A 60030-nucleotide genomic window follows, 5' to 3' on the forward strand; every position below is an offset into this window, starting at 1 on the left:
ATGGTTAAAGCTGAAAGCAAACACTTTTAATGAGCGTTGAAAATGTTCCAAAAGAAATATACCATTCGGTCTAAATTTTCGGCGAGGAAGTAAGCATGCAAGAGATGGAGCACTTCTTTTTACCAAGATTCTACAAGGTGAAAAGGAAGGGATATTGCACAGGCCTGCACACTATACCTATAGCTATGCTACAATGCCAGACAACCGTCCAAAATTTTGGTTGAACGTCAAAAAGTTGGTGCCTTTCATGAATTCAACCACAGCAGCATCATGTATATTCAAGCAAACAGCAAGTTCCAACTAGAACTAAATACTAATCAAGTAATGGCAGAAACCATATAAGGGTTTCCTCCAAGGTTTGTTATAACGTGTGGAGGGGATTTTTTTTTTTTTTTCTTCCTTAGTTCAATGGCAGCAGGTTGGTCTTATAACCTAACTAAAAAGACAAGAACATGAAAGGTCTCACTTTCTGATAACCATGTGCTTAAGGAGTGCCATTAATGACTACGTTTACCAAGTAAAGCAGCATCTATAAAAGGTTTTCTTCAAAATTTAAGTTCAATGGCAGCAGGTTGGTTTAAGTATGCATCAAAGAAAATTCCTGGAACGTGTGAGTTTGGTAAACAATTTCGTGTGGCAATTAAATTAAAGAGACAAAAGCAAGAAAGACCTCACATTCTGTATAAGCACAGTTGAATATTGTCCTTGGAGTCTGTTTTCTATACCTCACGAGGAGACTATAGCACATGGAATTCTTCATGAAGCTATCCAAATCAAGAACTCATAGTCATACTACATGTTTTAGAATTGCCACCATTGGACGCAACCAAAAATCTCCTCCCTTTGGTTAATCTGCGTTGTGCAATGTTTGAGTTGCGTAACACAGCTTTTTCCCAATGTTTGAGTTGCGTAACACAGCTTTTTCACAAAAACTTGGTCTTCGGTGAACATGGCCCCCAACATAGGTTGCTTAATGACTTTGCAAACTGGACGTATTGAAAGGGTGCGTCTTTAGTGTCTTAGGTTCAAAACCAAAGACATTGACTTGACTTTGTGTTCAACCATGTATTTAAAGACTCAGTGCCAACCAAATCAACTTGGAACGGATGAATGCGACATCCGGTTCAAGCAACAGTGGTCTGGTCCAAGTTGAACTGGTTATCACTAAGTTTTTAAGCATTTGCTTGGACACGAAGTTAATGACTTTGTGTTTAAACAAGGTATTGAATAATTTACATATCAACAGAAGTAGAACAACTACTTGTTTTTTACGGTACTGTATTCTGCAAAGATAGGGGGATAGAACTCGGATTTGAGTCCTACTTTTGCTACTTTGAGAGACAAAACAATAGTTGTCTTAGCATTACATATTTAATTATGAACTAGCAAATTCATGGATGGATCATGGATGAAGATGGTGTTTGGAAGTGTAGTAATGGTTGTTTTTCAAAGTGTTGTTTACTCGAAAATACTTCAAAATAAAATTCAAAAACATAAAAAAAAAAAATTTAATAAAAAAAATTCTAATTTTATCCAATCCCTGTTTGAAATGCAATACCAAACAGGAGCGAAGAGTGATACGATGATATCATATTTGTATATAACTTTGATATTTATGAAAGTGTGATGAACTGCTGCAAAGAACTGACCAAACTTGGAGGCCAATGCTTAGTTTCTTTGGCATGCTTGTCCGCATATAAGGCTGCTGCAAGAGCTGCATGTATTTCTGTCAAATACCCCAACAATTGGTCACCAGGAAAGAATGTTAGATTTAAAAAGGAGTAAAAGGAAACAAAATTTCCAAAGGGGGGACATTCAAGCTAGGACTTTCTACTTTCATATAGCCAAGAAATGAAAAATCTTGAGAAAATACCTGGATATCCCTTCAAAGATATTGAGATATCTTCCATTTCTGCAATTGCTTCTTCTCTGTCCCCAACCTCGTAAAGAGACAATGCTCTCCCAAACCTTCCATATTCTGAGAACGCAAAATCTTTGTAATTTTCAACCATCTGCAAGAAAATATGGAAGTGACATTCTAAGTAACATCACAATCAGATTGTTCATGAAGCATGCATTACAACATCAAGACAACTTCAATCTTGAAATGGAGCCACTGATATCTTGTACTATGTTAGAAACACGTATTCTGGAGTTTCTTGTCTAATGGAGTGACTAAAATAAGTAGTTCATTGTACTATGTAGAACCAATTCAATCATTTATTTCTAATACTTAGCTATCTGGGATGCAAATCTTCTAGCAAGTTGTTCACCCAAATTGCAACAAGGCGGAAGCATTTCCTTTGTTTTTTCTTCTTTTAATTTTATCTTTTTTGAGGGGGGGCGTGATAGAGCAGAAGCACATCACTTCAGTTCCTTTCTTTTGGCAAATGAAAAGGAAAGAGCTTAAGATCATAGTCAATTCTTGGCACAACCAAAAAAAATTATGTCACGTAGGCGCTAGCAATTTAATTGGAGAAGAGGCAGATTGCAGGCTTTAAAGCACAAACATCTGAGAGAGCTCATTAATGTCTAGAATCTGAAGATAAGGAAAAATTCACGGATGCAGAACACTGTATGATTTACAATGTTCTGATACAAACAGAGGGCAAATAAACAGATGCACTCTAGCGGATAGCACCTAGTAGTTGACATGAAACTTCAAAGGAAAACAATAGTTTAGTCTATGTGGCTCTCTAACAAGAGCACAGGCAACTGCAAGGGTCTGTCCAACATGGAAAAAAGGAAACTACATATCCCTAGTGCACGTCCCTTTGAAGTTTTTCAAAATTTATCAATTACCACTATAAATCTTGAGGTCTTGGACAGATTAAATCTAGAATGTACATTCTAGTGTCTTCAATCTATATGATACAATTAAAGGTCTTTGTCTATCATAACCATGCCAAAATGTTGCCTTCTGGTAAGCCCTGAGGTATTACAGTTATCAATTGATTGATTAAATTCTGTTAGACAAACAAATGCTAAACTATTTTAGCTCTGGAAATGCAGAATTATCTCAAATCAGTTGACAGTAACCTCTGCAAAAGAAATGTGCTGTCACAGGAATTTCACACTTAAATAGAGTGCCAAATCCTAATGAGGGTTTCATAAAAACTATTAAACAATATTACTTCCTTTATTTCTTTTCTTTATCATTTTTTGGCAAGTTTCAGTTTTTCAATAAGATGAGTATAGCATTGCTAAAAACAAACTAAAAAAAAAAAAACTCAATCTCCATGCCCTTATAAGGAGCTCTAACGAGGAAAAAACTTAAATAACCCTCAACGAACAAGCAAACTACAACTTGTTAACCCCACAGCGTGAAAATTAAAAATATAAACCCTAGCAAATAACAAGCTTTCAATTTTGACATTCAATCTGCAACTTCAACAAAAAAAAAAAGATCCCTTCTTCATCTCGCTACATTTCCACAAAAGTGTCAGCTGTACTAGGGCTTTATAAGTTCTAGCCTTAACCTCAATACTTTCCTCTCACTTCACCCCATGTGCTAACCACCTCAGAATGAGAGACACCATTTTCTTTTGGGTAGACACCAACTTATCATTCACGATCTGTCTAAATATTGGATGTTCGCTAGTTTACCAGCTATACATTCTTCCAGACTCCCATCATCTCCCAGAAACCTATAGTTACTTTAAATGGGAGTTTTAAAGCAATTAGTTTCGCTCTGCCCCAAATCCTCGCACTAACTGCAACTTAGGTGGCTTCCTCTAATACTCAACCTTTTACTAGACTAAATTCCACAGATACAATCAAATAAAAAAAATTCTTCAATGGGATTATGTTTGGAAGCTCGGACTATCGACTTGAACTTTCCTACAGATCAATGCATCTCAAATTCTGTCTATATCATCTATAACCTACTGGAAAAGATTTTGCTCCATGCTTTAACAAACCAAAATCAGAACTCCAAGCTTGTAACTTAATTATACAGGTAGAACTCAATCCTTCTTCATCCACAGTTCAAAGAAATTATTTCAGAAGGCCACTGACATAATCTTCTATCTAATAATAGATTAAAAAAAAAACCCAAAATTTCCCCTAGACAAAGTTTTGCACCAAAAATTTATCCATCCAAGCAACTTCTCCCAACATTTACTCTCGGCAGTAAGTTCATCATCAGTCACAAGAACCTCCCCTAGCTCTCCTTGTCAAAGGCCAAACACACTACATAACATACCATTTCTTTTTTGACCATCATACCTCACCAAGTTTAACTCGCCCATTCAAAACTCACATCTCCTGCTTCCAGAGCTCTATGCTTAGTGTTTTTCAAACTTAGAGCTCATTCCTTAACCTAATAATTAGTCATGCCAACGAGCAATAAGCCTAGAGGTACTTTCCCCTGCAAAGTAAAGGCGATGAGATTGGTCTCAAGTTCGAGTTTCATCATTACCACCATAAGAACCGAAATAATAAACACAAGAATACAATTTTCTTGACTCCCATATCCCTTAGCATTACATCTCCAAAAAAAATCCTAAACCATCAACATTCTCCAAAAAACTATCTCCAAGACTAACATTTGCAGCAAATAACTATTATATTTCAATTGACCAGTATATGTAAAATCAAAAGACAAGGACCAACTAAAAGTTAAGGCCCAAAAAATAAAGGGAAGATGTAACAAACCTTAGTGAAGTAGAGCAGTGCTTCATTGAAGTCACCTTGAGCCTGCAATTCCCTCCCTTCTCCAACAACTCTACAGCTTCTGTTACTCTCCTAGATATGGCAGCACTGGCTTCTTTCTCAGCTTGGCTTACTGGGTCAAAGCTTTCTGCTAGTGCCCAACAAGAGTTTAAGTTCAGTTGTATAGTTGAAGCACTCGCAAATTTAGCACCTGTAGTACTAAAAGGAAGAAGATTAGCAGTAGTTGCTGTGGTGAATAAAGGGAGGGAGAATAGGAGAAGGCGCCTACTGGTTGCTCTTGCGTTTGGAGTTGGTGGTGGTGGTGGTTGTGAAGGGAGGAGTTGATTGGAAATGGGCGCCTTACCTGCACCCATTTGTTGGTGTTAGTTTTTTTTATGGCAAAATTTTGGTGTTCTATAACTGAGTTTCTAGTTTTTGTTAGTTTACTTTCTTTTGTTTATTTTGGCCCTTCAACTTGGTTGATTTTTCAATCCTTTGAAATTCTGTTTGGTTAATTAGAAATCTTATTGGTAGAATCTATAACTTAAATTATTATTGAATTCCAAATCCATATTATTGAAAAATTATTGTTTTGAAATTATATTTTACTTTTAGGCATCATTGATTTCTTTTTGAACAAATGAACAAATAATAGATCCATACAAATACTGTCACAAAAAAGTAGATTCTTGGTTACCTTGAAAATATTACCACATGGAGGAAAGGGGAAGAATAAAAGCTATTAATTGCTTCTTCCTTTATGTACATCTATATCCAGAAAACCACAGTAAGAACATAACAGCAATCTGTTTCCAAACTTCAATTTGTCATCACTTATCAGAAGTAGTTCAATGTACCAAAAAGAGTGTAGAAATCAAATAAAAGCATTCACAAGTCTACTATATTACATGTGACTTTCAGTTCATGTAGACAAAAACAATAGTTGAATAAAAACTATTTCTTCAGGATTTGGAGAGGGATCACCATCACCACTTTTGTTAGAGATCTGGAAATGATGCAAAGATAAACTAGACCAAATCAGCAACAACTGCTAGTGGACGCATCAGGTTGTGGACGCTTCTCATTAAAGATGTTCTTTTTCACACCTTTGGAGCCCTCAGCCAGTAGACTGGGTGTATCTAAAACCTGCAAAGGATAACCATACCCATCATCATGCAAGCTATTAGTCACTGCATTGTAGAAACAATTTAACAAGGGACAAAAAAAAAAGGCTAATTGGACAGGAAATTTTGTTCTCGATATCAAAACATAGGCAGCAATAACATCAGAGTAACAACATATAAATAACAAAGTAAACAAGTATTTAGCATCTTCTGTTCTGTACCTTTAGAACAAGCTCTTCGAAACATTGCTGTACATTGACGCGAGTTTTAGCACTGCATTCAATAAAGAGGCATCCATATTCCCTAGCAAAGTTTATGCCCTCCTTTTTTGTTACCACCCGATCACTTTCCTGAATAGAGGAAATCCAAGCATGCATGAAACTTCCATAAAAGATGATATCATCTCAAATTTCCATGCCCAACAAATAAAAAGAAGCACTACCACTATAAAGTGTCGAGTATCATCTAAGCGTCTACCATGCAATAAGTGACAAAGGATGTCCAAATCATCCACATTCTTATGTCCAATTCAATTATATGCCATAAGAATGTCATACTAGCCTCAGAACTTTGGCAATTCAGAGTGCTTGTTTCACAGAACAAATGAGGGCAAAAGGTTATTTTCCTCTAGGGCAAAAGGTTATTTTTTCCTTAAAAGTGATATTTGGTCGAAATTCCAATTCAGCATACAAGCAAACCACAATTTACAGCTACCTAGATCCAACTTCTAACATCTAGGCTTCCAATTTTCTAAAAGTATTGTGTTCTGAACAATTCGGAGAAATATTGGAGAATGAACCTATAACAATAAAATTTTAAAAAAAAAATCACGTGTTTTTATTTAATACCTTGTAAAGTGTCCTTTTCCCTGTAGAAGCTTCTAACTATCTATATTAGTTTTAGAAATTTACACCCTTAAATTATAAGGAGAGAAGGGAGAGGGGGGGCATAGACAATTCAGCCTTTCTCTATTCCTCAAAGCATTATTGCTTGTATGGAACCCATAAACAAGAACATTTAGTTAAAAACAAAACAATAAACGATATGTAATATAGAGAGGAGGGGGGGGGCTATAACACAAAATTTAGAACTGTCCCTTTTCAACAACAAAATTAAAGCCAAATTTAAACTGTATCTCACAAGACAAGTGGTAAGCCTCCATCAAATTACCTTGTCAACCTTGTTTCCAACAAGCAGCTTGATGCAATCTTGATTTGTTGAATATAGATCAATTTCCTTGGCCCATATTTCAGAAAGATTGGTAAATGTGTCTCGTCGAGTTACATCATAGACTGTTGCAATTAAAATAAAATAAAAAATATTTAACAAGTTGATTGATTAAAAACATGACAATAACACCGCAGAAATACAACCTACAATCTCAGAATTTCATTGTTTTTTAAATGGAAATACCAGAAAGTTTCAAAGCTAGCTGAAATAATAAAAACAATAATTCATCAAAAAGATGGAGACTTTAATCAGTTAAAATAAAGTCTAACTCTCTGATGATGTTTTCGCTCCATTTTGTAAAGTTTGAATTAAAGTTATGAGAGAAAGACTCAAATAAAATCATAGTTCCAACGGATACGAAAGAAAAATGGTAGCAATCAATTGGATGGTTGGTGAAACGGAAACCATGAAGCCACATTTTTTTTCCAGTTTTTCTTGCCAGAAGTTTAGTGCCTATTTATCCAAGAAATCCAAATACATGGTGAACAGATTAAGTTCAAAAGAATATCATCTGTTTCATAAATCTATGTGACTAAAAAGAAGTAGATAGTACATTTTGCATGTAAGCCATCATATGCAGTTCAGGCAAAGCAAATGGCCCAACACAATTGAACTTCTAAATTCAAGGAACACCATCTTTAAAACTTTGCAGTGAGGTTTTGCATTATAACAACTATTAACTAAGCGATTGTAAATGTCATGAAAGATAGGGGAAATACCCATAACGATCCCTTGGGCCCCTCTGTAGTATGAACTCGTCAATGTTCTAAATCTTTCCTGACCAGCTGCATGAACAAACATTGAGCATCAGAAGGCATCGTTTGGCCAACTAAAGCTTTCTCTAAGGAGAAAGAGGTAAGCCAAAACTGTCAAGACTTGGTAAAACAACATAAACAGGTAACAAAACTGTCAAGTTACTAGTAACATTGCCTGCAACTACATAAGCAATTAACAAATTTCATCCTGCTATTGCTAGCAATGAGACTGGAAAGTTATTTCATAATACTATGCTACATAATTTATGAGAACATTAATGCCAACATCTGAATTATAACCAATAAGCCACAGAACAATAAGATAATACTGATAAAGACTAAATGTTTATAGCATAAGCATTACTTTTAAAATTGAAGTGGATTGCATGAGACATAACATGCAGGTAAAGCATAAACATAAAGCAGGCAATTAAGAAAAAATGAAACCGCAGACTAAGTGACAAACAACAAACATGGGAACACAGTTGAAGTTACCTGTATCCCATATCGCAAGTTTCAGCTTTTTCCCTCCAATATTCACAAATTTTACTTTAAAATCAACACCTGTGCAGCGAAGGAAACAGAAAATAAGCTAAAATCTCAAGAAACAGGGACTTGCAAAATCATGGCTTCAAAATTCAATTTTGATGGTCAAGAGAGCAAAATGCTATAATCTTGCCCCCGAAGCAAACAAATTATATCTTAAGGATTTGATGAACAACATGACATAAACAATTATTCAAATATTAGATCCATTAAGCATTATATGCATGACTGATTAGCAAAATTTCACCGAAAGATGAGAAATTTATAAATCTGAACTCAAACACCTTCCTAATTAACCGTTAAGTAGCAAAATCAACTTCCATCGCCAATAGAAAGAAAGCACAATTTTGATTTCTTGCAAATAGTTATAGCACAAGCAAACAATTTGAGGTCCTGGATCTTAATTTTCAATCCACAGAAAGAAGTCTAAAAGAAACACCAATTTGTAAAAGAATGCTAATCGGCAAATAACCATAGCTTGGAAGTAAAATCAAAGCATGAAATCCTAGTACACTAGCTATATTTTTCAATTCCATAATACTAAAAGTAGATTACAGCAACCTTAAAATCAACCAGAACACATACGCGGATGAATATTTGCAGTGCCCGTGCCACTTACCAATGGTGGGGGAGAGATCTTCAAAGGTATCAGATGTGAAACTCAAAAGGAGACTACTTTTCCCAACACCAGAATCTCCGATCATTAACAACTTGAACAAGTAATCAAACTCCGGAGAACTCGAACTGGAATCCATTAAAATATTATCTCAACTAAAACCAATAAAATCTCAGCTCCTCCAACACCACAATGTGCCCTAGGTCACCCTATCAAAACACAAACCAAATCACGGATTTTAAACAATACCTAACAGAAACCAAATAAATTCAAAAAAGGAAATAAAAGCACATTATTGTAGAATTGAAAAGTGTGATCAAAGCTGGAATCTTTTTCACAATACAACACATAAAATAAAAAACCAAAAAAACAGCAGATGCAGAAATTCAGAAAAGAAGATATTTGATACCAAAAATAGAAATCCCAATTCAAAGCTAAGAATTTCCAAATCATTAGATTAAACAAAACAAAGCCATCAGTACCCAAAAGCACAAATCAAGATTTGTGTGTGTGCGCGTTATGCATCAACAGAAAAGGAGATTTGAATGTACCTGAAAGGTAATGGCTTCTGAAAAAATTGTTAAAATTCTGGCGGTGGGTTTGCAGAGAAGGATAGAGAGAGAGAGAGAGTGCTCTGAGAATTATGTAAAGGAATGTGAAAGAGAAGGGGAATCCACAGTTAAAAGATGATGGAGAACCAAAATATAATGTAGATATTTTTTTAAGCTAAACACGACTGTAGAAATAAAAAAAAAATCTACGAATCAAATTTTGCCATACAACGACCTTAAAGGATTTTTCTTTTACTAAGAAAATTAATTATTTTAGTTTTTCCTTTCTTTTTTACCATTATAATAATGCTACAAGTAAAATGCATAGTGACAAGGGTTATTTGGCTATATGATCAATGTACTAGATCACGTGTTACATTGCAGGCCGGTTTAAAAAAAATTAGCACAAAAAAAATATTAAACAATGACAATATTTTTAAATAAACAAGAAAAAATTGATACTTAATAATTTAATTGGAGCCAATTAGTTGGATAGTTTAATGTATTGATTTAAATTATAGGTAATGATAATAGATAAACCATAAAAAAAATATTTAGCAACAATTCATCGATATTATACCTAGAAAAAATAAAAAACAATTGTTAGAAACTTATTATCACTTCATTGTGGGCATCGCACATCACAAAAATAGTTTATTAAGTCAATTCAGACCTAATTGTAAAAATCTAGACGAAAACATCCGAAGAAGCTATATGGGTCTCTAAAACAACATCCTAAAAAACCAAACTAAACAAAACAAAATGAAATGAGAATTCGTCTATATTCAATCAGTCAATTCTATTTTATTAAAGAATAAAATTTACTTAAAAATAAATTTAATAAAAAAACAACAAATAAAAAAATTTGAAGTACACAATTAAATAAAAAATGATAAAACCAAGGTCATAAAAAGCATGAAAAAAATAGAGCTTAATCTCTAATTAAATAAATATTAAAAGATAAAATCAAAAAAATATTAACTTGAAAAAAATGTAAAAATGGTCGCATTGGAAAGACAATCATATCCTCAACCATTAGCTTACACTCTCTTTTTTAAGAGCAAGATGGTGAATTCACTATTCCCGTTTACAGTGTAATAAATCTAGGGGAGCAGTAAATTCATCACCTCCTTTAATTTTTTTTAATATCAACTATGGATATTAACTATATTTTGATCATGGGGATAATAATAACATCCTATATTTGACAAATACGTTATGCAATCTATATTTAATTTTGTATCTTTGATTTTCATGTTTTTGTTCAAGTCAATAAGGTCTTTCTACGATCTTGTTTATACCATTTGATATAAAAAAAAAAATTGAACCATTAGTCGAGATTGGTCAATAGAATTCGAAAACAACATTGTTTTTCTTATTTGTTAGATATTTTACATGAAAATAAGATTAAGCTTGCTTTTGTTAAATTAAATTTTAAAACAAAAACTAAAAGGAATCAATAAATCATTATGGATGCAGATTCATTGTATTATGGGATGGAATAGTATAATGACCGTCATAGTGGTGTATAGTTGTCTGGTTTGGTTAAGAGATGAAACATTAAATACTTTGAAAAAGTAGGCAGTCAAGCAGCCTTTTTGGGTAAAAAGATAGGGGAAGGTGAATAGAGTAACCAGACGACAAGCTGTCTGGGTTTCCCTTTTTTTTTCTGCTAGTCAAATCGATGATTTTTTTGGTCAAATCGCACTATTTCAAGCATTATTTTGACTTTTTAGGGTTTTAGTTAGGGATTTGACTAAAATTCAATTTAGTCTTTCATTGTTTTTTATTTCTTTTGATTACATCTCTAATTGACCTCAAACTTTTATTTTATGCAATTTTACCCTTGTCAAACTTAAATACCCACCCTGAATCTTAGTGTCTTTTTTATTTTGGTCCTTGACTTTAGATTTATGCAAATTAATCATTAAACTTTCCATTTTCTCCAATTTCACCCATGTTTTCAAATGAATTAAGTCCCTGAAGTTTAACTCCTTTTTCAAAAAGGTTGTTGGCTATGAATTTCTTCAATTTGACCTTTAATTAACTATAAACTTTGATTTTCTTGCAATTTTACCCCTGATTTCAATCAATAGACTTTGTAAAAATTAAGTTTGGTTCTTTAAAATTTTAATCTTCTCAAGTAAACCCAAATTGAGCTCCCAAACTTAATTTTTCACCAATTAAGTCTCTAATAAAATTAATTTGACCCATTAAATATATAATTAAGCCTTTGCACCTAATTAAATATTTTAATTTGACCCAAATTAATTTTTAAAAATAATAAACTTTTAATTTAGCCCACGATTAAATCAAATTGACCTATTAAAAATCTAATTATGTCCCTAGACTTAATGTTTATACAGATTCGTTGAATAATCAATTAATTTGATTTTGAATCTGCATTGTCTCTCCAGTCTTGAGTACAATGGTATGATTAGGCTTATAATTTTGTCGAAAACTCTAGCTTGATTCTCACACGCACATATCTGAAACCCTCCCAACTTGTTTTTGCCATGTCGCTAGTCTTTTTACTTTTTATTTTTATACGAGAAAAACTGGTAAATTTTAGGGAAGAACCCAAGAATGAGTTATGACAACGATGACTTATAGAAAAAAAAAACACATGTCAAAAGAAAGTTGAATTTCAATATAACTTATTGTTAAAGGATGAAATAAAAAAATGATAAAAAAAGAAGAAGATTTGAGCCAATCCAATTTAGCATGAAAAACCTGAGACCCAAGTTGTGAGGCTAGGTCATCTTCATAGAAAGTAAATAAAAAAATCTCATTTTCTAATAAACCTAATATTGAAAGATGAAATTAAAAAAAAATCGGTGTAAAAAAGATAAAAAAGACCGATGTCAACCCAAGTTAACATTTTATACTCGTGACATGGGTCATAAAACTAGAATCACTGCACTAGAAAAATCAAGAAGTCTAATTCATAATCAATTCGATGTTGAAGGATAAAATCAAATAAAAAAAATCAATTTAAAAAAAAAGAACCAGGAAAAAAAAAAGAAAAAAACAGCAATTAAGAGAATAAAAACCAAATCTGACATAAAAATAAAAAATTGATCTGTTGGGGATTTGACTTTGTACGATCTTATCTCTCTGTAGTTTTTTTTAAGTGGTTTTGTGATTATCTTTAATTTTTTATATAGGTTTATCCCGATCTCAAGGTCCAAATCATAAGTTTCCCGTATTGCTTTTGAATATAAGGGTTTTTTTAGAATTGTTTTATTTATGTTTTATTTTTCAAGATATTATCCCAAATCATTTACATATATATTTTTTATTTATACAAACAAAGTTTATTTTTTAAAATAGAAAAATATTTATTTTTCAATAACACTGTTGATTTGTTCATCCTTGCATATTTTTTATAGGACACGAGTTTATTCATTCATTTTCATTTGTGTTTTTAGGTTATGAGTTTTTTAAGATGTAAATTTATCTTTTATTGATTTAAGTAAATAAGTGTAGTGAACACAATCAAATGAATATATTATTTTATGTGATTGAATATCTTTTGGTTATTGTCAATGATTTTTTTAATTTATTTACATTAATTGTTATCAATTTCTTTAGTTAGATGCTTGCATTGACTTTTTAATTTACACTTTAATTTCTTTATGTTAAAAAACACATTAAAACAACTAGTATATCCAATATTTTTTTTTTAAAAAAAACCAATGAAGTAGCGCGAGTTAAATGACTAAAATACAAGTAAAATGTGCAACTCTATAAACAAGTTTTAGGCTTAAGGTTTAGGATAAATACTCTTTTATTTTACCTTACACTTTGTAGTTTATCTTTTTGTGGTGCTTACATTATCTTATTAGTCTTTTTTTTTAATTATTATAATCTTTGTAAAGCTGTTTGTTTTTAAATTTTAAAAGTATTTTTTAAAAAAGTTAATTTTTATTTTATTTTTTTACTTCAAATCAATTTTTTATATTTTTAGATGGTTTATTTTAACGTGTTAATATTAAAAAATAAAAAATATTATTTTAAAATATTTTAAAATAATTTTTTTTAAATAACTGTAACTATAATATCAAATAAACTATCAATCATTAAAAAGTCACCTCAATCAATCAAGAAGACTTGTTGTTTTATAGGCATTACAATCATTCGAACACTTGAAAGCCACCATCTGCCATCCACCAGCTGTAATAAGATTTACATCATTCTTAAAGTTTCCTGACTTCATCAAGATGAATAATTTACTCATTTTCTATGGATAAACTTGTATTCCAGCTTGTATATATTTAGACAATGCTAACAAAATCCAAAGAGAATTGGTTCTTTTTTAAATTATTTTTTATTTAAAAATATATTAAAGTAATATTTTTAATTTTTTTAAAATTATTTTTGATATCAACTCATTAAAATAATCTAAAAATATTAATTTCAAGTAAAAAAATAAAATATTTTCAATTTTTTTAAAATAATTTTAAAATGATAAAATAAACAGGATTTAAGAGAAAAGGATTGCGAGCTTGGATGCTTGTTGCTTGATGGTTATATGAAAACAATATATATATATATATATATATATATATATATATATATATATATATATATATATATATATATAGTGAAATCTACTATTACTCGCATAAAGTTTTCATTTTAGATTAATTGGTCATTATAGTTTAAGGTTTTTATATTTTTATTTTAAATTTTATTTTTTTTTACATTTCAATCTTTAAATATTAAAAATAAAAAAGAAAGTTATCCAAAAACAAAAAAATAAAAATGCTTTAGATCAACCGGCCATAAAAAAAAAGTGTCAGTGAACCACACTCTCCAATTGAATTGAATGAGTCATCGTGTGATATGACACCATTCTTGAATCATGGCATTTTGGAGCCTTATCGGAAGTCTGGAAATTTCACCAGGGAAGAAAAATATCTCACCGCATACATTTCAGCTGGTCAAGAAGATAAATAAATTCAATCAATTTCAGCCATCACTGTTTTATCTCTTGGTTTGGGATAATTTTCCCATTTTTGTTCTTCCTGAGATCTCTAAGTTGCGAGGAAACTCTGTTTTTCTCTATTCATTGCTTTGTATCCATATTTTATATGAATGGACTTCTTTATTTTTTTCAAAAAAAAAAGAAAAATTGAAAAAGGAAAGAAATATCGAATATGATCTCATTGACTAATATATATATATGCCACCAGCCTGGCTAATTTTTTTCATAACATTAAAAAAATTATTGATGCAACATTGGTATTTTTAAAGAAGTAAAAAATTTAAAATTTGAGTAAGTGAAAGAGATTACTTATATAATCATTACGAAGACCCAAAAAAGAAATAAAAAATCATAAATTAAGTATCTTATTTTTATATTTAATCAAACAAAATAAATAAATTTAACAAAGATTAATTTTTCAAACCTGTAATTTGTTAAATTTTAGATTTGGGTTCAACTAAAAAGTTTAATATCCAGCTAATTTAGTTATTAAAATTGGATTAAAAAAATTAATGATGAAAAGAATATATGGAGAATGAAACTGAAAAAATATATTATTTTATAAATTATTTTAAATAAAATAAATATTAATAAAAATAAATAGCTAAATCTAAAAAAATAATAATTAAAGGATTGAGGTCGGCATACTTTCTGATGACGAGAGAGTGAAAAAAAGAAGGTCATTGTCAGTGAAGCAGGGGCGATTAAAAGCCACACGCATTGTTTGGGTAAATAGAGGCCATTGAGGGGATTCTATTGCCGCCCTCCCAATTAATTTATTTAAATAATATATATATTTGTTAAAAGATGTATAGACCCTTCCATCAAGTCAATTATTACCAAAAAACCAAAGGAAAAAAATAAAACAAATGCCCCTGCATGTCATTTTCTTTTCTCGCTTCCAAGAGCAACTTCGATAAACTTGAAAATACAAAAATATTATCATTTTGCTTTCAAGTATAAAAAGATCATTATTCAACTATGAAAATAAAAAAGATGTGCAGACGAATCAGCCCCTAATTAACTCGGTAATGCTCAATTAATCCCCATAAAAAGACAAAACTACCCTCTAAGCAAGCCAAAAACACCGAACACTATATGAAAAATTAATATGTTTTTGGTGTTTTGAGATATTTTAATGTGCTGATATCAAAAATAATTTTTAAAAAATAAAAAATATTATTTTGATATTTTTCTAAGTAAAACATACTTTTAAAAACAACCACAACCACACTTTCAAATACGCTAACCAATCCCAATTACTAGCAGTCAACAATATTAATTAAAAAATAATGCATCTGCTCCCTTGAACCACCCCCATTAAATTAATAGGACTATATGATCGAGCTTCTTTATGAAATCTCAAAGTTGTCAAATCATTTGCATGTCGTTGAAACTTCTCTTTACATATAAAATACCAATTTCCTATATATATCAAAGTTTTTAATTGGTTTTAGATCAAGGGTCGGGTATGCTAATTTAGATTAATTCAGGTAAATTTAAAATAATTTTATTTTAATTAAAACTATATCTTTTAATTATTTTTTAAAAAATTCAAATTATATTTTTATTAGATTAATTGAGAAGTTGAATTACGGTGATAAATATTATATCATTGCAAAAATAAATATTATATTAAGATTTAGGTTGAATTAAACTTAATGATATTTATTTTCACTTGAAATGATAAGTAGCACATTAAGAAGATGTTTGGGAACGCGGTGTAAATCGTGTTCTTAAAAAATTTAATTTTTTTTTGCTAAAATTTAATATGGTTTGTACGTTTTGGATCGTTTTGATGTGCTGATGTCAAAAATAATTTGAAAAATAACCGTTACCACACTGCCAAGCACCCTCTAAGTCTCTCGGATTCCTCCTCTTCTCTTTATCTCCCGTCTCTTCAGATCAAACTAAAAGGTCAATAATATTGGCGGCCCTGATCGCTTGATGAAATGAGTGGTTGGAAAGGGTTGATCAAGATCAACAGGTGAGATCTACAGGTCCAGGCAATCAAATTAGAGCATCAAATTAAAGAAGGGCACAAGGAGGATAGAGCCTAGAGGACATTAGATTTGCTGGACAAAATCAAAAGGGAATTGGTTATTCGCTATCATGTAACAGTTGTTAATCCTAGCTCGAGTAGGTGAATTATCTTGAAAAATTTGGACCGTTAGCCCGACTAAAACAAGGTTTTTTTTGTGTGTTAAATTAGATAAAATATTGACTCAATAAAAATAGTATTTGAAAATATACTTTTTTAAATATTTTTCACTCATAAATATATCAAAAATAATATTTATTTTTTATTTTTTAAAATTTATTTTTGACATTAGCATATAAAAACAATCCGAAAACTTCTAAAAAATTAATTTTAAGCAAAAATAAATAAATTTAGCAAACCTTTATTTAGGCTGCAATCCCAAACGAGGGTAAAACTTGGTTGAATTCACCTGTTTTTATTTGTTTAACCTGATCAAACTTGGATGAATCAATATCAATAAAAAAAAAAAACAACATCATTTTAATATAAAAAAATAGTTGATTGGGTCAATGATTCAATGACCCATGCTATTTCCAAGCTAGTATACATGTTGGCTCTCTAACTATAATGTTCAAGCCACAAGAAGTTCTTTGATGGTGTCATTAAACTCGGCCAGTGAGGCAACCTTGAAACTTTTAAATCCGATTTCTTTTCTAGTTTGAGCTTTAAATTAAAATGTCTAAAAGTTTTCCTGACATGACCAGTTGATTTGACTTGTCTAAAAAAACCTGGATGACAGGTAAAAATGTGATTTGGATTTATATAAAAAAAATTCAAGATAATATTTTTTTTAATATTAAGACAGAGATCCTTTGGATCGATTTGGGTTTCATGAATTAATTTGCCAAATTAGCGACCCGAGTCATGGACTCTATTGGGTTCAATAACTGTTTTTTTATTTAATTATAAGATAACAAAAATAGACGTTTGCAAAATTAAGCACCTACCAAATGTTAGAACATTTACTTGATACAATGATAAACCTAGAGAAAGCAAACCAAAATAAAAATAAAAAAGAACCAAATGTTGAATGATGAAATTAAAAAAATAAATAAAAAAAATCAAATGATAAAAAATAGGTCTGGTGCGTTTGGGTTTGGAAGCCTAGACTCGTGCCTAATATTTTTATTTTATTTTTGCCTCAGGAGCACGCTTCTAGGTTTCTTTTTTAATTTTTTAATCAGAAGCATCGCCCACTCCTAAATTTGTTTTTAGCCGGCAATGATCTAGAATTTGACCACCATTGTGGTGGGCGAGAAATTGGGTACATAGGTATTTTTTGCCTAAAAATGTATTTTTTCAAGTTATTTTCACCTAATAACATCATAAAAACCTTCATAAACCACTCACTATTCCTAAAACACCTCAAAATCAATAAACTACTCACTATCCCTAATTTGATTCACTTTTTGATGCATGTTTTTTTTATTAAAAAAATATAATAATTGAACTTCACTTGTCGAATAAAACTCATTAACACCAAGCACATTAAGTTTCATTACTGAAAAGTGACAATTCATTAACTTTCTCTTTTCTTTGTTGTTTTTAGATGATTTTCTTTCTTCTTTCTTAAACTCAAGAACTAAAATGTTAAAAAAGTTACCTTTTAGACTAAAATTAAAATTGAAAAAATAAAAGGACTGGATAGTAAGAAAAAGAAAAGTAGGTGAATTAAACATATGTTTTTTAGTAAAATTGAGATTCACCATCAGATCTCCTTTGTTTATACTTTGATTTTTTTAGTTGAATTTTTTCTTAACAAATTTTAACTAATTGATCAATTTGGACACAAAATATTGTAATGGTAAATAAAAGGTTTCAGGATGGAAAAAAAAAAAAGTATTGAGGATTGCTACAGTGATTTACTAATTATTTTAGTATATTTTGGAATGTAATGTAATTGTAATGTGTAGTTTAATTGTAGAGTCAAAGGCTGGATGATAGTTTTTCCTAAGTTTCCATGGAAACAGTTTTTGTTTCACAAGCACATTAGGTACGTAAACGGCTATATATGGCTGTTATTTTCTTTTCAAAAAATCCAAAGGCATCCCTAGAAATCATCCATTTATTATCTCAATTTGGAATTGAGCTCAAATACAAATAGTAATAATTAAATTCTTCATAATATAATATAACTTTTTTAATTATCGGAAGATATATTCAATGATCTTATAGCTATATACGAAGCATAGCATGTCTTTCTATATTAAATTACTTCTGAAAAAATTAAAATCAAACCCATTTTACTGAAGAAAAATTTCGTCTGGTATCTATAAAATGCAAATAAGATATATATAATCCCCTTTATTAAAGCACAAATTATTTTTACAGTTCTTTATGAAACTAAAAGCATATCATCACTTACAACGTAAACAAGAAGCACCAATGTGAAGCATGGTAATTTCAAGACCTCCAAATTAAGGCAGGAATATTTTATGGAAAAAAAAAAAAACAGAAAACTGTAAGAATGAAGATCTAGGCTTCAAACTGCTCCATCTGGACATCCTTGGACTTGAGAGGGATATATTCCCCAAGATAAACTTCAAGGTGGTCTGACAAGGAGGACTTGTCAATATTCTCATGGTGATAGGATTTGCAGACAAAGTAGAGAACTGTTTGGATGACAAGGCCGAAGAGAATCACCTTAAACAGCAATAACAAGCAAAGTAATCCCATTCCAATTCTGATTTCCATTGTCCACTCAAGAACCACAAAAGTCTCGAACAGGAATTGAATTCCGACAAAACATATTCCAACCACAATAAAAATAGCAACTGCAATTCCCATCTTGCCTTTTATCAATTCCCTGCTCTTCATCATGGCTTTAATCCCATAAAAGTCTTCTAAAACAGAAATCACACTCGCCAGATGCCAAACTATGGTGATATACAGTAACCCCGCAGAATATAAGATAACAAGAACAACGAGAAACAAGATCCTGAAGCCAGCTGCAGGTACATGGTTGATAAGTGTAAAAGACAAAATGATCAAAACCACTATGGAAACAATGTTATAGAGCACAACAACAGCAAAACTCCATATAAAGGTGACCATGAGTCTCTTCCAGACCTTTGGCACAACACTCATGATCTTCTTGAAGGTGATTGGCTTGGCAGTGTATATGCAAGCTATGGTATAAACAACTGCAGATGTGGAAAGAAGGGAAAAGATTAGAAGGAAAGTGAAGTATGCAAACTTGAAGAGCCAGAAGGCAGTCCATTCCGCGGAGATGGTATCAGAGAGTTTATCATGTTTTGGCGTGCCAGATTGGGTGAAGTCTAAGGTATCTTGATTGTCAAGGATCTTGAAGAAAATCATTTGGGATATTTGCATATGAGCTAGGAAGATGAAGGATAGTGGAAGGATGAGAGCTAGGGTTATCTTGCTGAAGATTTTTCTCCATGTCAAGATGATCTTGAAGGATTCTTTGAAGATGCCAAAGAACCCAAGAAACTGGAGCTCCTCTTGTTCTCTGTCCATGATTTTTTTCCTCTCCTTCTTCACAAAGAAATGGGTGATGGAGGGAGGCATTGAGTTGTTGCCTAGTTGGCATTAAAAGGTAGATTTCAGAAAACAAGAGTGGACTTTCATTTGACAAATTGCCCATGGTCTTCCTCATGAATTACTTGTAAAACATTATAATATTGATAAACTTTTGGAGGGTAATGAAGGGATTATGAGAATTATATTATCGGGTGATTGGCTACGTTGCAATGGCAGACACATGGTGTTAATTTTAAGCTAGCCAGCACCATCCAATGAAAATTGTGGGCACCTACAAGTTGGAAATTTTAGATTAAAAATAAATTAGCAGTTATATATCATTTTTGCTTAAGCTTAAAAGCATCATTTGCTGTGTGTTAACCAATAGAATCATTTGATATCTTTCTTAATTATTTGAAATTAATTAAGTCTAGTTATAATTAATAGAAATGGTTAGAAGGGAGTTAAAGATGAAACATCACTATATATGTGTCCATGTCGAATTACAACAAATTAATAATATTAGCAATTCACCCCTACATAATCGATAAATTAATTATTCAAGACTCAAAAGCAGGACATTTATAAAGTCTACCCGGCGTGGACTTACAAATGAAAAACCAGACGAGGAAGATTCCAATCCAATCTAGGGCGTTCTGAATTCCAATTTTCTTGCGAACAATAATCCACCGTACGTCTTTCGAAGGTGGATTCCATTAAGAAAACATCCTTTTGCAATAGTAAGAAAGGGGTTTTAGAACCAGATGAATTGGTATAATATTTTTTATCGTTATTTGTAGAAAAAAAATAATGCATTGGCAGGCAGAGTCAATTTTACTACTTTTCATTTTAAATCCACTGTAAAATCATCATAATATCCTTGAGTTAAAATTATCTTTGCCTTGGGTCAAGTGTTTTTTTCTGTCCTATTCGCTTGTTTTTATAATTATAATTATTATGTTTAATCAGGGGTAATTTAATATTTAGGGATGTATAAAATGTTATTTAAATTAAAAAAGTTGGTTGCGCGTGTCATTCACGTGGACGTGGGTGGGTGCTCCCGCTCTCTTCAAACGACGCGTACAACGTTGCTCTGAGGTCAAAATCCAGCTTTCACGATTATATTTTAATCCTCATAGCGTCAACTTCATTACTGGATAGAACGTGTGGCAAAAAATGCTGGGTTTTGCACCCCTTACCATTTCTTCTTTTCCTTCTTTCTTTCCTCTCTTCTTTCCCTTGTATATTTTCAAAGTAGCCTTTGATTTTCTTTTTATTTTAGATTTAATCTCTATTCCTTTTATTACAATTCTTTTTTTTAAATAATCCATAGATTTGAGATTTTCTTTTGATTTAACATTTCTTTGATTTTTTTACCTTTTAGATTTGGTTCTCATTCTTTTAATTGTTATTCTTTTAATCACTATCTTAATTAAATTATCTTTTCAATTGTACCCCTCAATAGTTTATATCATTCTCTTAATTGAATTATTTTTTCAATTGCATCCCTCATTATTTTAGTTCATTTTATTTTATATCAGATTTGGTTCTTATTCTTTTTATTGCTATATGGTTTCTTTTTAATCCTTTTTTATTGGGACTTTCTTTTTTGATTCCACCATTCAACATTTTATTGATTGGAATTTCTTAAACATTTTGGGTCACGGGTTTGAATGATTAGACCAGGTTGGCTTAGATCTTTTTTTGAAGTCCTTTTTTATAATTGATTTTTTTTTATTCTATCATTCTATGGGGTTATCCTGATCTCGTGTTAACCCAGTTTGACTCAGTCCAATATTATGTTTTATTTGTTTGTTTGTTTGTTTGTTGTTGTTTTCAATTTTTTTTTTTATCATATTATCAAATTAATCGAGATTTAACCCAAGTCTTGAATCTTTCTTACTTCTTTAAAAACATTATCGTCACCTAAACATTTTTTTTTTCGCATTGAAAATAAGTTTGGTCCAGCCAACAACATAGCGCAGGCCACCAATCTAGTAAACAAAGCTAAATGAGGAGGGGAAATCATTCTTCCCCTTCTCACATGTATTTTTTTTTCTTTTTCCTTTTGTTTTCATTTACATCTTTCAATTATTGAGTTTATTAGAAATTGAATTTTGTTATTTATATTGGTTTTCTTTATACAAGCTTATCGTGGTCTCGAAAAAAATATCCTGACATTAGATTTACTATCATCTATTTTCTTACCATATTATTAAATAAAAATTGTTAATTAATTATTATGATCTGGACTTCATGATTTATTTCGATTTACTTTTTATAAGATCATTGCAATCTTAGAAAAATGTATCGACATTGGGTTGGTTCTCGGTTTTTTTAGCATTTATTTATTTTTTATCATATTTTTAAATAAAAAATGATTCAAGAAAAACATAATTATTAGAAATTAGACTTCACGATTTATTTTAATTTATTTTTATAGGGTTACTATGACCTTAGAAAAACATCTCATTATTGAGTTAATGCTTATTTTTGTAAGTATATATTACTTTATCGTATAATTAAATAAAAATATTTTTATAAAAAAACAAATAAATTTATTAAATTCAATGGAGTTTATAACTTAGATTAAGAGTAGGTTGATCCGAATTGATCCAATATATTATTATTTTAATATGTTTTTTAAAAAATATATCTTAAAATTAAACCGCAACTGGGATGGACCAAGATATGATACAATAATATAATATAGAAACACAAGGAGAATCGAGATGATCTCATTGATAGTTTATTTGTTTATTTACAATAATACCTAAATAATCAACAATGGACCATCCCGCAACACACTCTGGGATGCTTGGCTAGCATGACTACATATGGTTTTAAGACCTCTAGATAAAATAGAAAGGAAGATCTAGACTTGCAATTGCTCCATTTGGACATCCTTGGACTTCAGAGCAACATACTCCCCAAGATAAACCTCAAGATGATCTGACAAGGAGGACTTGTTGATATTCTCATGGTGATAGGATTTGCACACAAAGTAGAGAACAGTTTGGATGACAAGGTCGAAGAGCATCACCTTACACAGCAAGAAGAAGCAAACTATTCCCACTCCAATTCTGACTCCCAATGGCTTGTGCAAAACCACAAAAATCTCGTATAGCAGCTGAATTCCCACAAAACAAACTCCAACCACAATAAAAACAGCTACTGTAACTCCCATATGGCCCTTGATTAGGTTTTTGCTCTTGATCATGGCTTTAATCCCGTAAAAATCTTCTAAAACAGAGACCACACTAGCCAGATGCCAAACTATGGTGATATACAACATCCCCACGGAATATATGATGATAAGAGCAACAAGAACCGCAATTCTAAATCCGACTGCATTTACGTGAAAAACAACTTGAGTCCACAAGGTTAAAAACACCACAGCTGCAATGATGTTATAGAGCACAACAACAAGAAAACTCCATATAAAGGTGACCATTAGTCTCTTCCAAACCTTTGGCACAACACTCATGATCTTCTTGAAGGTGATTGGCTTGACAGTGTATATGCAAGCTATGGTATAAACAACTGCAGATGTGGAGAGAAGGGAAAAGATTAGAAGGAAAGTAAAGTAGGCAAATTTGAAGAGCCAAAAGGCAGTCCATTCCGCGGAGATGTTATCAGAGAGTTTATCGTGTTTTGGTGTGCCAGATTGGGTGAAGTCTAAGGCATCTTCACTGTCGAGGATATTGAAGAAAATCATTTGGGATATTTGCATATGAGCTAGGAAGATGAAGGATAGTGGAAGGATGAGAGCTAGGGTTATCTGGCTGAAGATTTTTCTCCATGTCAAGATGATCTTGAAGGATTCTTTGAAGATGCCAAAGAACCCAAGAAACTGGAGCTCTTCTTGTTCTCTGTCCATGATTTCCCCCCCCTTCTTCACAAAGAAACGAGTGATCGAGGAAGAGAGATGCTGGCATTGATAAGGGTAGATGGCAGGCTTTAATTTGATAGATTGCCCCTGGTCTTCATATGAATTACTCATAAACCATTATAGTCGAGAAAAACTTTTGGAGGGCATTGAGAGAATTGTGAGATACGTTTTATTAGGTATGGTGACATGACATAACATGACAACGATGACATATTCATATTATCATTATATTATATGTTACTCCAACACATAAAAATCATATCAAAAATATTATTTTAATATATTTTAAAATAAATTTTTTTTTTAAAAAAGTTATTTATACTTTTAAACACCACTAAATAAATATCAAATGAAATTCATCAAGATATGTATTGTGAAATATCTAATATTATTTTGCTTGATTTATAATAACTTTATTTGTATATCTATTTTTTTGTCCTTAGGTCCCAAAAAGAAACGCTTCACCGCGTTATCTTCAAGCTAAAAAGAAACTTTATAAATGGGAATAACGCGTCTTGGAAACATTTTCTATTTCATGATAATGAAGGATTTGGGGGTGAATTTCTATCTCCTAACTCGGAAGGTGGAAACTTTCTCTGCAATCTTTCTCTGCTGTGGGGACATGCATCGCTAGCTTCTTAGTCTTCGCAGAGGATACTAATGAATGAAGTAAGTTTCCAAGCAAGCCAGTGAGCTTGACTTCCAAGTCTTCGAAGTTTTAATAACGTTGACTGGGTGTTTTCCATCTTGAATTTGGACATACTTTTCGGCCTCCCCCACCTTGGCAGACGGGACAATTTTCTGCTCTTAAACTTGAGTTAAAGCCAAGTTATATGCCTGAAATCTAAAAAAAAAAAAAACCATAAAATTAAGTTAAAGACAACTTCTATTACAAATCCAGAGAAAGACACCCCGAAAAAGCCTTTGAACTGAACTTTTGTTTGTCCCATTTTCCACAACTTGAACCAGTTCCTGCTTCAAAGTTCAGGCATGAACCTTCTTGGATATGTGGGCTGCCGATCCATTGCACAAATCCTAGCCACCGAGCTAGCTGGGTTTCGCATGCAAATTTATCTTATATACAAAGTACAAACCACATGTAAGAGAATGCATTGCTATAAACCTGGCCTGACTTTATTGCTTAACTCGACAAACTTGGATGATTCGGAAAACTCGTAATTTATAGTCTGAATTGTGTCTCCTTGGTTAATTTTATCGTTTGCAACTCTTGTGTGGCTTGCATCAAAATTGTTTGGAACGTAAAGAAACATGAAACCTTTTCACTTTGTGTTCCATTTGTACAACTGTTTACCCTTCAAATCTTTCAACTTGTTTTTTTTATTTTAATTTAGATTTTAAATTAAATGAAGAGTTATCTTGAGATAACATTATCAATTAGATAGGTTCAAAAACAAAAAAATCAAAAGAAAAATAAAAAAATAAGTCACGCTAACTTAATTAACCAATTAAACTCGTAACCTTAGTTATGGACTCCACTAGATTGAATTAATTTTTTTTATCTTATTATATGATAAAAAATATAAAAATCAATTTATCACCAATCTAATATTGAATGATATAATTTAATAAAAAACTCACACTAAATAATAAAATCCAAAAAAAATTAAAAAAAAAGGCCTCATAAAACAAAGCCTAGAAATGTGGGCTAGAGGGGGGTTGTAGGCCTAACCCGTTATTTTTTATATATATATAAAAAGTGGATGATAACACCCCTTTCTTTTTTTTGAAATTTTTTTACATAAAAGACATGTCTTCATGATCGAACCTAGATAATTCAACAGGTTGACTTAACATATAGAGTGTATCTATAAAAGTAAACACAATATTGTTCCCAACACGAATCAAACTTGCGACCTTAGACATAAAAGAATGATGGTTTAATTTGACATAAACATAAAATAAAATCAATTAAGAAAAGGTTTCAAAATAAAAGAATAATAATACAAAAAATAAGAACCAAATCTGATAAAAAAATAAAATGACTTGACACATTTTAATTTTAGTAGGTTGACACGAATCTTGAAAAAAAAAAAGGTTGTTGAAGCTAATTCTTCGTCGCTCCATCACCGACACTCGTTGGACCTTTAAGTGCGCTGCTTCAAAATCAATAGTTGACAACGGCTTCATCATACACGCTGGCGAGTGCGTTGCAACACCAATAAATATGTCTTGCCTATTCTTTTAAGTCACTAGAATTGTTTTGGTGTCAAATTAGGTCCCTCAAGCCTCAATTGCTTTGTATTAATTAGGTCCCCATGTATAGCAACGGAAAAAAACTACTAAGTATAATTAAAAAAAGTCTCAATGTGAGAAGACCAGATTGAAGAAAAAATCAGGGGGCAAAAAAAGATGGGGTTGAATATCTCCCTTGCTTGTGTAATGTAGTCCTTGATGCTTGCAGGAAATAGGAGCTCAATACTTGTCCAATGTTTAAATTCAGTCCCCATTATTTTAATTGTTTTAACTTAATTTAATTTTTTTAAATCAAACATTGAGAGTCAATTTTCTTTCTTGACATTGCGAGTAGTCAATATCAAACTAAATAAAATAAATAATTAAGTTTAATTCTCATCATATCTAATATAATATGATCAAACCCCGGAAAAAAATACTAAAAAAAGGGAAAAGTTGTTTGCATCCATAATATTTCATCACGTCGAGTATAGTGAGTGTAGTATAGTTTTTTTTTTAATTAAACTATAAAAAATAGCAAACCGAAGAAAAACCTTTAAACTAATAGGTCAATAGTTGAAATAAACTTCTTGCATTTAAACTTTAAACTTTATTAAACTATTATTTTTTTAAAATTCAAATTTTAAGACTAATGTTTAGAAAAAAAATATTTATTTAAATATATCATTATGATATGAGAGGTGTATTATCAAAATTGTTTAAAACAGAATTTAGTCATGATTACTACACAAATTGTTCCAAAAATAACCCTTTCTATATTAAAAAAAACCCTAAATTCTTATAAAAAACATTCTGAATTATCGAATAAAAAAACAAAATGCAACAAGCTTTCAATTTAGATATATCTTTTTTATTTTCCTTTCACGTAAACAATATTCAAAGCATCAATCAAATAAAAAACAAAACTTCCTGTCTTTGCTTGGCTTGCATTGGTAGGCAAAGTGGATATCCTCACGCATCTTGGCAGACAGTGCTATCATCATTGTTATATTTACATGTAAGTCCAATAGTAAAATCCAATCCTAAGTGGATTCAGAGTAAGGTACGAGAAGAGTTTACTTTAAACATTTTTTCTTAAAGAATCAAAACTATACTGTTTTGATAAAAATATTTTCAAAAAAAAATTATCAGATTGAGAATTGGTTTCTGGTTGGGTTAAACCCGGGTTAATCATATCAATAAGTTAATTTAGAATTTTACTGAGTTAACCAAGTTTTTTTTTATTCAATTTAAACCGGTTTATATCACAAGTAGACCGACAAGTACTATAATTATATTAATACTGTAATTTTTAATTTTTATTTAATTTAAATTGGTTTATATCACGAGTAAACCCGACAAGTAGTTATAGGTTTTACTACAATCATATGAATAAATTAGTCTAAATTTTTATTAGAAGAATCAAGTTTTTCTTAATTAGAACTTCAACCGCAAAATAAACAAGTCACCAGCACATCACGGCCCACCTTGGGATTTTCATCAATCACATGGTCCCACATTCTAAATCATGACTCTCCACGTGTCCCATGCATACAACCTCTCATTGCGCCTCACACACATGACAACAAATCATCTTCTTAGAAAGAAAAATGTAATCAACTCCCGTGAATAGCGGCTTCTTGTCAAACCACCTTCCATAAAAGGGAGACCAGTGAGAAGCCAGAAAGCCGTTTCAGTCCCTAAATTATTTTCTCTCTCAAGGAAACCCCACCACACATTGCGTGGCAACATTGTAGTGGATGATTAATATTTAATTATGAGAATAAAAGAAATTTTTTTGAACTGGACCCAGAAGCTGTAAGTACTTACATCACAACGCAGACTTGCTGTTTCTACTTCTAGTAGTCTTAAAACACGCCACCACCTCTTCTTCCTGCGCGCGCGCGCACATAGATTTCCTCCTCCTCGTTCTCAGTCCCACATTCCGTGTTTCATTCGTTGTACAGCTGCCGCCTCTCCAGCACACGGTGTAAGAACACTGGGATTCTTTCTTTATTTGCCAAAAATAAATTTCTTTGTTTTTTTTTTGATATTCTTAGAAACACACTCTTATTTGCCAAATATACATTTTTCTTTTCAAGAAATCAACCAAGAAAAGAAATAATAATTCCTTGAAACCTTTGATTTTTTCTTTTCTTTTATGGGGGTTTGAATGCAATAATTTGCATGCATGTTAAAGAAGATGGATTTTGATGAGAAACAAAGTTTTGGTTTTGGTGGTAATGCAATGATAGCTAAGGTTTCAAGATTTTCTTGGTCACCATTTCTTTTCTTGATCACACTTATAGCTCTTTTATCTTTTCAAATCACAACCAAGACCATCTACCCTATGAAGATTGCATTTAGTTCTACGTCGAAGACCGGTGTTTCAGCCGATACAAGAACCAGCTGTGTGGGGTTCTTTGGAGAGTTGCCGGAGAGAAAAGCTGTGATGTCGATAAGAGAATTCGGTGGGGTTGGTGACGGGAAAACGTCTAATACCGAAACGTTTCGGAAAGCGATACGGTACTTGCAACGTTTCGGGGAGAGTGGTGGTGCCCAGTTGAATGTGCCGAAGGGAAGATGGGTGACAGGGAGTTTTAATTTGACAAGTAATTTCACTTTGTTTCTTGAAGAAGGTGCTGTTATTTTGGGTTCTCAGGTATTTTTTTATTTTTATTTTTTATTTTTTGTTGGTTTTGATTGTATCCATTGATAAATGAGTTCTTCATAGATTTCTAACATGAAGCTTATGTCAATGGATCTCCAATAATTTGATGACAACCCTTTTTTTTTTATTCTCTGCAAAATGATGTTTATTTATTTATTTACAAAACGTTGGTATATAGTCAAGGTGGGACATTGGGAGGTCTTAATGGAAACACAAAAAGCTTTGTAGATGTGAAGAGAAAGAATGCCCCTTTAGTTGATTTTTTTTTTGGATTGCAAAGGAAGAAATGAACTTTGGCATGCTTGAATATCTGTGTAGTTAGGCCATGGTTATCATGCTTGCGGCTACTCTTTTAGCCTTTTTCTTACAAAAAGAGAAAACATTGTTAGGCAGATGCTGATGTGCTAAAGGACCCGCATTTGAGCATCCATCAAACTGCATGCCACCTTGTCTAGATTCTCTGATGTGTATTTTTGGTTACTTTTACAAGTGCCCAGTTGCTTTTCTTTACTGCAAAAAAATAAAATAGTCACTGCATATGTGATTCAAAATTTATCCTCTTGTGCTTGATACGTCAGCATGTAATTGAGTCAGCATGCATTATGTAGTTATCAGCTTTTTTTCCTGCTTCGTTTTGATCATTATTATAGTAGTAATATCTTTTGCCAGCATCAATTCCATCGAATGATCTTTCGATGTACAAAGAGCTGCTTCAATTTTATGTTTTTGATTGATAGGACCCGAAGGAATGGCCTATTATAGAACCATTGCCTTCTTATGGAAGAGGGAGGGAGAGATTAGGGGGAAGACATATTAGCCTTGTTCATGGAGATGGCCTCACAAATGTTGTCATCACAGGTATTCTGCCTGTTCCTTTTTACCAAAGTTAGCTTGCATTGAATTACAGAAATAAACTGCTCGATTCACACACATGATTTTACTGTACTGCTTGATTCATTTCAAGTTGTCTGGATCATTTGGCACAATTTATCAGTGAGTGTTGGCATCCTCTATAGTTCGTATAGTTGGTCATTAAAGTGATTATATTCTTATGGTGGTGTCATGTCAGTTTGTTGGAAACTTTTAATGTGTATTCCCAAGATAACGTTGTACTACCACATTTCACATAGATTGGACAGGAAGTTTTAACATATCTAACAAGAACAAAGTATTTTGAGTTATGATTCTCTTGCTGATGTTTGTGTTGGGTGGGTGAAATCTCTATTCGAGCAATTAATGAAGTTTGATAAATTCGAAGGGGAAAAGATAACTCTTAATAATTTTTTTACAAGTTTTGTTTCTCCTTCAGGAAACTCATAGAGCTAAACAACTAACTTGTAGCTATCTGGCTATCTGCTTATAGCAGGTGGCATAAAAATAAGCTGCTGTGGTTACTCATTGTATACATGAGAAATTATGGAAGAGGAAAAACCTATGGGTGATTAATTATTTTTTAACAGTGATTAGGTTCTGATTCTTCAGTCTACATTGCATGCCATCTGCTAAACTAGAAAATCCTTTCAGCACAGTGAGAATTAGTAGCCATCCATTCTTCTATTTATTCCAAAACATATCAAATGCCTTGGTGATAAATGCATAATTCAAAATCCAGTTTCAGAACATGCTATGCAGAAAATTGTTGTCTTGTTTATCAAACAGCTTGATCAAAATTTTGATCTGTTTGATTGGTTTTGCAGGAAACAATGGGACAATTGATGGACAAGGGAAGATGTGGTGGGAATTATGGTGGAACAGAACATTGGAGCACACAAGAGGTCACCTTGTAGAACTAATGAACTCTAACAATATTCTCATCGCCAACCTCACGTTTTGCAACGCTCCATTTTGGACCATTCATCCAGTTTACTGCAGGTTGCCACTCTCACCCTTTTATCCATTGCTTGGTTTCTGTTTTCTTTTATACTGTATTGCATTAACTTAAAATACTTCCACTGTATTGCATTGACTTAAAATATTTCAATAAGGTAAGAGTTTTTGGCCTTTAAAAAAAATGTAATGGTATAAGATCACATGTATAATATTGCTGATTTAATTTTGTAAATGAGCTGAATAAATCTATCCTACTGGATGATAAAACTTGGAAAAAACTGAACCGTAAAGTAAGATGCTTTTCCCTTCCACCAAATTTTCTACTGTTTTTGAGTTTAGGAGTGGTTTCCCATGCCAGGTCCTTGCCCTTGAAAGTTAGAACCTGAGAGTTACCTTATTATTATCCAATTGGGTTTTGTTTTCTTTGCTTTGTTACGGAGACTTGGGATAGAAATGTAATAACAAGCATAAATCGAATGTTCACTTCTTTTTATCTCGACATAGTTATTTTCCTACTGGAAATTGTAGCTGGGAACTAATACTATTAGCTCTGCATTTGTTTCAGCAATGTTGTTGTTAAAGACATGACAATCTTGGCTCCTCTCAAAGCCCCAAATACTGATGGTATAGACCCTGGTATGATTCTTATCCTCCCTTTTCTTTTTTCCTCCCTAGTTTTAATTGCATTGAAGCTGACTCATGAAACTAAAATGGTTTTTCTTTCTTTGTGCAGACTCAAGCACAAATGTGTGTATTGAGGATTGTTACATTGAGAGTGGGGATGATCTTGTAGCAGTGAAGAGTGGCTGGGACCAGTACGGTATTAAAATGGCTCGTCCAAGCTCAAACATTGTAGTTAGGAGAGTATCTGGCACCACCCCTACTTGCTCTGGGGTTGGAATAGGTAGTGAGATGTCTGGAGGGATTTTTAACATAACTATTGAAGATTTGCATGTCTGGGATTCTGCTGCTGGTGTGAGAATAAAAACTGACAATGGCAGAGGAGGATATATAGCAAATATCACAATAAGTAATGTAACAATGGAGAGAGTTAAGGTTCCGATAAGGTTCAGTAGAGGCTCAAATGACCATCCTGATGAAGGATGGGATCCTAAGGCAGTTCCAGTTGTGAAGGGCATTTCTATCCGTAATGTGATCAGTTTCAATTCAACAAAAGCCCCTGTATTGGAGGGAGTTGAGGACGCACCATTTGGTGGGATATGCATGAAGAATGTTAGCTTGCTTGGAGTGGTATCATCTTTGTCATGGCATTGTGAATTTGTCTCAGGTTTTGCAGATGAGGTATTTCCAACACCATGCCCGCAGCTGCAGAGTAATATCTCTTCATCTTGGTGCTCATACTCTTGGGCTTCTTCGGTCAATCTCAATTGAAGTTTAGGGATTCACTGGTTGTTTTCAGAGGCCAGTTTGCGTTGAGCAAATTATGATTGAAAAACAATATTATGGAAGTGGTTGGGTTGATCACTAGAGGAACCACATTAAGGGTCTGAACTGAGCATTTCGTAAGTTATATTTGCTTAAGCGTGGTATGAAGCTGCTGCATGGATGAGCTCTCAGATTATACTCTCGGTACCAAACACCAATTTTGGCAAATTTGTGGTTGCCTTTTTCAGTTTTGACTTGCCTTGGTGATTTTCTGACCTTGGATTTCACTAATTCTGTCATTGGTCACTGATTTCTGTGTATGGATTATTGAATATAACAGAATGCACACCTGGGGATTCAACTAAGCCCCAACCACAGAGAGAACAAAGGATCGATTACTTATACCAAAAGAATACAGGAAAATTTAATAGAAGGTACATTTTCCAGCATTCCTGGATCGATTACTTGTGCTATAGGAATGCTTGGAAATTCTTTGTAGGAATTTAATAGATGCTGCATTCAAGGTTAGCTCCATTTATTTTTTACACCATAATTTCTTGTCCAAACAAGATATGGAGTCACCTCTCCAACTCAACTCTTGGTTTCTGTTCTTGTAATGAAAGAGATCTTATTAACTTGTGTAGTCCTTGTTTTGTTTAATGTTATTTACTGACCACCCTGGCAAACCAGGTTCTCTTTTAACAGGTTATAATGCTGAAAGTTCCTATAAGCATTTATTTGTAAAGGTAGAATAAACGGAGGCATTGAATAACTTAGCATAAATAGGGCAACCACTAACTTAGCATAAATAGGGCAACCACTAGATTTGTCTTGCTTATTCAATGAATAGCTCTGACACTGATGAACTTACTGGCTATATTCCTATTACAAGTCCTCATGTTCATCTTAGGAACATCGTGAGCTAGTTCTATCAAGAATATGTGGTCTGAATTCATGTGATGGATCAAGTCATCCATGTTACTTTGAGCTACCTTGGATGGAACATGGTTGGCTGAATATACTTTCTTTCCATGTTACTTTCAGCCAAGGCAGTTTCTCTGAATTTGTTCTGCTTTCTGTAATGTTTTCTGCGCATGGGAAATAACTTTTCCTTTAAACCTTATGATCTACTTTTTATAACCCAAAAAATTCATTTTTTTTTTGTTAAAATTTAATATGGTTTGTACGTTTTGGATCGTTTTGATATGCTGATATCAAAAATAATTTTTTAAAAATAAAAAAACATAATTTACATGCATTTCAACATAAAAAGTTATTTGAAAAACAACCACTACTATTCTGCCAAACATCCTCAATTAGGTAAAATTACTCATGGAAATTTGGATTTGTTTGTCCAATCTCCATGTATTCTCCATGGATGGAGCAAAATCGAGCAAGGACAAAGGAAAATATAGGAGAGAATCACACAGAGAAACTAGAGATAAATGGATTGTAAATTTTGTTACATGGAAAACTAGATACATGTTGGAAAATGGAGATTCAAAGACAAAGCTCACCCTCTTCACCATTTCCAGAAAACATTGGAACCACACTTGTATTTGTCCTTTCCTTCGCACTCCAAAGCCAAATCATCTGAGATAAATGGCACTTTCTGTAACAGCCAAAGAAAACCAATTAAATGACATAATCATACGGTCTAATCAATAAGAAATATTACTCATAAAACTACACGAGTTGCACCTTTTGCTTGGCAAGATCTTGGCAGCCTGTGAAGTTCTCGGGGAACTTGCATGTGCCAAATTGAACTGTGAATGCTCTTGCAAAATTTGCTCCACTAGTGGCCAATCTCTTCTTGTCATTCAATTCCTATAACAATATCACTTCACAATCAACATCATAATAGAAACAGATGATCTGATAAATAAAAAGTTCTGAGAAAGGCAGGGTTTTGCAAACAAACCTTGTTAGCTTTGCTCTTTTCAAGGTACTCTTCGATGACTCCGGCATTGGCAGAAGAAGCAGCAGCAGCTGAGGTGAAAAGGGTAGCTGCAAGATAAACCATTGCAGCTCTCCTTCCTTCACTTGCTTTCATTTCTCTAGAATCAGCTCTAGTCTGTTGGGCTCTGATCACAGGCAACTTGGGGCCAGACACAACAAGGGATGCAACTGCAGGCATGGAAACAATCTTGGCATTAAGCTCAGATGATCCAGTGCCTGAGATAGCATAGTTGCATGCCAAAACACTAGAATTCATGGCTGCCATTGCTTGCAAAATGTGTTATTACAAAACTGAGATTCTACTTTCTTAAGAAAGATGAGACTAATGGTGATGAGAGGGCTATTGCTTATTTTTGAGGTTGTGGATATTTGATAAGGAGTGATGTGGAAGGAGGGGGTGATGAATGTGATTACGGTTGTGGTTGGGGTGTGGATAAGGTGAGATCGCCTCACTCCTATTGGCAATTTTGCTTCTCATGCTTGTTTTGTGCTTGTCGAAGTGTAGGTGGGCTTGGATTTTGGGCCCACTTTGAAATCAAAATGTGTGCTCTATGTCGTTTCTTTAACAGGCCAAAAAGACCAGCAATCCACCATGTGGAAATTAACCACCATGGAACATGGACATATTATCCTCTTTGGCAATCCTTGGATGCTCAAGAGTCTACAGAGTTGGTATCTAATCAGTTACTGTAATCTGTTTCATCAGTCTCAAATTACCAGGATTGACAGATTCGTAATGACAGTGCAAAAAAAGAAAAAAAGAAAAAAAGAATTGACATTTCAGGGTTATACTGATCTTCTTGATAGCAATTGATCCATTCTAACTCTGCATGACCTAGCAATTTTTGTAAGTAATTAAAAACAAGTGAAAACAGGTCAATAGTTGTATAGAATCTACACAAATTTCATGCAATCAAAACTACAAAAATTGATAAATATAAATTCAATGGCGTATTTTTCACCAATATTTCCTTTCTGAACAAAAAGAAACCTAAGAGACCTCCATGTATGCAGCTCTAAGGAATGAGAGAATGAAATAATCCAGTCACATGCTCAAGAATCCTTCCAACATTTGAAGCAAATGATGGCAGCCACCTCCTGGAACCTGCTGAGGAATGTGCAGAAGCGTAAGTGTTCAGACACGATTTGATGTACCTCAAGGCACATTTATATTTGCAATTGCAGCGAAGATATACCATGCATAGCATCAAAACAAAATTATGGTGGCTGCGAGTATGCTGATCTTGGTCGATTGAATATAGATCAAGATTCAGGTCACTCCCCCTACAGTGGAGTTAAGATGACAGTGCTCGACAAGCTTAGAAACCAAAGCGATCATGAGCACGTTTTCAATTGGCAGCACGGGTCAGAGACATCCACGAAGACATCTTTTATCTACTAGCTGATGCTACCTCAATCTTGACAATCTTTTACGTTTTTGACTTTTCTTACGTGCAACAGCATTGTTTGAACCACTCTTGGAACTGGATGGAAGAGCCAGAACTGATGATGGAATGCCAATAGATGTTCTTCCCTTCTTTGAAACCCATTTCAATGGCATGTTATTTACCACAGTACCAATAGTTTTTGAACTATCCAGTTCAACAAGATGTTTAATTTGATCCAGCATCTGGTGCGCCCAGGCAATAGACAAATCTAGACCAACCGAGTCATCCATTGGTTTTTTCCAGAGGCTTGTCAATAGCTCCTTGAAAGCCCGAAATGACATTGAGGGTTGATAACCTTCACGGTTTTCACAAATCATATTGACCTTGATAACATGCTTGCAAAGGTTTCCCTGCAATGACCATGCACAATCACAAAAAGCAAATTCTGATCCGGGATTCCACACTATCCGTGTTACGTTGTTGTCCTTTTGACTTGATACCTTGGCAAAGAGATGATCCTTATCATCCACAGTAACAGAAGAATTGGGAATTTGCAGAGCCCTGTGCCATGATGTAGATGCAATATATTCCTCCTTGACATTTTGAAAAGAATCACTTTCATCAGCGTACCTATCCAGCCAGTAACTTGAATGCAACTCAGTTGTCAGCTTGTGCACTAACCAATCCACCCTTTGGAGTGCACCAAGATGTGAATCATCAAACAATTTAGCTTTCAGCTTTACATGATAAGCTTCTATGGCACCTGAAGCCTCTTGACTTGCTAGGGGAAGAGCTCTCATAGTCGATAACCACATTTCTGTCAAAGAAGCAGACAACAAAATCATGACATAAGAAGCCAATGTCATTCCACATGACTAAAACAAGCATGCACAAAACCAATGCATATTATCTAGTGCCTGCAAGGGAGAGAACTAACCAATCTTAGGCACCCAAGAGGCTTTGAAATATTGTATGAATGCAGTCTGATCAACAAGATCATGAGTCAACTCTTCCAAGGCAGACAAAGTATCGACTCCACCCCAAATGCTGTAAACTATCTCTCCCAGACGTTTGAAAATCTCTCGCTGAACTTCAATGTTACCACACTTTTTGACAATATTTCTCAGCCATGATCTACGAACTCGCCAGAGGGAAAACAATACAGGACAGCCAAATATATCCCTGAAAATCCAGATAATACAAGGTATGATAAGACTACTGTACAGTCTATATTCTGTAACCACAGATGAAAACAAACTGTATAGCAAAAATATCCTGCCTTATGGGATCAATTTCTGCAGCAGCATCATCAATCAAGAATCCACTGATCTTCCATCCAGGCTCCACACTTGATGCTCGACCAAGTAGAGCCTTCATCCACTTAGCAACATCTGGCTTTGCAGAGCTACGCGTGATGATCCATGCAACAGGAAGTGCATGTTGTCTTGAATCAAAAACAAGAAGTGTGCACAACGGATACTAACATTCAAATACACAATGCCATCAACAACCACCTAATAATGTTTTTTCTAGGTTACATAAAAAAAGGGCATGCATAGAATACCTTGAGTCTCTTAATGCCAAATGTTGAATCTGCTGCAATGAGACTGCGGTGACCAAAACGGATCATTTGCTGCAATTGCCATTCTGTTTGAATTCCCAGAATGAAAGCATCTGATTCCAAAGAATCTTGATAAAAGAAAATGGATTTCTTATTGCGTTCAACCCACATCCTGATGCTAGCTTGATCATCTAGATCCAACTCATGAGTAGACCGTTTGATGATCATTCCAAGTTTATGGACATATTGTGAAGCAAGGCTGTTGACTTTTGGATTTGAACCGCAGTATCGTTGAATCCCCTCAATGTGTTTCTCCAACACATTCTCCTCAGGAATTCCAAGATAAATCATAGACATTGTTTGCTGCTGAATTTCATTACAAATATATGGAATTTTTTTGGCTCCAGGACCAATGGCATCTCTGTCAAGTGGTCCGTGGCAGACAAAACCAGATTTGTTTACATGACGCCTTTCATTGTATATAATTAGCGCCTGTGACGGTCGGGCATACAAGCGCTTCACTACAAAGTGGCATGTACAGCCACGCATGGATTGGGGCCTTGCAGCACGATTTCGGGTATTAAGACGATATTTTCGACTAGGTAATACTCCTCCACCTTCACCATAATTTTCAGGACCAAATGAACACCAGTACCTTCCAAACATAAATGAAAACCAACATGAGAACTTATATACATAGTTTAAGCAACAAATGCCACACATCAAAGTTGACAATGAAGCAACAAAACCAACATTGACAATGAAGTTGATGAATATGATGAAGGTGCCAGCCATTTTGCCTTTATTACTCACATGTCATACAGTAAATTATACACCTGAGTTAAAAATGCATATAAAAAAACTACACATATTCACGTAATGCATGTTTAGTACTGTTTTGGGAAGTGGTTTTGGTCTTAACCAACACTTCCAAACCCATCCAGTAGCAAAAAGATAAAGCTGAAAAAATGCTTCTAAAAGCATTTAGAGAAGTGAAATTACGCAACTTCAAAATGAACCTTAGTGATGTACTGGATACATTCATGAAAGATGAGACTTTTCATCTTGCTACCGAAGATGAAGCGGATTGGTGGAGATGATTTACAAATTCAAGAATCAGTTCCTACAAAAACAGCTATTGTGGGAAAGGAAACTTTTTTGAACCTCTTTGTGGTGATATCCTTCCAAGATTTTCAAGGGGCTTTTTCCGTTGTTGATATTTAGAGGAGTTAGAAAGCTCTTTTGTTTCAATTCTTTTCATCTTGGAGGATGCCTTATTCTCCTCTGTTATAATTTGACACTCATTCTATACAAATCTCCCCTTCTTTCCTTTTCCCACATAATATGCGATGAAACGATAAGATATATTCAAACAACTTGGAGAAAAGCCAATAGGGTGCCCTATCAAAGCTAGAAAAAATGATGGCAAGACATGAAGAGTGCATTAGGCAAAGAGAAAAAGGAATAATAAATTCTATAACAACATGGAGAACAGATTCTTTATCGAAGGAAAATGATACAACAAAGCAAAATGGAATTCGAAGAGGACTAGAAACTTACAACTTGTATTCCAAATATTCATCAGTCTTGTAGTCCTTCAAAGTGCCTCTGGCTCGTTTTCTTCCCCTCTCGATATGGAAGCGGGTAGGGCACTCGGGATTAGAGCATTCTCCAATTATAAAGGCATCAACACGGTCGTAAGGAATGAGGGCAACCTCATCGTGATGCTCAGCAGTACCAAACTTAGTCCAGGTCAAATCGGCAGCCGAAAAATCCTCCTCGGCAGGATTTTGGACAGCAAGATTGAGTACAGATTCAACTATATCCATCTCTCTTGCATCAACAACTGCTTCTGATGCTCTTGTATTTACCGCCAACATAATTAAAAGTGAAGTAAGGATATCAAGTGGCAATTGCAGCAAAATAAACTTGAAAATTAAACAGATTTACTTGTAGTAATGAATTAAGAGGAAGACAGAGTAAGGACGAGAGAGATACCTTGAGGGAGGAAGTAGAGGAGAGAGAGATAGACGGCGTCGTGGGAGGGGGTTGGAAGTTTAGAAGGAGGGAGGGAGGGAAGCAGAGAGTGATAATGGGTTTTGGTTTTACCTAGATAGATTGTATCTGATGATGAAGCAGCCCAATGGGTGGGTTCTTGCCTTTACCTTAGCGGCAATTTAAAACGGCGCTGTTTTATTGTATTCAAATTTGGGTCCTTTTTTCTAGGAAGTGTTTGACATTACAGCCAAAATGCTGATAGCTCAAAATTTAATTTTTTTTTGTATTTTTAATTTATTTTAATATATTGATATAAAAAATAAATTTAATAAATAAATAAATTATTTTGATGAGTGTTTGAAACACAATCTCTAAATAAACATTTATTACTCTTCTCAACATAAAAAAATCAAACAATCGAGCATCCACTGCAGATGAATTCATAAGGTTCAGAGCTTAATTACAGGAAAAATTAAAATTTACAGGCACAAGGTTACATGATATATATAGACTGCAAAAAAATAAAAACATGAAGCATATTATAATTTAATTCAGCTCCAGAGAAGGATATTTCTGTTTAGAAATATGGTTTCACCCGCACCCAAATCAATGCTCGGCTAGCTTGTTTCCGATGACTATTTAAGGTATTTTAAAAAGTTGTTTTTTAAAATATTTTTTATTAAGAATATATTAAAATAATAATTTTTTATTTTTTAAAAATTATTTTTTATATCAACGCATCAAAATAATTTAAAAATATTAATTTTAAATAAAAAAATAAAAAAATTTAATTTTTTTAAAATACTTTTTAAAATGTAAAATCAAACCAGATATATATAATCGTATGGATCATTGGACAGTGAAAGAAAGAAAAAAAGAAAAGAGGTTGGTAATCTCTCCACAGACGCATGAGGGTGTTTGTTCATAAATCAATTTAATTAACATCCTCACACTTCACATAAAATATGAACACAAAAACACCAGTCGTCGGTCACTAAAAAGCATTGAAAACATATAATTAATAAACATTCAACGACCTGCAGAGTCTGTCACTATCTCCACGCACAAACCTCCATCACCACAGCAAACTCAAAAACACAGCACTCACCTCGATCATGGCAGTCGGGCACAATACAGCAGAGTCTCCCTTGTTGCCTGTTAATCTTCCTGACTAGAATCCGGTACAGAAATAGCTTATTATTATTATTATTTTTAAACATATATTGTTTCATATAAATATAAATATTAATTTCATCAACCTTTAAAATTTTTACTGATTTTCAGTTAGTAAAACAATATTTATACACAATTTAAAACTCGGTTTTTTACCAATAAAGTCTTTCTCGAATTTGACATTTAACCCAAGTTATCTATAGAATTTTGTTTTTGGCAAGTCTTTTGTATGTTTTGTGATCAGCTCTTTCACTCCTGATTTTTTTTTTGGTTATGTAGTTTTTAGTTTTTTTTTTTAGTTTTTGTAAATTTTTTTTCGTGTATCTTGTTTTTAACGACCTTTTAGTTATAGTCTTTTTAATATATCTATTATTTTAAAATAAAATAAAATCCATAGAATTTAATATACATTCAAGTCGGATTGGATTGTGTTGTCATTCATGAGGTATAAATGAAATTGCCACCCTTACTAATTTAACATAATATCAATCTAAGATAAAATATATAATTTGTTAATTTATCGTTTAATTAAATCAACCTCTTGACGGCATTTTTTTTTTCAACCAGGAAGAATTATAGGAAAGTGGTTAAAATCTTGATAAAATAAAGTGATGGATTTTACTTTATATATATATATATATATATATATATATATATATATATATATATATATATATATATATATCCCTCTTGTCCTCCCAACAAATTCAAAATTGAAAAAAATGAATTGATAATTATTTTGGATGAAGGGAGTACTAACGGTGTCTTAATATTCAAATGCCAAGTATTTAATTGTTTAAATTGGATCGTCATGAATATTTTTATTAAAAATTGACATCACATGAGAGAGTTTCTAATGTTATATTAAACAAAAGATATTGTGGATGATTGAAAGATCAGTTAAGATGAATTAAAACACATTAATATTCTTGATTTCATTACATCCTCTTTCCCATAATTCGTACCATCAATATTGTAACCCAAAATAAGGAGTAATTTAATTATTGGCATCCTCATTATCCTATAAAGTTTTTGTATTTTCATAGAAAATGTTCAATATCTTCTCTATTTATTTATAAGATTATATAAAAAAAATTTAAAAATTCAATTATCATTAATAATATCGTGATCTGTTTTGTTTCGGATTCTTTCCTGAATTATTTTTTTTTCATATTTTAAAATTTTGATTTCATAATAAATTTTTCTAATCTTACTTTCCCATGTTACTAAACATTTCTATATGAAATACTTTAAACATTTATATTTAAATTACAAAGAAATGATTTTTTAACTGAAAATGATCAATTTGAAAGAGACATTGAGAAATTAATTATTAATTATCATTCAAGAATTAAGTATCTGATTTACAATTCAGAATAAGGTAAGGTTATTGTAGAGAATCCTTGCAGAAAAACACAGGAACGCATATGAGGATAGCTCTCAGCGATCACAACCCTAAGGGAGACAAAATTGTCAACAAATAACTTATCAATCCATTTAGATAGGAACATGTCAACTAACTGATAAAAGGATGATTAATATACTTCAAAATAGCACAGAAATATCTATCATGGCACAAGGCCTCGAAGCAGCAAAGTAGTAGTCGAAATTATGGCACAAAAACTAGAGAAATAATTATTAGAACACAATTAATATATATACCTTCACTTCTTCTAATTCATGGTGCAGGGTTTCAAGCTCGAATGTGTCTATAGGGAGTTACAGAAGAAAGAACTCATTAAACATCTATAAATCAATCAAGATTCAGGTTTCCATAAATTACTTGCTCTGCTGCTACCACCACCACTACATCATCCATGGATGACAGAAAGAAAACAAAGCCCGTACATAAGAAATATCATTTGCAGATTGTACCTAACTGAAAATTACAGCTGAAACATTGAAAGTCCTAAATGAGGGATGAAAGCAAAATGTAGCTGCCTCCTCCTTTTGCTTATTCTGAACTCATCAGGCACTGCCTAATATATATATATGAACCAGACGTCTGACCAATATTGTTATAATTGGAAAATTGGAAGATTATCAAACCCAAGATTATGCTCGTCATGATGATAAAACTGAAGCTTGGATAATATATATCTTCGATAATTAAGAGATTCCCACACCGAGAAAGTCTATAAAGGCAACATCCTGGTTCTTTAATTGACCTCCATGATCTTTTTCTTCTTGCTGAGAAGCCATTGGCAATTTCCACATTGCAGCTGGCTCATGATTATTGCTATTGAGTCTCACTAACTGGCTTTCGGTAATCTTTTCTTTATTGCTTCCATAACCATCACCATAACTTGTCAATGCAAAAGGATTATTAGGATCAACTTTCTTAGCATTAGGGATCTGCTGTCCAACAACATTCTGGTAGTTGTTACCACATAAATGGTAGAACTAGGATGGTAAGTACAGTGAAGAGATTCATTCAAAGCAAGTGGTCTCTCTTTAGGATGTAATGAAGAATTAGAACTTGAGTATTGAATATAATCCTTTCTTTTTGCATCAAAGACGTCAAAACTTAATGAGTCATTTGTGATGGTTGAAGCACTAACGTTAGTCCAAGAGGGTGATGAGTTTGAAGAGGTCATGGGTATGTTAGTACCCTTTCTTTCAATAATATTATTCTGAAACCCTAATTTAGAACCATAATCAAGTGACACTTGAGGCCTAAAGAACCCAAAATTGCTACCAGGAGGAGTACTGCTATTTCTGTTGGACCGAAGATGATGATCAGTAGAATATTGGACTTGGAAATTATTTCTCTTACCATGGAAAGTCAAGCAGCGTTCCCGCTTCCTTCTTGCCATAACAACATGGTAATGATTCTTGACAGCGTTGTCAGTTCTACCAGGAAAGAGCCTAGATATCGAAGCCCATCTGTTTCCATGAATCTGATGAGCTTTTAGGAGCCTTTCTTCCTCATCTTCTGTAAAAGGCCTTTTGTTGATATTTGGATCAAGTTGGTTGTACCATCTCAATCTACAACTTTTCCCTACAAATCAAGATAAAGAAAAAGAAGCACATATGAAAATCCCATTTCTTAGAACTTGAGCAATGATGAGAGAAAGAAAAGGAGAGGTGAATTCTTTAGCTCTATCTTACCTGATCTTCCTTGAAGATGTTCCGCGATGAAATTCCAATTCTGAGGACCATATTGATCGACAAGTTGCCGAAGTTTCTCATCTTCAGCTGGTCTCCAGTGCCCTCTATGACAACTAGTCTTCCCATCATCACTGCTTGAGCTACCTTTAAGATCTTCCATCACATGAAAGCTTGACCAAACTCACCTAAATATCCCAACACAGCAACAAACTGTAAATTTATGGCACTAATCGGCACAAGAGGAAGATCTTGAACAGAAGTTTGAGGAATATAAGAAGTTGAATTGGAAGAAAGAGATATAGAACAGGAGGGAATTGGGTTTAGGGTTACAGATGAGAGGTCACTTTTCTTATATACACAAGATAGGATATGTATAAATACATGTACATGTATAAGCACTGAATTTTTTTTTTACCTAAATATCAATGTGTATTAAATGTTACCATTAGCCTAATCAAATTATTTATCCTTGTAATTCACTTCTTGACAGCTCAGTACTCTCCCACAGAGACACAACAATCACGAACACTCAAGTGCCCATTTCTGGGCAACGTAAATGAAATTATTCCATTAGATGAGCATAAGCATTGATTACATGTGTAGCAAAGTTAGAAATTATTTTGTTGCATGCAGTTTATTATTGGTTATTTAAGAGGAAATTAATGTTAATTTCTGTAAGAGGGGAGGGGAGTTGGTGAATAATTTGATGTCAAAATAGATAGCCACAAGGTTTTCGCTTTTATTTAAATGGTAAGTTACCAAGGTCGTCATCATCATCATCTTCTCCTTCTTCAGGCTTAACAACTTGCTTATATATATATATATATATATATATATATAGTGTTTCCATATTAGTGTTTTAGATTTTTTAAAATAATTAATTTTGGGAATTCTTGAATTTATGTATGCCATGTTCATTGATTATTGTAACAATTTATATATAGTTTTACTTTCAGTCAAGTTTAAAAATAAAGAGTCTGCTAAAATATTTCATTGTTGTATAGCTTCCTGGAGGGTAAAAATAACTTACTTGGGATGTCAAGTATTTTCAAACCTCAACGTTTCTCTTATTTTATTTATTTTCTTTTTTATATTCAAGAATACCATTGATTTAGCTTTCACTTATTAATACTCTGTTCATCTCTTCGAGTTTAATAAAAAACAAACTATAATTAATTTTATATTTTTTTAGCGTAAGAAAGGAAAGAAAGAAGAAGGGAGGAGTGAAATATAGATAACAACTTATTTATAAATAATGATATGTCAACTTTGTGATAGAATTGCTAATTTGTTTTAAATTTTTTACTTCGGCAGTAATTCTATCAGAAATTACTGATGAAACGCAATCCACTGCTATTTTCATCAGAATTTGTCAACAAATATTTCCATTGGCAATTAGTAATAAAACATTATTTGTCAGTATATATTTTCATTACTATTTATTAATTTTCTAGCAGTTCAATTCATGAAAGTTTTACTTTTTATTACTTAACCTCGTGTTTAACCTTTGCTGACTATGGCGGAGGCAGCCCTTACAGATATATAGCTGCTGAAATTTTTTTTGAGAAGGTTGAAATTAAGAACTGAATTCCACCAAAAGATTGATTGCATAAAAGACAAGAAGGAAAGACTGAATAGCTTATACGAACCAAACACAACATGGATTCTTACATTTAAAGCACATGTGGGAAAATCAAGTAGAAAAGTTTATATTTTTCATAGGGCTGCTATATTAGAAGAAGGACTGCAACAGCCCGTAGCTACGATTACCAGAGAAGGGAAGCGCCAGCCAATGTTGACAAAACTACAAGTACTGTAGATCTGGAGAATTGTCAGAGGAGAATAATAAGATTCAATTTATTTACTTTTAACCGAAGATGAAAGCTTTAATTTGATACACAATATTTCATCTGTCTTGTATATTTCTTAGTTTCAGCTGATTCTCTCAAGAAAACTTAAGTACTCTCTCAATTTCTCCAGTATAGGATATATGTTTTTATTATATTTGATCTTTGATATGCAGTCATTCTGTGACCAAACTCATGATTTTATCTCTGAAACACTCATTAATTATTTGATCATGCTCTTTTCAATATCTACTCCCTTTTTTTCCCTTTCAATACAAAGGAGATCCCATCAGAGCTCACTGTATATACCTCCCAATATCTCTCTTCATCTCGTTTAATTAATCTTCATGTTTCCAGCTAGGGTTCAATTTGTCATCTCCCCTTGCAAGGTATATATAGCGGACTAAATATAGAAAGTACTCTTCAACATTTTCTTCGTACCTTTTAAAACATTTATTTGTTAAGTTATTTTTTCCCTGTTGAATTCATATTCGTTGAAACTTTATTTTTTCCCTGTTGAATTCATATTCGTTGAAACTTTATGCCAAGGAACTTATAGCTTAATACATATCCCTCATATAGAGTCTTAGGGTCGAACTTTATTTTTTTTTTACCCATTAAGAATAAAAATAATAATACCAATCAATCCCATAAAAAAATAAGAAAAGATTAATAGTTCAACAGGTATATATAGTATATGCGCAAGTGAGTTACTAGCTTAACTGATAATAGCCAAGTGTTAAGAAGTCAATTAGAAAGAAGATATTCCTGATTCGAATCTTACCACTTATATTTTTTAATTTATCTGTGAATCGTGTTCAGGAGTGTATCTATTATATAAAGAAAAGAAAAAAAGAAAAGAGTATATAGAATATGCTTTTATGTGGCAAATATTAATGATAAAGAGGTAAGAGGAGGGGAAGAGTGCAAGGTAGCATGTCTTACATTTTGCTCACATCCATGTAGATGAAAGGTCAAAAGGAGAAAGCAAGTCCATGTTTATTAAAATGTTGTTGGTGCAAGCAAAAAAGATGGATAAAGTGATTTCTTAACTGACTGGGATTTTATACCCCATGAAATTGATCTCTTCTCCTCTTAACTAAATTCTCTTCCTCTTCCTCTCTCTCTCTCGCTTCTCGGTTTTATTATCATTACAGTCACCATATTGCCATTAATTTGTCCACATCACATTACCTAGATATTCTTCTTAAGAATTTATTAAGTGCTCATCCAGGGCTGCCTAGCTAGCTTGCTAGGTAGCTGTTTTCTCTTACTTTTTCTCTAGTCTAAAAATATTATTGAATTATTGGTCAATCTTGCTCTGTATGGTGGGATTTGGGTGATTCATGAAAACCCTGTTGAACCTAATCTTGAAATTATAAGTTAACTCTTTGCTTGCTTAATTCTTGCTCCTGTGTGCCTTTACATTTCATGCATGTGCCTTCACTGAAAGCTGCTTCACGGTTCTTTCAGTTTTCTTCGCGTCTCTTTTCATAAACTGATATATAAAATATAAATCCTTAACGTGAAATAATATCCACTATGCTATTTTAATTCCTCACAATTATAGAAAGGTCATCTGACTGAGACTTTGTTGTTGTTTCTCTCAGGTTATAAATAAGGGAAGTCTTCACATATTATATATATAGCTAGCCTTAGTGGATTACTAATTAATTGATGCCTGATCTTCACATATATCAAGTGGACGACCGTGATAATTTGATATATTCTTCATCCTCTCCATTTTACTATAATAAGCAGCCCTTTCAAGGCCCCATGTACACAAACATGCATGCGTTCTTGAACAGTTTTTAACCTACAGGAGTTTTTATTTGAATGAGTAAGAGGTGAGGGATCATCATCTGCAGAACTATTTCTCTCTTTCAACTCCATCATGATTAAACAATTCGAATCAGATTGCACTGTGTAGCACTATTTTCTGGATTCCAAATATAAGATTCATTGGCGAACACCTCCTAAAAAGGCTGGTAAGTGCATCTACGTACAAGCGATCTTTGGTTAGTTTAAAACTTCTACTTGAACGTGTGGATTGTCATGATTAAACCTGGTTGAAAAGGGATTTATTTTCACTGTACAAAAGACTGGCGCATGATCAGGATATATACCTAGCTAGAGTATTAAAGCTAGGAGAGCATGATTTGTACCCTAAAGTTGGGAGTTGAAGGAAGAAACATGAAATTAAATCTCAACAAGTTTAATTAGGCAAGCACGATATTGATTGGTAACTTGTATACCAAAAAATTGACAAGAAATATAGTATTGTATACTCTAGCAAGTAATCATGTATAATAATCAATTATAAATTGGTTGAAAAATCAAATGGGAGTATGCATGTGTTTACACACAAAATTAGGAAATAGTAGATGAGGTAATTGATCCATGTTTACGAAAACAAATCCATTCCGATTAATATGATGATCTGAGAAAGCCATAGGGCATCACATCTAGCTATAGGGCACGTTCCTCTCGGTATTAAAAGCAAAACTTTATGCCTTGATTACTTGAAATGGAAGCTTTTTCTCAGTGAAATGCTTACCAGCTATACAAAATATATATTGAAATTGTTGATTGTATCTTAATTAGTAACAGAATGATCTTTCATTAATTTACTCACTCTATCTGAATCCCTTGTACAAGTCTTGCTTCCTACACAAGTCATCGGATGACACCATACAAGAAACCATGGAAATTCCATGTCTAAATTATATATGAAGCTCAAGCTGTTACATAAAAAGACTTCTTTTTCTTTTTCTGTAGTGTTCCAAATACACTGTCCTTGCACATCATTAATTTGATTTTTAGATAACTATATGCACAGAGGGTTCTTACCTTCAAAATGCTAGCTTTCATGCACCTCTATATATATCTTTCGGTGTCACAATGGATCATGGTTGTGTTTTCTCTTAGTAGTTAGCTGCTTAATTGCAATGAAACGGTCTAGGGTTTATACAAAAAATTGTTCCATCCATCTCTCGATTAAATTTAAAAAATGGTTTGTAATTTGATTCTATGTTTTGATGTCTTCATTTCTTGGCATTATATTTTGTGTTTAATACTGTATTATATATTAATTAAGTGTAAACCAAAAAGAGAAGCATAAATTGAAGCACATCTAGTGATGCAATTGAAGTTGTATAAATTAGAGGTTCTAAGTATTTAAGTGAGAATTTATATTGTCAGATGCGGATCCAAGTAGATTATATAATGACTTAATAGATATTTTTATGGACAAGTAAGATATGTTTAGGCTTAAAATAAGACTTGGTCATGCCAAACTAAGTTATCAACTTAAAACTTAAATAACAGAAGATCCGATTGTTAGATCGAGGTTAAATTTTTTCAAGTAGTTCTACAATCAGTTTTCTGTGAGAGGTCACTTATCAAATTATTGAATTTCTCGGATTTATTATTTTTATTTTGGATTTTATTTTAATTTCCTTAATATTTTTGAATTTTAGGTTGTTTTCTAGTAGAGTTAGGTTTTCCTAGTCTATTTAAAGGTCTTGTAAACTCTTAACGAGGTAGCTACTATATATTTAAATTTTAAAAAATAAAATTATGAATTTAGAATTTATATTTACAATTTTTTTCACTCATTAAAATTCTTGTATTTTCTAAGTTATTGATGTCCTATTAGACCTAGCTAGGTCCATTTTAATATGAAGAATTCACAAATATGCAAAATCAGTACTAATTACTATTTCAATTACTAAAAAATGGCTTCTGATTTGAAATTAATTTTAATCTCCTAATGATAAATTAACAGGGAATTACGAGCTTAAACAAGTGGGATTTTAACAAACATTCTCCTTAAATATTAATGGGACCCAATATCTCTTTTAAACCAGGAAAATTAGAGAGTTGTGCATAATTAAGTGCGTAATTAAACTCTCAATTCTGCCTTCTCTCGATGAAGCAAGGCATTGAAGCAACAAACAAATCCCATCTGCCTATTAATTGGTCTTCTTGTGAAAATCATCAGGTACCTTAGCCTACCACACTGAAAAAATGACCAATCAAGCAACACACCTTCCCATTTCTCTTACTGTTCTTCAACATTTCAAGCTAACCCATCTTTTCCCAACCACACTGCTTGTGACATTCACAAGCACTACAACGCACCTCAGAAAAAACATTAATTTTGACCTAAATATTGATGAACCATCACTGCTTACCCTCCTACAAAATCCTATTATTACAATTTGTGGTCCCTTTCTCAAGCTTCCATGCAAACCAATCTCTTTCCTAGGATTCTTCTATCCATCTTGCAGGATGCAATTTGTTACATGGAATTCCGGCCTCAATAGAATATATATTCTACTTGGCTTTATTCAAACATATATAATTTTCTCCAAGTGATGTCAACCAAAGGTCATACCTTCTTACGGCCCCATAAAACTATGTAGAGTCTTTTTAGAATTTGAAGGCGATCTTCCATGTTTAGGTTACACATAATGGCAATTCCCTCCCCTCTTTTTCCTCTCAAATCTCTCCATTAGGGTATTCTCGACCAGTTTTTGCATATCAAGACTAAAATCCCTCTTTAATTGAGTTTTAGATAAGTTTTAGATTCAATGTCAAATCACTTTCCCCAGAATTAATTTTTTTGTTAAATTAAAATTCACGTTTGGGTTAAGACCTAAAATTCATAATTGTTTTTCAAAGCAAAAGAATCGCAAGTTTCAAATGGAATGGTCTTAGCCAGTCACCATTTTGGACTTTTAAGTTCATAAATTTGGTTTGTTTCAACCGAAAGCCAATTTCGCATAGAACCCAGGAGATAAAGTAGCTAGATTTTCAAAGTTAACTCTACAATCGGTCTTAATATATATATATATATATATATATTCTTCATGAGAAGGTGTCAAGCATTGACAATATTGGAAATAAAATATTTTGCATGAATACTTGAAAACATTGCTGATCACCAACAAAATGTGGAAAAAAATATGGCAAATTTGTAGAGAAAAACTTAATCAAGCACAGGATGTTAGTAATATATATCTGGATGAATTAACCATCATCCCTACGAACCCATCGGAATCCGGTGATGTTTCATCCTGATGTTGCTTAAAATCCTCAGTTGTCCCACACCACCACAAGTACCGTATATGCTATGATTAGAAAACTGATAGCTTCATGAAAAAACCCTAACTTTATGAAGTGGGATCCAACATAAGATAATGATTAAAAAAAAAAAGAGCTAACACAGGGAAGATAGGTTTGATGTCAATTTCTCTGAGTCTCTACATGCTTTCTAGCTAAAACTAACCCTATTTAATCCCTGCTAAAATACTACGTAAGATAGCGACCCCAAAGTACAGTAGGTGGGTCTTCTGGGGCTGTCTCTTTCAATTTGTTTATTCACATTTGGTAACAAATTAACTTGCACAATTGTTTCATTGTACCTCAAGTCATTAAGACACATACTTCGGCTCTAAATAGAAAATGACAGCAGAGCTACTCTTACTTTTTCTCACTTCTTTATAACTCATGTCCACAATTAGTTATTCCCGTTGTAAAAACTCTTGTTTCCAAGTCCAAGAAGTTAACTTAACAGTAACCTTGCATCATTCGTTTTGAAATAAACTGCATTTTCAATCCAGCTTAGAAAACCAGTAAAGTTGAAGGGCTAAAATGCAATTGCATTACTTCAAATTTTTTTTTGATTAACATGGGTGTTCGGACCAGTTTGCGCGCACCTCGACTAATTTCAGGGGTCCTGAAGTTATAACCATGTAAGCCTCCAGTAACCATGAGATTTGTAAAACTCAAACTAATAATTTTTAAAAAGTAAATCCAAAACCTGACCAGTTAAACTACACCTCTCAAATTGCATTCCTTTGATTTTAACAGCACAAAACATGCTATTTTAAATATGAGACTTGATCGGGCTGTAACAAGAGTATTAGACAAGATATCCCAAGGATGAGGTGGCCTCCGTACTCCTGCTTCTACATTGAAGAATAAGTCACAAGGAATCGTGAGAATTCATATGTTCATTGCTTATGGGGTTTGTGTTTTGATGCTTAAAAACGTTGGTGGCTGCTGGTAGTGCTGCTTCCCGTCTTCAAGGTTTTGCCAGAATCTGGTGACGGGGATTTGGTGGCTAGCTAGCTAACTCCCCTTCCCTTTTCTTGCAAACTGATAAGTAGAATACATCCCAAATGGGGAGTCTGAATTTATGAATCCCAACTCTGAAGGGAAGACATGCAAGCTTAGTGTTTAACAACATAGAAGAACACCTATGAAAGTCGTTCACCATATCAATGGGAGGTTTCGTCTCTTATGAACACTTCCCCATCCATTTGTCATCGTTAGGATGACAATTACATCAATGCTTGATGCATGATGGATCATCCAAACCGACCCAAATAAATTAAATATTCTATAAATAGTTATTGTTTAGATCAAATTTGGATAATAAAACCCCAAAAAACCACCAATGTTATAAATAATAAATATTATTCTATCTGACCCGAAACTTGATATATGTATATGGATACATCCATGATCCATATCACAGGTGTGCTCATTCGACCGGCGACTTGTGGATTTGAGGAATTGGAGGTTCTTTGATGGCATGAATGTTGCACAAATTATCATGTGTCATATATAGGACGCGTGAGTGGCATAAAAGAGTAACTGAACATGTGAGGATATTGAATGAAGAGAAAGGTTTTGTTGTTGCTAGCATGATGGATACTGAAGGCAGTGAGATCGATTCATATGGGCTATCTTGGTGGTGCTTCATCGATCTGCTGAAGCTAAAGCAGGGGTGAGAAAATTAATTGAATTATTCGGAATATCAGTAAAAATAACCTAAAATCAATCAAATTGAACAGTTTTATGAATTTTGTTGGGCAATTTCGATTGAAATTAATCAAATTGATTATATAATTTGCAAAATGATTTTCTTATTAGATTTATTTAAAGTATGCATTCAGATTAGGAGTTATTTTTGCAAAACTTGGTAACTATTTTAACCAAAAATTTGATAAGATCAGCTTCAAATATTTAAAATCCATACCTGCCAATGCCATGTAATGAATTGGATTTATCTAATCGTTTTGGATTCGAATATAAATATGGATAATATTAAGTTCCGAATCTTGAGTACCCAACTGGCATATATGCCATCTTTAGTAACACGAGGCCCATTGACTAATGAAGGCTGGACATCCTAAAGACCTTACATGCCCATTATCTTCAAGGGCATCTTGAAATTTAACTGTCCAAAGACCTCCACGATATTCATGGTAGAGCTATATGTGATATAGGTTCAGAGTTTTAAGACAGAACCATGGTGATGGTAGGCTTTTAGTTGAGCAACTAGCTTAAACCTTATTATGCTTAATACCTGTGTTTTATGGGACTATGAATTAAACAGCATGCAAATCAAGAATCTCTGTAGCTTTCTTGAATCAATCAAACCAATCAACAACTCCGAACCAGACAACTAATGACAGCTTAAGTTATTATCCAAGTAATTACTGCCATCGCAGTGTAAGGGCTAGGGACTTCAAAAATTGCAGACATAAACAATCCAGATGCTTCTTGTAGGAAAAAACATAACAAGGGAAGTCGAAACTAAACATATACCTTATTCTAAAAAACAAGCATAGGATATGAGGCTCACCATAAATCTTCTTTCATTTACTTCGGGGGATAAATACTTCAACACAGACAGTGTGGCTGAAAAAGACATAGCAATTTAAGTTGCTCCAATGACAGAATGTGTTCAAAACCCGACAACAATGCTAATATAGGAAAGAAAAAGAAAAGGAACTAAATGATAGCTGAATAGTGTCATATAGAAACTCAAAGAGACTGGAGAGAAAGTTTAAAGAGTCTTTTGTTTGTTCTTCTGCAACTATTTTGTATGCATTCAAGATGTCTTTAAAAAGACTTTCAGTTTGACAGAGGTAGAGCAGAAATGCAACAAACATCCTAGTAGTTAGCCTGTACATGATATACATTCGAAATTGAAAACTTGTTATCTTTATCTCCTTTGTTTCAGGAGTCTGCTGCTGGATTTGAAAAGGTCTCATTGACTTGTTTTTCTACACGCCCCGCAGTCGAAAGGGTAAGGAAGAACATTGAGACTGTCATGCAGGAGCATATGACTAAATCCAACCTGTCAAGCCTAATCTATCAGCAGCATTGTACATTCGTAGTTTATCCTAGCCAAGGCCAAAGAGTTGCTCCCCTCCAATGGAAAATGTTAGGCCCACGAAAGAAGAAGAGTTGTAAATACTGTGAACCCAACTGCTAGCTGATCTAAGAACATAATCAACAGCCAAAACCAACCTCAACAGAAAGAAGTTAAGTTCATGCTTCAATGGTAAGTTCATGAGAGCATTAACTACATTATAGATCATTGCTACATAACAGATGAGTTTGATGGCATTCTTTTCACCTAACAATTTTTTTTTCTTGCCAGAGGTTCCCCTAACGTCAACCAGCCCCAAATAAGATAACACAATCCCCTTTTTTTGCAATATGAAAAAAAACTAACAAAGTGAAACAATATCAAGAGAAAATGACTCAGTAAGGAACACTGTTTTCCCTAAACGTTGCAAGGAAGGCAGAACAATACCACTTGAGCCACATACCTCACTCGTTCAAAACACACACTACTCATACATAATATAGGCAATGTTTACACTCTGTTATCCAAGAAAGACAGCAACTATTCATTAAACTAACCAACAAAATGGAAGCTTGCAAAGAAGTAATCAATTCGATCTCGGCATACAAATTTCAAGTGAAACAATCCAAATCATTTACAATGTTGCGAGATTTGGAATTTTTTTTACCTACAAGGACGAATGCGAGGGAAAGTGCGAGAATCGAAGAGAACAGGCCAGAAGTAGAAGCAACTGACGGCCCAAAGCCCAGGCAAGAATGCGAATCCGAATTTGTAAAATCTACGTGCGTAGGTTAACGATTCGTCTTCTATTAGACCTAGTGGTCCATCGATTGTTGACCACACTGGTGTTGACGATAGTATTCAGTTAGTGTTGTTAGGGTTTGGATTAGCGGTCGATGTGGTGGCGGTGTTAGTTTCTGAGGCTTCCATTGAAGCAGAAACGACGTCGTGATCGTGAAGGATTTAAACGACAGCACGGTTCTTAGCTCTCTCCTCGTTGATTCGTAACGAGGAAAAATGGGACCAGATAGAGCAAATACGCCGTCGCTTCTTAGAGCCAGAATTTTGTTCAATAAATTAAATGCACGGTTTGGTCCCAAACGTATGACTCCAGTCTCAATTAAGTCTTAAATATTTTAATTTTATCAATTGTATCCTAAACCTATTTCATGTCAAACAAAATAACTCTCCATCCATTCTCTATTAAACTAACTATCGAGTAAGTTTTTATAACTATATTTTTAAAGTTATTTAATTATATTATCAAATTAATTAAGTTTATTGAACTCACTTAAGTTAATAATTAACTCAGATATTAGATTTTTCTTTTTTAAAAAAAGAAATATTGGTGTCGCCTAAACAATATACTTTCATATTATAAAAAATTTGACCCGGCTTACAATATAACTCAAAACACCTATCTAGTCTAATATCTATAACACTTGTATATTTTTTTATATTATTATTGAAACTTATACTATATTATTATCGAAACTATGTCACGATCCTTTCATATACATATATGAAGATATCGATTTTTTGAAAAATAAAATCTGGTTGATCATTTTTTAAAATTTAAAAAGCAAGGCAAAAAAAATAAGGTACAAGGATTCCATTGGAAATTTTGATGAACGTCATGCCCTGAAATTGTAATCAATTTTGTTACGAGGTCCAAAACGACACTTCGTTTGTTGTGATGAGTGAGGATGTCCATCGTTCTGAAATTGAAATCAAAATGGCGTCGTTTGCTTCGGCATTTTATACTATAGAAAGTCCAATATTCCGTTTATATTTACGAACCTGCCACTTACTGTAAACACTGACTCACAGGGGGGACGGCGGATTTTCTTTGTTTCTGTGCAAGATGATGCGTGAACAGTTAAGGACATATAGGAAATTAACCAGTGCCTGCGTTTCTTGCATCGTTGAATATGAATCGGAGCTTAAAAAAGAAGAGAAAAATCCTTACAATTTAATAATTAATGGTTGGTTGAAGGTTGGAAAAAGTGGATGAAGAGTACTGGCTTGACCTTGAACATGATCATCATGGCCAACTTTTCTTTTTTTAGTAATTAATTGAGGAATAATATTATTAAGATTTAGTTAGTATCATTAAAAAATATATATAAATTAATTGACTAAAAGAAAATTTACAATGTGATCAAAGTTCATAGATTTTCTAGTTAGTTCAAACATCTTTAGATATTCTAGTTTAGTTGAAGGGAGATGGAGGACTAAGAAAGGTTGTCTTGTAAGATGACTAAGAATATTTTCTATCTACTTTGGATGAATATCGGTCCCATGGGAATGGCAGAAAAGCAAGCTAATTGGATGGAATTTTATCTATCTAACCTATTTAACCTTTGTGCACTTGCTTTTGTTTGTCCCTTTTAAGCTTCATTTATTTTTTTGAAAAAAAAAACCCATCACTTGCAAAATAGTAATGAACTGAAAGCTTCTTTTTTTTTTCCTCGTTAATTTATTAAAAAAATTGAAATCTATCTAATAAGAGAATGAAATAATGATTGATTATAATAGTTAAAATTGGGATTTGTATTTAAGGATGAACTGTTTTTTCTTGGATCCTTTCTTAGCCTTGCTGCCTTCTTGTTTCTTGATTCTTTGACCTGTGAAGCTGTTTGGTGTAATAATTTAAATGGATAATCAGATTGGTTGATGCATGTTCACTTTGGCTTTTGCTTGTTCCCATAACCACTGCATCGATCTGTGAGTTGCAGAATGTACGATAGTGGTGGAATTTGACCTTCAGGATTCATCATGATTCCTCGGTAATTTTATGTTTCCCAAGTTTAGCATGAATCATAAGAATGGTTGCAAGTTGGACTGCATAGCATCAGAAATTGAGGGATTGATGTTTGCAAAATGTTCTGAAGAGTACTGTACAGATATACATTGAAGGAAAAGGCAAAATCTTAGTCGAGACATGTACTGACAAGTTGAGCCACACTCGGTCACGCAATGTTCTGGCAATAAGGTGAAGGTTTTCGCCAAAAGTCCAGAAAGAAACTTGAAGTATATCCTCAACGATCCTAATTTCTGTGCAAATCTTAGATTGCTTTTATTGATTCCTTTTCACTTTCACCAATTTCACCACAACAAACCCTCACTTTTGTGGGCCTCTAAAGTGCTTGCAAAGCCCTAGGAGGGTTATCAGAGAAAGCAATAGTATTTAGCACTCATAAAATGTCATCGATCTAGCTACCATCTGTTAGTTGAATCAGAAATGGGAAATGGGAAATGGGATGTAGTCAGATTGAGTTGTTCTGATCCTTAATCTGACATGAAAAGGGACTAAAGCAATTGTTATGCTCCCAAACATATCAAAAGAAGGAAAAAGCCAACACCTTTGTAAAAGTCATTGCTTGAATGCACTCCAACTTAGGTTACACCAGGCAGACCAAAGCTCTCCTAGCTAGTGATGCGTTCACATGCCCACCTTGGTGGTGGCTCCCTTCCCTCATGATTTTAACAGTACTGCCATAGACTTGTGGATGAGAAAGGGAGAGGAATCTCTCTGTACTATGAAGACGGGAAATAAAGGTGGTAGGCAATGAGCAAAAATCAGTGTTTGGGGTCAGTTCCACCCACTATTGGAGACTGAATTGCGTCTGGTACGCTAACATGGGTGTAAAAGGAGCCTCTTGGATCCTACCATGGGTGGCCTAATACCCATGCAAATTATCTTTTCTGGTGATCATGCTTTTGACCATTGGAGAATTTCAGCTGGGAATGTTTTGACTATTAAACTCTGATCTTTTGTTTAATCATAATCACCTCTTTTGCATAATCTTTATCAACCATTAATTACATTGATCTGTGCACACTTCTTCACAAGGAGAAAAGCACAGCTCTAGTTCCATATACTATATATAATAACACTTCAATACTAGGACAAACATCACAGGATATTAACACATACCCCTTCTTAACTATGTGTATACTATAATACTTCTTACACATAATAAATATCTTCGTAACTATAATTAAAGACTAGCAAAATTCCTACTCAGCAAATATTCGGGCCAAAGCCTACGAATTCATTAGCTTCGTCAACAGAAATTTGAATCCCTTCTTGTTGAATGTTTCCGAGGATGGAAAGCCCTGATGGGGAAGGAGCAAATGCAAAACAAAAGGTTCCTGCATCATCCACTGGAATTAAGAAGTTATTTGCTGGAATGGTTAGGATTGGCCCGCCTGAGAAGTAAAATGAAACAGTCGGTACCCGAACTGACAGAAACCCGAATAGGTTATAACAAGTATCAAATATGGATACTCCAGAAGCCCGGGGGAGGTTTTGGGTTTGCTCAATAAAGGCATTACGAAACGCTTCGTAAGCCACCGTAGGGAACCGAGTCACAGCCGTCCCAGTGTCCATAACAACACCTCCACTTCCCAGTTCATTTAATTGGAATACATCTTCAGATACAGGCACCCTCGTGTCTCCAACTCCGAGACCCAAAAGTCTGATATAGTAAAAGCTCGGTGCCCGCGGGTTTCGAACCAAAGGGATCCATGCAGCTCCCACGGGCATTGCTTCAGACCCGAATTCCAAAAATCCATTTGTATTAGTCCCCCTGCTCACTAAACAATAACTAAATGCATTCCCGGTCTGACCACTCAATTGACCCATAAATGACATGGATCCACCTCCAAGTCCCAATAAGCCGGCAGCACCAACAAACATGCCCCGATTACTATGCCCGCATCCGATAGCCACATTTCGAACCACGGTTCGTCCAAATGTAAGTGTTTCGAGGGCAAGAGTCCCTTTTGTATACGATCCATCACCATATGATACCTCGTAGCGACACCGACCCGAATTACAACCCGCATTCTCCACCCGGTCACAAACTGCCGAGCTACAAGACACCCCCATAAATGATGCTGAGTCTGCCGGGTCAAATAGCGGGTCGGTTTGATGATAACATTGGGTGCAGGGTTTACATTGAACCCAAACAATATCACTGCCCGAATCAATAACCATGTATTGACTTCTCGGCGGACTACCAAGTCCTATCCTAACAAAATATTCTCCACTACCTTGGTTCATGCCTGACACCACATCTGACCCAAAATCTTCTACCTCATACTTGGCGGCGCTGCCACTTGAAAGGCGGTGTATAAGGCTAGCCACCCTCTTCACGTCTCTATGCATGCGTGCATGAAAAACGTGGCTATGGTTATGTAACTTGTTGCTGAAAGATACCTTGTCTCTGTGGACAAGTTTTAGTTTCTGCTTTCCCCCACTTTCGCTATCATTTGGATTGGTCTTGAATAGTTCTTGATACTGGGATGGTTTTATGGGCCTAGTTTTTGTTTCTGTTAATGCTTGTTTCACGTTCAAGAGTTGAAAATCAGGGTATAAAGTGGTTTTGGTTTTGGCTTTGGAAATGTTGTCATGATGAGTGGTAGCGGTAGAGGTGTTGGTGGAGGTTTTGGTGGTGGTGGTGCTTATTGCAAGCTGTAATAACATTACCACCACCAAGACAAGTAGTGCTTGAGAGGCTGGCATGTTTTTAATGTTTTGGTTGGTAGCTAGCAGTACTTCTTGCTCTGGGGAACGAACGAGAGGGAAGGGAGGGATTTATTTGGATTGAGTCATGGGATGTGTAGAAAGAAAGGGTGTGTGTGGGGTTTGAAATAATTGGAGTGATGGGTTACTGTATGTTTCTTTTGGAGTTTTGTTTTTGGATTGACACTGAGAGGTGTTTTGTTTTGAGAAGAAATTAGTGGGTCTTCTGCTCCTTAACTTTGCAGTATCTCTTTTCTACTTTTAGGAAAAGTTGATATATACATATATGTATGGCGACCACAGAGGGCATCGAATCATGAATTTGACCACCTAGCTAGCTTTCGCAACACATATTTAGTGCAGCAAGCGAAGTGAATTTTCTCGATTAATTATCTCCTGTCTTTTCCCTTCATCTCATGATCAACCTCTTCATTTTTTACTAGCATATACGTACTCATGGCAAAGGTAACTCACGTGTGGATTATTGCAGAGTTGTCATTCATATGTGATCAACTAATCCGTCTGTGCTATTAGTTTTAGACGCATAATCTTTGCTGTCCAGGCTAACTCAGGATACTTCAGTAGCAATCTTTGTTATTTAGTGATGTAGCTTTGTGTTGGCAGCAGTGGCACTTGTAGTCTAATGGCACCTTCATTCCATCCCTATGGAGACATTTTGAGCAAAATAAGATAGAATTATCATTCCTGGAATCAGGATTTGATAGTGGGAACAAGGCAAGGAATTGGTCAGTACTGGATCTCCTTTTACTCGTGTAACTCAAAAACCGTAAAAGGGGACAATATATTGTTGTGCTCTTTTTGGTCAAGGATTGATAATGATTTCACTTGTTATTACAGCAAATTACATTATAGAACATAGAATGGACTAATAATTACCAGAACTCAAATAATTGTTTCTCTTAATAATGATGCTTATCAATTAAAGTTGTGTTATTATGCTCTTGATTGTTCAAAATAGCAAGGGCTCATGTTTTCGGAAAAAAAAAATCAAAACAATTATCTCAATTAAAAAACTTAAACTTAACATATTGAAAGAGACTTTAAAAGAGATTTTATATTATTTTCTAATATTGTTTAATTTTTATTTAGTAAAGGGTGATGAGTATTGAATTTGTGGTTGTTTGCAAATCAATAATATAATAATATATTAAAAAATCATTTTAACTAAAAAAATTTAATTATTGAATAAAACACTGAAAATAATTTATATTAATTTTTAACAAAAAGCTACATGTTCAACAATATTACTACGAAAAGTTTCCACTTGCACCACTTGTTAGTTTGATATTTTTTGCACAAGATAAC

At 33.5% G+C, this 60030-nt stretch overlaps 9 protein-coding genes and 1 long non-coding RNA gene across 15 annotated transcripts; 1 reads left to right on the forward strand and 9 right to left on the reverse strand.

The window, feature by feature from the left end:
- Positions 1-1292: 1292 nt before the first annotated feature.
- On the reverse strand, positions 1293-5319 carry LOC7466744 (uncharacterized). Of its 3 annotated transcripts, none has more exons than XM_024605476.2 (4): positions 4943-5319; positions 4657-4864; positions 1874-2012; positions 1293-1726 (listed from the first exon to the last, which is right to left on the reverse strand). In XM_024605476.2, exons 1-3 carry the CDS (start codon positions 5025-5027, stop codon positions 1886-1888), a joined length of 420 nt encoding a protein of 139 aa, XP_024461244.2. In that variant the 5' UTR covers positions 5028-5319; the 3' UTR covers positions 1293-1726; positions 1874-1885. The 3 variants fall into 3 exon arrangements, 2 of the variants coding, with proteins under 2 accessions (XP_024461244.2, XP_052310452.1); XR_002982943.2 differs by having other exon boundaries at positions 1437-1726; positions 4657-4872; positions 4943-5313; XM_052454492.1 differs by having other exon boundaries at positions 1437-1726; positions 4657-5318.
- Positions 5320-5460: 141 nt separating this feature from the next.
- LOC7466743 (ras-related protein RABC1) lies at positions 5461-9668 on the reverse strand. Its single transcript, XM_002309882.4, has 7 exons — positions 9476-9668; positions 8928-9133; positions 8258-8326; positions 7727-7792; positions 6948-7069; positions 5999-6127; positions 5461-5799 (listed from the first exon to the last, which is right to left on the reverse strand). Exons 2-7 carry the CDS (start codon positions 9061-9063, stop codon positions 5692-5694), a joined length of 630 nt encoding a protein of 209 aa, XP_002309918.1. The 5' UTR covers positions 9064-9133; positions 9476-9668; the 3' UTR covers positions 5461-5691.
- A 9129-nt stretch (positions 9669-18797) lies between these two features.
- Positions 18798-20045, reverse strand: LOC7466742 (uncharacterized). Its single transcript, XM_002309881.3, has one exon. The coding sequence runs from the start codon at positions 20035-20037 to the stop codon at positions 18982-18984; it is 1056 nt and encodes a 351-aa protein (XP_002309917.3). The 5' UTR covers positions 20038-20045; the 3' UTR covers positions 18798-18981.
- A 2819-nt stretch (positions 20046-22864) lies between these two features.
- On the reverse strand, positions 22865-23869 carry LOC7486101 (uncharacterized). The gene has a single exon (XM_002309880.4). The coding sequence runs from the start codon at positions 23867-23869 to the stop codon at positions 22865-22867; it is 1005 nt and encodes a 334-aa protein (XP_002309916.4).
- Positions 23870-27919: 4050 nt separating this feature from the next.
- LOC7466741 (probable polygalacturonase) lies at positions 27920-32663 on the forward strand. The gene is made up of 5 exons (XM_002310481.4): positions 27920-28736; positions 29483-29603; positions 30443-30617; positions 31141-31211; positions 31309-32663. The coding sequence occupies exons 1-5, from the start codon at positions 28266-28268 to the stop codon at positions 31965-31967; spliced, it is 1497 nt and encodes a 498-aa protein (XP_002310517.4). The 5' UTR covers positions 27920-28265; the 3' UTR covers positions 31968-32663.
- Positions 32664-33373: 710 nt separating this feature from the next.
- Positions 33374-34353, reverse strand: LOC7466740 (photosystem I reaction center subunit N, chloroplastic). 2 transcript variants are annotated; one of them, XM_024605849.2, is made up of 3 exons: positions 33883-34353; positions 33663-33788; positions 33374-33569 (listed from the first exon to the last, which is right to left on the reverse strand). In XM_024605849.2, the coding sequence occupies exons 1-3, from the start codon at positions 34183-34185 to the stop codon at positions 33462-33464; spliced, it is 537 nt and encodes a 178-aa protein (XP_024461617.1). In that variant the 5' UTR covers positions 34186-34353; the 3' UTR covers positions 33374-33461. The 2 variants fall into 2 exon arrangements, with proteins under 2 accessions (XP_024461617.1, XP_002309915.1); XM_002309879.4 differs by having other exon boundaries at positions 33374-33573.
- Positions 34354-34803: 450 nt separating this feature from the next.
- On the reverse strand, positions 34804-39027 carry LOC7466739 (uncharacterized). 3 transcript variants are annotated; one of them, XR_002983000.2, is made up of 7 exons: positions 38868-39027; positions 38430-38729; positions 36873-37524; positions 36588-36787; positions 36246-36490; positions 35117-36125; positions 34804-35025 (listed from the first exon to the last, which is right to left on the reverse strand). XR_002983000.2 is itself a non-coding variant. In XM_024605847.2 (6 exons), exons 2-6 carry the CDS (start codon positions 38696-38698, stop codon positions 35329-35331), a joined length of 2163 nt encoding a protein of 720 aa, XP_024461615.1. In that variant the 5' UTR covers positions 38699-38729; positions 38868-39027; the 3' UTR covers positions 34804-35328. The 3 variants fall into 3 exon arrangements, 1 of the variants encoding a protein (XP_024461615.1); XR_002983001.2 differs by having other exon boundaries at positions 34804-35028; XM_024605847.2 differs by having other exon boundaries at positions 34804-36125.
- Positions 39028-41675: 2648 nt separating this feature from the next.
- Positions 41676-43502, reverse strand: LOC7466738 (transcription factor MYB64). Its single transcript, XM_002309877.4, is given in 3 exon segments — positions 41676-42430; positions 42433-43041; positions 43152-43502. Coding segments are annotated over 3 exon segments (1050 nt in total). The 5' UTR covers positions 43312-43502; the 3' UTR covers positions 41676-42149.
- Positions 43503-52799: 9297 nt separating this feature from the next.
- LOC18100912 (uncharacterized) lies at positions 52800-54248 on the reverse strand. Its single transcript, XR_002982851.2, has 2 exons — positions 53839-54248; positions 52800-53299 (listed from the first exon to the last, which is right to left on the reverse strand). It is a non-coding gene; the product is annotated as an uncharacterized LOC18100912 (long non-coding RNA).
- Positions 54249-56946: 2698 nt separating this feature from the next.
- LOC7466736 (protein ASPARTIC PROTEASE IN GUARD CELL 2) lies at positions 56947-58837 on the reverse strand. Its single transcript, XM_002309876.4, has one exon. It carries the CDS (start codon positions 58702-58704, stop codon positions 57199-57201), a length of 1506 nt encoding a protein of 501 aa, XP_002309912.2. The 5' UTR covers positions 58705-58837; the 3' UTR covers positions 56947-57198.
- Between the last annotated feature and the right edge of the window lie 1193 nt (positions 58838-60030).

This window comes from Populus trichocarpa, chromosome 7 (genome assembly GCF_000002775.5).
Source record: "Populus trichocarpa isolate Nisqually-1 chromosome 7, P.trichocarpa_v4.1, whole genome shotgun sequence".
NCBI lineage: Eukaryota > Viridiplantae > Streptophyta > Magnoliopsida > Malpighiales > Salicaceae > Populus > Populus trichocarpa.

Bases quoted from the DNA above. Each gene is read 5' to 3' on its own strand.
- LOC7466743 (XM_002309882.4), bottom strand. From the start codon at position 9,063: ATGGATTCCAGTTCGAGTTCTCCGGAGTTTGATTACTTGTTCAAGTTG. The intron at 7,070-7,726 runs GTATTTCCCCTA...TAATTGCAACAG, and splicing joins GGCCCAAGGGATCGTTATGG to TCTATGATGTAACTCGACGA. The intron at 6,128-6,947 runs GTAATTTGATGG...TCCTCTATTCAG, and splicing joins TTGGAAACAAGGTTGACAAG to GAAAGTGATCGGGTGGTAAC.
- LOC7466742 (XM_002309881.3), bottom strand. From the start codon at position 20,037: ATGCCTCCCTCCATCACCCATTTCTTTGTGAAGAAGGAGAGGAAAAAA.
- LOC7486101 (XM_002309880.4), bottom strand. From the start codon at position 23,869: ATGGACAGAGAACAAGAAGAGCTCCAGTTTCTTGGGTTCTTTGGCATC.
- LOC7466736 (XM_002309876.4), bottom strand. From the start codon at position 58,704: ATGCCAGCCTCTCAAGCACTACTTGTCTTGGTGGTGGTAATGTTATTA.
- LOC7466740 (XM_024605849.2), bottom strand. From the start codon at position 34,185: ATGGCAGCCATGAATTCTAGTGTTTTGGCATGCAACTATGCTATCTCA. The intron at 33,789-33,882 runs GTTTGTTTGCAA...ATATTGTTATAG, and splicing joins AAAAGAGCAAAGCTAACAAG to GAATTGAATGACAAGAAGAG. The intron at 33,570-33,662 runs GTGCAACTCGTG...TGTTACAGAAAG, and splicing joins AAGATCTTGCCAAGCAAAAG to TGCCATTTATCTCAGATGAT.
- LOC7466744 (XM_052454492.1), bottom strand. From the start codon at position 5,027: ATGGGTGCAGGTAAGGCGCCCATTTCCAATCAACTCCTCCCTTCACAA. The intron at 2,013-4,656 runs GTTTGTTACATC...ATTTTCTTGCAG, and splicing joins CACTGCTCTACTTCACTAAG to ATGGTTGAAAATTACAAAGA.
- LOC7466741 (XM_002310481.4), top strand. From the start codon at position 28,266: ATGTTAAAGAAGATGGATTTTGATGAGAAACAAAGTTTTGGTTTTGGT. The intron at 30,618-31,140 runs GTTGCCACTCTC...CATTTGTTTCAG, and splicing joins ATTCATCCAGTTTACTGCAG to CAATGTTGTTGTTAAAGACA. The intron at 31,212-31,308 runs GTATGATTCTTA...TTCTTTGTGCAG, and splicing joins TACTGATGGTATAGACCCTG to ACTCAAGCACAAATGTGTGT.
- LOC7466739 (XM_024605847.2), bottom strand. From the start codon at position 38,698: ATGGATATAGTTGAATCTGTACTCAATCTTGCTGTCCAAAATCCTGCC. The intron at 36,788-36,872 runs GTATTCTATGCA...TTTGAATGTTAG, and splicing joins TTGGCATTAAGAGACTCAAG to TATCCGTTGTGCACACTTCT. The intron at 36,491-36,587 runs GCAGGATATTTT...CTGGATTTTCAG, and splicing joins GCAGAAATTGATCCCATAAG to GGATATATTTGGCTGTCCTG.